This window comes from Wolffia australiana, chromosome 7 (genome assembly GCF_029677425.1).
Source record: "Wolffia australiana isolate 7733 chromosome 7, ASM2967742v1".
NCBI lineage: Eukaryota > Viridiplantae > Streptophyta > Magnoliopsida > Alismatales > Araceae > Wolffia > Wolffia australiana.
Window position 1 is genome coordinate 10,276,351 of NC_135841.1, and position 72,089 is coordinate 10,348,439.

General features: G+C 34.6%; 1 protein-coding gene and 11 non-coding genes across 16 annotated transcripts in view; 6 read left to right on the forward strand and 6 right to left on the reverse strand.

The window, feature by feature from the left end:
* The first annotated feature begins 12,160 nt into the window (after positions 1–12,160).
* On the forward strand, positions 12,161–12,231 carry TRNAC-GCA (transfer RNA cysteine (anticodon GCA)). The gene has a single exon. It is a non-coding gene; the product is annotated as a tRNA-Cys (tRNA).
* Positions 12,232–15,623: 3,392 nt separating this feature from the next.
* TRNAD-GUC (transfer RNA aspartic acid (anticodon GUC)) lies at positions 15,624–15,697 on the reverse strand. Its single transcript has one exon. It is a non-coding gene; the product is annotated as a tRNA-Asp (tRNA).
* A 341-nt stretch (positions 15,698–16,038) lies between these two features.
* On the reverse strand, positions 16,039–16,121 carry TRNAY-GUA (transfer RNA tyrosine (anticodon GUA)). Its single transcript has one exon. It is a non-coding gene; the product is annotated as a tRNA-Tyr (tRNA).
* A 1,470-nt stretch (positions 16,122–17,591) lies between these two features.
* TRNAT-GGU (transfer RNA threonine (anticodon GGU)) lies at positions 17,592–17,663 on the forward strand. Its single transcript has one exon. It is a non-coding gene; the product is annotated as a tRNA-Thr (tRNA).
* A 4,885-nt stretch (positions 17,664–22,548) lies between these two features.
* On the reverse strand, positions 22,549–22,622 carry TRNAM-CAU (transfer RNA methionine (anticodon CAU)). The gene has a single exon. It is a non-coding gene; the product is annotated as a tRNA-Met (tRNA).
* Positions 22,623–33,045: 10,423 nt separating this feature from the next.
* TRNAS-GGA (transfer RNA serine (anticodon GGA)) lies at positions 33,046–33,132 on the forward strand. Its single transcript has one exon. It is a non-coding gene; the product is annotated as a tRNA-Ser (tRNA).
* A 1,371-nt stretch (positions 33,133–34,503) lies between these two features.
* Positions 34,504–34,576, reverse strand: TRNAT-UGU (transfer RNA threonine (anticodon UGU)). The gene has a single exon. It is a non-coding gene; the product is annotated as a tRNA-Thr (tRNA).
* A 2,157-nt stretch (positions 34,577–36,733) lies between these two features.
* TRNAF-GAA (transfer RNA phenylalanine (anticodon GAA)) lies at positions 36,734–36,806 on the forward strand. Its single transcript has one exon. It is a non-coding gene; the product is annotated as a tRNA-Phe (tRNA).
* Positions 36,807–55,329: 18,523 nt separating this feature from the next.
* On the reverse strand, positions 55,330–55,402 carry TRNAF-GAA (transfer RNA phenylalanine (anticodon GAA)). Its single transcript has one exon. It is a non-coding gene; the product is annotated as a tRNA-Phe (tRNA).
* A 2,157-nt stretch (positions 55,403–57,559) lies between these two features.
* Positions 57,560–57,632, forward strand: TRNAT-UGU (transfer RNA threonine (anticodon UGU)). Its single transcript has one exon. It is a non-coding gene; the product is annotated as a tRNA-Thr (tRNA).
* Positions 57,633–59,003: 1,371 nt separating this feature from the next.
* Positions 59,004–59,090, reverse strand: TRNAS-GGA (transfer RNA serine (anticodon GGA)). Its single transcript has one exon. It is a non-coding gene; the product is annotated as a tRNA-Ser (tRNA).
* Positions 59,091–68,322: 9,232 nt separating this feature from the next.
* LOC144706073 (vesicle transport protein GOT1-like) overlaps positions 68,323–72,089 on the forward strand; it is a 4,178-nt gene continuing 411 nt past the window's right edge. Inside the window, exons 1-7 of one of the 5 annotated variants that reach the window (XM_078578953.1) lie at positions 68,323–68,415; positions 68,526–68,562; positions 69,248–69,324; positions 70,116–70,207; positions 70,283–70,363; positions 71,860–71,957; positions 72,076–72,089. The exon at positions 72,076–72,089 is cut by the window's right edge and continues 62 nt beyond it. In XM_078578953.1, coding sequence (XP_078435079.1) covers positions 69,309–69,324; positions 70,116–70,207; positions 70,283–70,363; positions 71,860–71,957; positions 72,076–72,089 — 301 coding nt within the window. In that variant the 5' untranslated portion in view covers positions 68,323–68,415; positions 68,526–68,562; positions 69,248–69,308. Of the gene's footprint in view, positions 68,416–68,509; positions 68,567–69,247; positions 69,325–70,115; positions 70,208–70,282; positions 70,364–71,859; positions 71,958–72,075 lie in introns of all 5 variants that reach the window. The other 4 variants (XM_078578956.1, XM_078578957.1, XM_078578954.1 and 1 more) reach the window with 4 other exon arrangements.

Consider the following 72,089-nt stretch of genomic DNA (forward strand, 5'->3'; position numbering starts at 1 on the left):
ATCAATGACCTAATTATCTAGTGTCCTTATAAATTCATTATATACATATCATATAGATTAATTAATATCATATCAATTTAACCCAATTGATAACTCAGGTTTCTGGCCCTTGGGGTGCCAAGCTACACCACATGCTATAGAAGATACAAAGGGCTGATCACTCACTCATGGAGCCTTTCTATTGTTGGTTGTTGTGTATTTATAGTGCCTTCTGCTTGACGCTCATAGGACGAGTTAGGGTATGGTCAAATCTTCTCCAATATCCTACTACATTTTTAAAGGAATTTATGGCATCATAGTGCTTTAGTTGTCTCCTCCTAAAACAAGGGAATATGATCTCATCTTGACCAATTAATCATTTTTGTGACATTCTTACTCCACTTGACCTAAGATGGTTGGAAAATCCATGAATAGGAATTCATATTTCATAGGCTTTGGTGTCTTAGGTCTAAGAAAAACTTACAAAACAATGACGTGAATCAACGCAACTGAAAATAAGTATAATACCATTCCAAGATTCAGGCAAATCAGTTTAGTGAACTCTTTCTAATAAAGAGCACCCACTATATATTATTTAATGTTTCCCCGCTAGTGGCTACAAGATAAACCATACTCATTATATGAGTTAGGCTAGATATTGCTATGCTGATTGTTTACTTCAATTGCCTCCTTGGTTATACTTTTAATTGTAATATTTAGAATGCATGCTTAATGACTAGTGATCTTTGTATTATGATATCATCATAATTCACAAAGTCGGAATATGTATTCATGGTTTGTATCATAAATATCACACATGCAGTATAATTGTACTAATGAACAATGAATGAGATATGGAATATGTGATTGGTTTCCACATATATTTCCATCAGTGCTAAGGCCAATGATGTGTCCATGATGATGAGATGGCATAAAAGCTTATATCACATGAAAAGATAAGTCAAACAACATTATCACTGATGGGCCAAAGGCGCATAACCCAATGTTGACATCATGGAAAAAAAAGCTCATATCCTCAGGCAATGAGTACCCAAGTTAACACAAACATAGGTCCCTATTTAGGGAAAACCAAAGTTTTACATAGATTCAAAAGGGATCAACACATCTGTTGAGGAATAAATTGTCTCCAATACCATGTTGAGAACATATAATTAATAAAGTATTGGAAAATAGGAGATGTCTCCATCCCTTGGCAACACACAAATTATCGGGTTATTTATATGCTATTTACACATTTGTATGCATTCAAACTATCAATTTATGCATGTTGTAATGTTAAAATGATCGAATATATTTTTAGACTGAAAGCATTATACTTATGGATTTAATGGTATTTTAATGGAGTTTCTAACATCATATTCTTAAAGAAATTATTTTTTTGATGCATGATATATTTTTATGAATTGGTTTGACATTATGTTCATGGGGATATTAATTATATTTTTATGACTTAATATTTATTTTATAAAGATTTATTATTATGTTTTCATCTTAAAATTGCACAATGCCGCATGTAGCCATTCAATTCAATCAAATAACGATCAATCAAGATGTACGACAATGATTAGTTGTGTTAATCATTGCAAAAGGTCCAATTAGGGCATCACAAAAATTGTGATGATATAATGCCCAATCATTATTGACCCCTTTTCTTATTTTTTATTGGCAGGGTCGATATAGAAAAATAAAAAATAAGACCAATTTTAAGTTTCAATAAATGTGCGAGAAAGATCAAGAGAAATTATGATGAAATAAATCATTTTGAAAAGTCAAAAGAGTTGGCGGCACACGTGGCGCGCAGGTGAACCACCCGAATAGTTTAAATACAAAAAGATGTTGACGTGGCATGTAGAAATGCATCACTACATCACACTATCATTAGTAATCTCTTGGTTTTTTCTAATACGTCATTCAATAGAAAAAGTTTCAATGAAAAAAATTGGTGAAGTCGTAGAAGCCCATTACAGAGGTGATCGGGACACCCATTAAATGAAAGGATTTATAACATTCTAACTGTCAATGGAGAATGAGGAGGAAGAAAAAGGGAATCTAAAGTGTGATATGTGATGATTTAGAGGGCCAATTGAGGTGAAATTTTGAGGGTCGCTTTGTCCTTACACTCTCTCTCTATCCGACTAATCTATAAATAAATGTGTGGATCCTTGTCAAATTCATCCTTAAACTTTTTTCCTACATTTGTCTAGTGATTCAAAGCTAGAAAGTTTTTGAGATCCATAAAGCTTGTTCTTGGTGTATTGGGTCTATGAGAAGAGGTAATAGAGAAGAGGTGATCTTACCTACACTTGTAAATCATTGTGATCATGACATACATTAGGGATTTACAATAGGTATCCTGACCTTACACTGGTTCTTCATCAAAGTCAGGTTAAAACTATTTCGCTGTCCTGTTCAACAATCCCATTACGACCTGACATATTTGATCACATCTCTCACGACACATCTTGTCATCATCTCACCAGTCATACCCTTCACATGACCCGTTCTTTTCATCATGTCGCTCTCATGTCGTCACTGCATCCTTGCTCTTGCTCGTTCTTCTAAAATTAAGATTTTCTACTATCTAGTATAATTATCACCTTTTATCATATCTTTTCTTATCTCTTGACCTCATAATTTATACATATTGTTAGTTTAGGTGGCCTAGGAATAACCAAAGAGGGAAGGGAGTGAATTATGTTCTCTATGTATGTTATATTTTTATTTTTAATTAGCCTAAGATTTTTATACCTAAGAATTGAGATAGAGGAAATGGTAGACACAATTACAGCTTAGGCTAATCCTTAATACTGTTTTGGGGTATCCGTCCCGAGGAGATGATGTGCCCTAACCGTGTTTGTGTGAATGCCCCCCAAGCAAATCACTTAGAAATTGGGCTGAACAAGGATACCAAGAAAAAGAAAAAGTCGATGAAGCTTTGTCGTCCTCAACCCTCAAAGGCTTCTACGGAATGACATCACTTGATCTACTTACACTTGCTCCCCAAAGCCTTCTTCTTATGGCCCCCAAACCCTTAACCTGAGTGATCACAAATATCTAGCAATAACAGTTTATTTATGAATAATGTCTTCTCCTCAACATCACTTAGTATGATAACTACTTAAATAGTATTCAAGACAAGGACCAATTTTATGTATTTCAACAATAATACTTTTCTGTCAAAATTTTATTAATTAAGAGATAGAGATTCATAAATATAACTATGACTTCCATTCAGTAATACCTCCTTCTTTGTGGCCATTCTTTCTTCAGTTCTCTTCTCCTCCACATTTTTCTTTGGATGAAATTCTTGATTGACGTTTGACCTTTGGTGCTTAAAACTAAAATATTTTTTCAATACTGAATCAAATGTGATGATTTTACCTGGAACGGTTCTGTAGCACAATTTTGCACCCATGTTATCTCACAAAATTTGTTCAAAACCAAATCAAATGAATCTCCTGAGATCAGTCTTTTCACGTCCTTAGTATACTGCCCGATTCCTTCTTGTCCAACTTTAAACCCCATAACTCTTTCAAAACTCAACCAAATTATGCGATTCCAACTTGTTTGGTTTTGTATGGATTTAAGAAACAATTAATATGTTGAACAGAAGGCTTAAAATAAGTTTAAACTTATCACAAGGTCGAGGATATGCAAAGTTCGGAGGCCAGCTTTCTTTCCTTCAAATCTTGAAACACCCTGCACCAAAAATCACAATGCTAAGCTATACATACTTGGATTGATGTTAGTAACAAATGATCTCTTCAAAGAATGCTTAAAAACTTCTTGAAAATTTCTTTAGGGATTGAGAGATCTCTCTAGCTTTTGGGCTGAAATTTTCAAAGGGCAAGGAGGAGTTTGAAATTAGGGCTCAAAACTGTATAAATGGGCTTAGAAATATGATTTGGTATAATGGTAATTTTTCAAAAGTCCAACAGTCATTTTTATTGATTATGGTTAAGCAATATAAAACAATTATCATTTTAATTTCGAATTTTTATATTTACAATTTTGTCATAAGTTGAAAATACCTTTCAAGAGTTAAGAGCCAAAAACTAGCCGTTATGCCAAGCATATTAGCTTTAAAATAAGGATGTCACCTATAGGTTTCGTCGTAAACCTAATTGGTTACTTCAAATTACGTAAATCAATAGTTCAAACCACACCCAAAGGGAGGGCACTTCCCATTGATATAGGAACTTCTGTACCAGAAATAATGGTATCTCCAATTATAGCCCCTCTAGAATGTAAAATATATCTTTTCTCACCGTCCCCATAGTGTATGAGACAAATGTGTACATTTTGATTAGGGTCGTATTCTTTGGTTATGATTCTACCATATATGTCTTTTTCATTCCGTCCAAAATTCGATTTTACAGTATAGACGCTTATGACCTCCCCCTCTATGTCCTGCGGTAATGATTCCTCTGGCATTAGGACCTTTACCACAATGAAGCCATCCATAACTCAAACTATTTTGTGGATTGGATTTCACTTTTCTGTCTACATATCCGTTGCGTGTGTTCAGGGTAGAAGTTTTGTGTAAATGTATCACCGTGTTATTAGGTATTTTGATTTAAGTTCTTTTCTCCATAAGCGGTGGAATAGAATAAACCGGTTGAAACGTAATGATCATACAGCTGTACTACATTGAATGTCCCATAATAGGTCCCCTTTTCTACCCTTTCTCGGGAGTCGATGACTATTCATAGCTATTACCTTGACACCAAAGAAGAGTTCGACCCAATGCTTTATTTCTGTCCTATTCAATCCTGATTTGACATTAGAAGTATATTGATTGTTCCTCAATAACCGAATACCTTTTTTCTGTAAATACTGCATATTTGATTCCATTCAGAAATCCATTTTCTTCCCTACGAGTTTCCAGTATTGATAAGAGTTCTAGTTCTTACAGTTCATATGTCATGGTATGAATATACCATACCAATTTGTTATGTATGGAGGATGAAATTCCATTGATACAGAGCCAATTCCAATAGACTTATTGAATTGAACATTCCCATTGGCGTGCATCCAACAGGAATTGAACCTACAAATTTTCCAATTATGAGTTGGGCGCTTTAACCATTCAGCCATGGATGCTTAACAGGGATCATCATACATCATGAATAACCAAATTCCAATTGAAATGAAATCTTTAGGAGGAATCAATGAATTTAATTATATAAAACAACCCATAGGTGAAAGGGGTCGATTAATTGATGTGAGATGGATCCAGAAAAAATGGGGTTCCAGTTATAACCCAGAAATGATTCTTGTATATATTTCATAGAGATGTGAAATCAAAATTTTAGGTATGTGAAATAACTTTTAGGTATGTTTAGTACATCATTTTAATCAAGATATAAACATTTGATAGTAATATCTTCAAGTAATAAATTGAGCCTTAAATACTTGAAGGTAGTAATTAGGAATTCAAATAAGTTATTAAACAAATAAAATGAAGAAAAATTCATAAAAATACCTGAACAGTGTTAAAAAATATGTTTATCTTCATGTCATAGAAAATACAAGTCGTAAATACATGATTTGACTTGTTCAGCGTATGGTCAAACTAAGTAGCCTTTTAATATAACCACGGCTCCTATTTGTATCTTCACATACAATCAGTCAACTAGTTGACTGAGGGCATATTGTGCTTTGATCATAACCCTTATTGAGGCATGCATCACTTTGAACATTCATCAAAACACACATTAAAGAATTCTGCTAAAAATGCCCTTAAAGCTTAATCTTCACATATCTCATCTCATATCATCTCACTAATCACTAGTTAAAGAATATTAAGTCCTTAATTACTATTCCTTGTGAAGACGATCCATACTCATCACTAGATAAATTTTCTTAAGTGAGTATAAGTTATATTTTTATTGATTAATTTCAAAAACACCAATGTCATATTAAAACCTAATTTTTGAGCTTATCATGAGGCATGAATCTTGAGGCATAACCTAGCTCTAACACCATGTTCATAACATATAATTAGTAAAGTATAGGAAAACATGACATGTCTCCATCCTCCATGTAGGAAAGAAAGGGTTGATGAAACATATATCAATTTTTTTAAAAAAATACACGAGTCTAGATATGAGTAGATTGTGATCGATACGATTAATGTGAAAGTTATGGATGTTATGTCACAGGTTAAAAAATACATGTGGCAAATATGTATGCTAGCATCCAACTCAATGCTTTAATTTTCAAGGACCAAAATATTCAAAGCTGCAATCATTGGCATACTGATGCGAGAATTCTGATGTCATCGAAGGTAAATGAAATTAATATTTAGGTTAAAACGAATTAACTAACTCTGATTCCACATTTATTGTTTAATAAAAAATGAAAAAATAAAGCGGCCAACTCATTAGGATATATTTTTTTAAATACAAAAGAAAAATAACTTTATTTTCCTTATTATGGGTACTATCAAATAATACAACAATAAATATGCAGATTTAATAAATGAGCATTGAATATAATATTTAACTAGTCAAATGATCTCTAATTAGATACTTTACCAATTAAATAACTCAAATATTTGACAAATAGACCACATAATCAAATGTCAACTCAAAGTACGAATATTTCCATCCAAATCTCAAATCAAAGTAGTTCAAAACCTGTTGACTAATGCAGAAGGATTATTTATCACTTCAAAAATGCATTATAAATTCTTAATCTTTTTTACCAAAATGCCTTTACCAAGATTCCACATTTTTAAAGTCCTATGCACTCACATGTCTTACACCATGATGGTGAAGGCTGCTTGACTTGTTCAACAAGATTAAGGCTGGTGCAGTGCTAAACTAACAATTTGGCCCTTGCGAGTTTTACCATGTAAAAATCATCCTTTGGAGATTTTTATAATTTTATTTGAAGTCTTTTGAAAATAAAATTTATTTCAGATATTCATAAAAATGTGAAGCAATTTGGCGGTGGACCAGAAAAGTTAAAATCCAACAAAATAAATTGACCTTGAAAGAAATTTCATGGTATTTGTTAGGTTCTTTTGTGTATGTGGATAGTTTCTTCACTATTTTTGGTGCATTAGCTGTAAAGATACACGAAAGAGAAGGAGAGAACATTGAGAGGCGCTACGACAAGGTTTTGGACAAGTAACTATTGATTTCACACATCTAAACTGGTCCTGACTTTTCTCCTAAAAAATATTAAATATGAATCAACATAGAAGCCAATATAGAGATTAAAATAAGGGAATATGAGAAATGCACGATATTTATATTGAACCATATTGTGGTACATAATTGAATATCGAAATTATTATCCTTTGGAACATATTCAAAAAGCCATTCTTATTGAATATCGTTGAATAGATCTGGATTAAATGGTCTGAATATCTATGATTATAACTTTCTAATCTCAATTTTTAGAATTTCTATGTATCTTATTTTAAAAATATTTAATATAATTTCCTAATCACCATTTGGTTCATTCTCTTTCTTCTCTGCTCCCATAAAAATAGAGAGACTTGTTCCAAGCGGGCGTTGGTTTTTCCAACCCCTCTGAAGTTAAATTCCCAAATTGCGAGAATAGAGAGAATCATAAAAAGCTTCAATCTGTATAAATTTCATTGTCAATATGAAAGACTTCTATAAATCCAAATGTGGGAGAGATCAAGAAGATGCAGAGTCATTTATCTGCTTGGCTAGTCAAGTATGAGCTTGTTCATAGATCCTTGGGCTTTGATTATCAAGGAATAGAGACTTTACAAATAAAACCCGAAGATTGGGATTCCATTGCTGTCATTTGTTCATATAATCTGACTAAAGAAGGAGCCATTTTCATTGTTAAAATTAGGTCCGCTTGCCTAGGACTTGATCTTGGTACTAATCCATAACGATCAAAGTCATATCGCGAGCCTATTAATGCAGCAAATTCAATAAAACTCCTATAACCATGCTATATTTGCTTACTTAAACTTGAACTGAACAGAAAAAGTTTTTTTGTCACGAGGTAGAACTAGCAATTCTTTTTTATCTGGTAAAGAATCGACCATGGATCAATTCCCCTTTTTTTGGAAGTATTGAATACACCCATAAATCTGAGCTTCATGTTACTCGTCTCAATAGACATGTCAAACTAGGGGCATCCCAATCAGATTCAATGGGATAACAGTTTCTTAGTTCGAATCTGTAAAAGGCTAATTTCGATCAAATCACACATCGCAGTATACTAGGCCCTCTAATTCATTATGTGGTTTATCTAAAATATTCGCGATATAACTAGGAAGGCGTTTTAAATACCACATAATTCTGAAAACACTAGTTTTCTTGAAGCCTCTTGCTCGTATCTCTCATCAAAAGGGGCTATTCTATAATGTCTATTTAAAAGATCTCCCGCTAAGCCGAGCGAACATTCAAATATCTGTCCAACATTCATTCGTGAGGGTACTCCTAAAGGGTTGAAGACCATATCAACCGGAGTTCCATCTTGTAAATAGGGCATGTCTTGTCTAAGAAAATTTTTAGAAATAATACCCTTATTCCCATGTCTTCCTGCTACTTTATCACCCACTTTGATTTCACGTTTCTGTGAAATATATACACGAATCATTTCTGGGTTATAACTGGAACCCCCTTTTTTCTGGATCCATCTCACATCAATTACTCGACCCCTTCCACCTATAGGTAGTTTTAGAGAAGTCTCCTTTGCAGTGGAAACCTGAATACCAAGTATGGCTCGTAATAATCTATCTTCTGGTGCATACGATGATTCATTCACTATCTGAGGCGTTAATTTACCTACTAAAATATCACCTGTTTCCACCGAAGATCCGAGCAGCACGATGCCATTTCTGTCTACATTGTGGAGTAAATGAGCTTCTAAATGAGGTATTTCGTTAGTAATTCTTTCAGGGCCCTGACTTGTCATATGAGTTTGAATTTCATATTTTCGGATGTGAAAAGAAGTATAAATATCGTTATAGACCAAACACTCGCTTATAAGTACCGCATCTTCAAAATTGTAGCCTCCCATGGCATATAAGCTAGTAATACATTTTTTCCCAAAGCAAGTTCTCCCCCAACGGTAGCCGCCCCGTCGGCTAAAATTTGTCCCTTTTTAACATATTTACCCCGTTGAATGTGAGGTTTTTGGTGCATACAAGTATTTTTGTTCGAACGTTCATACATAACTAATGGAATAGTTAGAGTATTTCCATTACCTGAGAAAACAATTTGGTGAGTATCCGTAGAAATAACTTTACCCTCATGTTCGGCTATAACTGAAACTCCCGAATCTAAAGCTGCTTGGCGTTCTAGTCCGGTTCCTACAATGCACTTCTCGGACCGAGAAAGCGGAACTGCTTGACGCTGCATATTAGAACTCATTAACGCCCTATTGGCATCATTATGCTCAATAAAAGGAATGAGAGAGGCTCTGATCGAAAAATATTGAAAGGGAAAAATGCTTCGAAGATGAACCTGTTCCCAGGCAATAGTCAGGAATTCTTGACGGTATCGAGCAGGAACAACCTGTTCTTCCTGAATACCTCAATTTAAGGCCAAAGAATTGCCTGCTGCTATCATATAATATTCATCTCTACTTGGTGATAAATAAACCATCCGTGCTTCTTTTTCTTTTGATCTCTCAGAGATTTCATAAAATCGAGTCTCTATGGATCCCCAATGACCAATCCTTACATGAATAGCTAAGGATCCAATAAGTCCAACATTAATTCCTTCGGAGGTGTCGATTGGGCAAATACGACCATAGTGACTAGGGTGGATATCTCATATCCAAAAACTTGCAGTTCGACCTGTCACCCCTCCAGGACCTAAATAACTCAATTTTTGACCATGAACAATTTGGGTTAATGGATTAGTTCGATCCAAAACTTGAGATAAAGGGTGTAGACCGAAAAATGATTCATAAGTGGTTGTTAATGAAGTTGAAGTTGCCAAATTTTGAGGAGTTGGTATCAATTTATGCCTGATTGCTCCAGATATAGTTCCTCGAACCACATTTTCTAAACGACCAAGAGCCAGTCCGAATTGATCCTGCAACAGATCTGCTACAGAACGAATACGTTTATTTTTCAAGTGATTCATATCGTCAAGTGTACCCATTCCAAATTTTATTCCAATCAAATGATCTGCAGCAGCCAATACGTCTCGTGGTAACAAAAATGTATTGTTCTCAGGTATATCAAGATTTAATCTTTGGATGATATTTCGCCGCCCAATTCTTCCTAATTCACATCTTTGTTGAAAAAATTTCTTTTGTAATTCCTTACATAAGGACTCAGAAAATACTGGATCCCCACCTACACAAGCAAATTGTTGATAAAACTCCAAAATAGCATTTTCTTTTGACCCGATCTTTTTTTTTTCCTTATCATTTAGGAAAGACAAGAAAATTTCAGGATAACAAACATTATCTAGAATTTGTCTTAGATTTAAACCCATAGCTGATAATAGAACGAGAATGGAGATTTGTTGTTTTCTACTTACACGGGCCCAGATCCTTGCTTTTCTATCAATTTCTAATTCTAATCTGCCTCCCCAATCTGATATTATGGTGCTGGTATAGACCGAGATGCCGTTATGGTCCAATTCAGAAACGGTAATAAATACCAGGACTTTGCAATATTTGATTAATTACAATTCTGTAAATTCCATTTACGATAAAGGTTCCGAGGGAATTCATTATAGGAATGTTTCCAATAAATACTGTTTGTTCTTTCATATCTCTATTGGTTTTCCAAATTAATCCCGCAAGGACATATAATTCAGACGAATATGTGAGTGATTCATACACAGCATCTCTTTCTTTTATCAAGGGTTCTGCCAATTGATATGTTTCCACAAATAATTTAAATTCAATTTCTTGATCTGTATCTTCTATTTTTGGAAACTTATTAAATTCTTCCATTAAACCCTGATTAATAAACCTACAGAATCCCTCAAATTTTATCTGACTAAATCCAGGTATTGTGAACATTCCCTCATTTCCATCGCGGAGCATTTTAATCTTAAGTTTCCTGTTTATCGAAAAATCACATTATTAGTTCGCCTCTTCATCGATCCATATGGATCGCTCTAGCAATGATGGAATATATATTCTGTTTACTGAATTATATAAAATTTTAGACAACTCCATAAATGTATTTCCGACATATCAACGGATCTGAGAAAAAGAGGTTGAATAAAAAGAAAATAAAGAGAATTTTCGGCGCAAATTTGACTCGAATTTGCGAAAGATACAAATGGAAATAAATTGATAAATTCCTGGAAAATCTTCTGCCACTTTGTAAACTTAACTTAGGGAGTCTTGTATAGACTGTCCAAATTTATCCAATTTTGACTTATTATTTATGATATTATGATGAGATTGGGTACCAAAAAAGGGAGTTAATTGGCTTTCACGTAATGCGAGGAAGCCATATTATAATAACAGGGAGGAGTAAAGAGTTTTTTGAACATGACATACTCAACAAATGATTAGAAGCTTCTTTTGTAGAATTCGAATTCATACAATACAATTAAAATACATAAGACATTTTTCTTGTATTTATGAATTAAGTACAGTGAGCTAGTCGTAAATTTGATCTGTTATGATAGTTCTACTCAGGGCAACACAGGTTGTGCCATATCATAATTTTTCTAGTTAAGAAAAAATTAAAGCACCATAATTCTAATATTTCTAGAAATATACAAAGAAGATACCCGCTCGCTCTGTATCTATTACTTGTGTTCTGGGGTTTATATTTTTATATATACTTAATATACATAATTAGTGTTATGAGTCAAAATCACAATTGAAAAAGGGATTTATGTATATTCTATAATCTATTACTTATATTATATATATAAATAAAATATTATTTTAGTTTAGTACTTAATACTAATTTATATATGTAATAATATAAAATTAGTAGTAATTTCTTCATTTTTTAAGATTTTATTGAAAATGGTATTGATATTTTTAGAATTATATTATATAATAGAGTTTACTTGAGTTTATCTCCAGTAATATTCTACTGGGATAATATTGATACTTATTGAGACTTTTTTCTCATTAAAAAAAAAAGCTAATCTCTATTTATAATAAATACTAATAAATAGTTTATATTTCTAATATAAATAGCATTTATATCTAGCGTTTATTCTTTTTATTTGGCGACATGGCCAAGTGGTAAGGCGGGGGACTGCAAATCCTTTATCCCCAGTTCAAATCTGGGTGTCGCTTGATCAAGAAAAAATCGCGATTTCTTAGACTATCCTGCTGGTCTAAACCTAATTCTTCGTAAAGAGAAACAGACAGAGCGAAAGGTTTAGGCCTTTTTTTTTTTTAATACTTAAATCTAAATAACCATCGGTTCTCAAAAAAGCAAAGCCTGTAATTCTTCAAACTAGGTAGTTTTCAGTATGTTACGAACAAACCAAACTTGATAAGTAACTAACAAACAGAAAAAAAAATATTAAGAGACAACTATGAGATTCATATCCACCATAGTAAGAGATAGGAAATACTATTTTAGTCATGACTGAAAGAGCAGAGTCGAAAAATAACAAAAAAGAGACTCCTTTTTTATTTTAGTTTTCGGCTTAGGTTTAATAGGAAACACTATCAAATCTTCATACTTTCATTAGTTGACTATACAATCAATATTAAGTTAAGTGAGTAAGTTTATACTGAGTCAATTGGCTAGGCTGAGGGGAAATTGATTTCTCAGTTATGTAAGTAACTAAAAAAAGATACGTTGTCTCTAAACTGGAAAATCCTAGTGATAAATAATCACTAGTCATTCTTGATTGATTGTACCCTCTCCTCTAGAAATAGAATAAAGGTTCATTTTGACATTATAGGAGATTGGAAAACAACAAGACTATAAGAACGCATCATATTTTAAATTGTTTCACAGAATGATAATAGGTTTAGATAAAATAGAATTATGAAATAGCAATTTATATACCTTACCTTGCTGGTGAGGTAGTTATATCTCTGTTTTTATTTTGTTGCTTATAAAAGTGAACAAAAATGTAAGTCTTACTATTCCTCTATCTTTATCTTAGGATAAAATCCTTGGCTTGATATTTAGAAAGTATGTCTATCTTATTTGTGTCTAATCTTTATTGAATTCATATAACAGAAATGTTCTAACTATAGGAACTTGTTACAAATCTATTTATTGGATGATCAATAGGGGTAAGTCATAATTCCATTTTGACTCTGCCCCATTGATTCTACTATGATTAGAAATCAATAATGGAATAATTCTTTCATATGATAAGGATAGGAGATATATCACGTGGATATAGTAAGTCTCGCTTGGGCTGCTTTAATGGTAGTCTTTACATTTTCTCTTTCACTAGTAGTCTGGGGTAGGAGTGGACTTTAGAGGTACTTTTTATTGAGTCATAAAATTGTATCAGCTGTTTAATGTTTTACGACCTGTTTGTTTGAAATCAAGATGTCTATCTTTCAAATTCTGCTACAGTGAAATAGCAATAATAAACTACAATACACTAATAAACACTAACCATTTGAGCAGAAAATGAAATAACTAAATTCTCTAGGTGTATTTGTAAAAAAGGCAACGGAATATATCTATATTAATAAGATTTTTCATGATAGGCTTTTTTTCAACCAAGTTGTTACTATATCTATTTTTTGATTTGTTGAACAGGTTCTTACGGCTATTATAATAACTAAGAACCAAGCCAACGTTCTTTTTTGCTTTATGTGATTTCTTCTTTGTTTACTTTTACTCTTCTGAGATAAATTTGTTCTGTTATTACTATTTTAATACATACTTTCTACTCAAGCTTGTAGTAGTGAACACAGCCACCAGGGATAAAACGTTTTGTGTTGAGCGATCTACGTCTCATAATTTAACATTTAAAATTTCTAGAAATTTTCTTTATTTAGGCTTTATCAACAAATCTCATGTAATGTCATGTTTAAGTATGACTTAACAAATGGGCCAATTGACTCCTCTTTTACAGATATAAAGAAGTGATCATACAAGGTGGCATCGATTATCAGTTTCTAGATTGATGAATGACTTCTTTATAACGCTAAAAAAAGAAGAATGATTCGAGTTCTTTATTTCATTTTTTTTATATGTTTTATAGAAAACTAGCCCCCATTTTTTTTTATATATTGAACAGTTTTCATCTATCTCGGGATACTCATTATAAATTAAAAGAAAGCTAGAAAAATCTCTTGACCTTAAATTATGATTTATTTTTGATTGGTCAAAATTCAAAAGCGACGAAAATACGAAATAACTCAAAATTTGAGTTTAGTTGAATTTATATATTTCTTTCCCTAACTAAAAAGTCTGTGTACAGACTGGAGATTGATCTCCGTTTTCAAGCCCATATCTGTCTACAAATATATATTCTCTAAATATAGAGATGCTACAATAGAACACATGATAGTGTGGTAGAAAGATTTATATTATATCATTTAGTTCTTTCTACCATACTATCTCCACTAGTGTCGATTCCAGTCCAATCGTTCCATTTAAGACTTGGAGTTTAAATCCCTTTCTTTAATGACGGATAAGAAATCAAAGTCTCAGTTAACTTAATCATTTTGGCTCACTGTTTTCACGTAGATGATAAGTAAAAAAGCAGTAGGAACTAGAATGAACAGTGCAGTAGCAATAAATGCGAGAATATTTACTTCCATAATCTTATTGTTTTTTTCTTCGCAATAACTCGGGATCTAATCCCATAGAGGTAATAAATTTGACTGCTATAATCTAATTTGGATTAATTGTATCCTAATGATACTAAATGAAATCCGTGTATGAATAACAATATCTAATCTATCAAAGAGATTCATCATCGAGAATTGAATAGAATAGTATAACATAGGAAGTTCTTTTATCCATACCAAGTAAAAAAAGGGATTCCTGATTCTCTAATGAATTCATTGAGTTTATGTTTTCACTCTTTCTTTTCTAGACTAAACTATAAAAAAAGGTCCCCTTCATTTTTTTTTGTTAGATTTCTCCCATTAATTAGCTCATGAGATATCATATGACCGACCAGTATTCCATTGGCCATCCAAACAAACAGTAGAAGTGCAAGAAAAAAAGTCATTAATATAATACAATTAATATAATACTAATAACTTATTTAATAATAATAAACTACTAATTATAACTTAATATATATCATATAATTTTTTTGTAGATGAAAAATTCTCTGTCAAGCTGATTTTGGTAAGATCATTAGGTATCATGCAATAAATACCATATATAGACTCCTTATATGTGTACTCCTATCCTACTAAAAATATTAATACTCTAATATATTTCATGGATTAAGAGCAATCGAAAACGTCATGTCAGACCTTTCCTTTAGAGTATCCATCAAACTAATAAATAGAGTGATACGACCAATTCAATTGTCCCAATCCACATACATATGTCTCCTTGTTCTGAAATTGTTAATGGCTAGTAAGTATAAATTGTTATATTTGTGTGATACTAAATCGAACATTAAAACAAAAAAAGAGAGAAAGATGCCTACCTAGAATTATATGTTGCTCCCCATTTTCTCCTTGTGCGTCGGGAAGAATACAGACAGAAATTCAAAGATTTATCGGGTCGTCGGATCTTAGTTCGGGACTGACGGGGGTCGAACCCGCAGCTTCCGCCTTGACAGGGCGATGCTCTGACCAATTGAACTACAATCCCAGCAGGCTGGACAGTATGTCTATTCTTAGGGTTTCCTAAGAACACTCTATTTCCTGTGTTATAACATAAACACGAATGCTATAGGGATATCCAGGTAGACTAGATATAGCCTATACTATATCTAGTGATTCATATAGTAATCATAACACTGGTTAAATAGTAACCTGTAAGTATTACTATTGCTCTAATATGTATTAGTTATTTTTAATATAATATTGATAGTCAATCCTTCAATGATAAAAAAGAACACAAATTAGACTTTTATTTATTCTTACATACATATCAGGTATTTCTAGAAAAAGGTGATGTCATACTCAAAAGAAAGCGGAAAGGCAAACTTTTGGGCCGAGCTGGATTTGAACCAGCGTAGACAATTGCCAACGAATTTACAGTCCGTCCCCATTAACCACTCGGGCATCGACCCAGGAAGAATCCATATCATATAGATATATAATAGATAATTGATATGGATATGGGCTTCTCAATTATTACTAATCCACGATGAACTTACTTTCCCAGTACCCTACCCCTAGGGGAATTCGAATCCCCGCTGCCTCCTTGAAAGAGAGATGTCCTGAACCGCTAGATGATAGGGGCATATCCGCCCGACCACCATCATACTATGATCATAATATGATCAGTTTTTTGGAATTGTCAATACAATAAATAGAATCTAAAAAAATCAATATGAATAAAAAAATCTAAAAAAATAGAAAAATATACAAAAAGGACCTAGTAATTGTAAAAATGTAAGTACTGGTCTGATTATAAAGAGCTTTTCAACTTTGATGATTCCCGACTGACCCTCTAGGTAGGGGGTCATAAATGTGTCATCCGCCGAGTTCGATTAGATTATCCGCTATTATATATTTATTATACTCATATAATATAGTCATATATACTATATAATACAATAGTGTAGACTTATTTAATAGTTAAAATTTGAGATTTTATTATCTGAGAATTCTTTCCTTATATAATCTAATTAGGTTCGGTTCAATATTCATTATTTATTTAGTTAGACTAAATATAATAGGAAAAGATAATAGGAAAGTTTCCTACCTATTCTCTTTAATGAACTAGACGATATTAAATTAAGTTTTTATTAAGCTAGCTAATAAGCTAGATAAGTTTAGTAAAAGTCATAATAAAAAAATGAATTATAAATTTCTTTTCTTTTAATTTAATATTAAACTCAATTATAATATTCAACTTTTAATTAATATAAAAGTCCTTACCTGAATATAAAAATTCAGAATAGATAAATATTAAGTAAGATATATGTTTTTTCTATTAAAGAAATATGTCTTAAAATCATATGTATTAATATGTTTCTATAATATATTCTATTATTTATATATTAATATATTTATCTAATATTATATTATAGAATTCTATTAATTTATTAGATAAAAAAATAAAAAATATTAAAAAATATTAGTAGATTAACAAATAAAAAAAAGTAGTACATCAAATTAGTTGAAGTAGTGATTGATGGAAGATCAAAAGTATAGAAATTTTAGTTATTGAATTTAATTTACCCTAATAGATTTCTTTAAATAAAATACGATTTGATCTCATACATCTCTGTAAGGTTTGTATATGTAGGAATTAATTCAATATTGTTCTCATGATCCCTCAAAAGCAAAGACAATAGATCAAATACACTAGCTAAAGTAACATTGAAACAATTCACTTTAGTTTATTGGTAAGGTTTTTGACAAACTTTCTGCTAGACTTGACTTAGGACTTCAACCCTTTAGTTTTAAATCTATATAATTTCTTGTTCCTGCATAGGTTCCTATACATCTATATGTAGATGTAATATATGGACATATATACCCGCGGTAGACTCATAATGGAAAATTGATAATTTAGTTAGTTTTAGTTTTAAGCCCTTTTAACTCAGTGGTAGAGTAACGCCATGGTAAGGCGTAAGTCATCGGTTCAAATCCGATAAGGGGCTTTTTTTTTAACCCAAATTTGAATCTTCATTTTTTAGGGGAGAGTATAATAGATGGATCTTGTTGATATTTGTGAAAAAGATAACCATATTAGAAACATAAAACACCTTTTATCATGAATAGTTCTAGTTATGATTAAAACCTAGTTATAAAGTTGTTCAATATATTTTAGATAATAATAAATCTTTAAACCTTTTAGGGGAGGAGGAGTTGATCCTCTATTGATCTAATAATAGTTACCAGACTTCCTTTGCTTTTTTAGATCTATTTTTCATCCTAACCCTAGGACATTGCTATTCTAGATCTCTGATCTATTAGATATTAATCACCAAACCAAAGTCTTCCTAATCTCAACAGTATCCCAATAAAAGCCATAGTTAAAGTAACAAAAAAAAAAGTGGACCTGACATGTTGAATCATGACTATATTGGCTATTCTGATATTCAAATTCTATAGAGATGAAATTCTAAAAGCGGACTCTTTTTTTTTTGACTTTTTTTTTAACCTTAACCATCCAAGAATTTGTTAATATCTCCCGTTTTCATCTTCTTTTTACTGGATGCTCCATAGGAATAATTTGCTATTCCTTTTCCCCAAAAAGAAAACTTTATTTCACTAATAAATTTTTCAATCTCTTTCTTTGATTACAAAATAAGATTTTTTTTTGGAGCCAAGTCAATAGAGAACAAATACAATAAGGGGTTTTCATTTCTAGTTTACCTTTATTTAATATTGAGTTTAGTATTTCAAATTTAATTTAGATTTAGGAGAAAAAAAATACAATACGATATTTTTTGATCTAACGAGTAAAGGTAAAGTCAAAAGATACATATTCGAAGTTTCTTTTTTTCTTGGTTAGGCCCGCTAAAAAAGTACTCTGCATTCGAGTTAGAGGACAATTCGGGGTTCAGTTCAAAATTGTTGTTTTTAAGAAAAAAAAGTAACTGATGGATTTACCTAGGTCGGTTTGTAGTCTACTAATTTGTAGTCTACTATTAGTAGTCTACTAAAGGAAGAGTTTGTATCTTTGAAACCCATTCGAAGGGGTATTGGGCGATTCTTGGTATCGTCTATATAAAATCGAAATATGATATACCCTGGAAATAAAATGAGATGAGGTGTTCGAAAATGGTTGAAGTAGTTAAATAGGAGGATCACTATGACTATAGCCCTTGGTAGATTTACCAAAGAAGAAAATGATTTATTTGATATTATGGATGACTGGTTACGTAGGGACCGTTTCGTTTTTGTGGGTTGGTCCGGCCTATTGCTATTTCCTTGTGCCTATTTCGCCATAGGCGGTTGGTTCACAGGTACAACTTTTGTCACTTCATGGTATACCCATGGATTGGCGAGTTCCTATTTGGAAGGTTGCAATTTTTTAACTGCTGCAGTTTCTACTCCTGCGAATAGTTTAGCTCACTCTTTATTGCTTCTGTGGGGTCCAGAAGCTCAAGGAGATTTTACTCGTTGGTGTCAATTGGGTGGTCTGTGGACTTTTGTTGCTCTTCATGGGGCTTTTGGGCTAATAGGTTTCATGTTGCGTCAATTTGAACTTGCTCGATCTGTTCAATTGCGACCTTATAACGCAATCGCTTTTTCCGGTCCAATTGCAGTTTTTGTTTCTGTATTCTTGATTTATTCACTGGGTCAGTCTGGTTGGTTATTTGCACCTAGTTTTGGTGTAGCAGCAATCTTTAGATTCATCCTTTTCTTCCAAGGGTTTCATAATTGGACGTTGAATCCATTTCATATGATGGGAGTTGCTGGAGTATTAGGCGCTGCTTTGCTATGCGCTATTCATGGTGCTACTGTAGAAAATACTTTATTCGAAGACGGTGATGGTGCAAATACATTCCGTGCTTTTAACCCAACTCAGGCTGAAGAGACTTATTCAATGGTAACTGCTAACCGCTTCTGGTCCCAAATCTTTGGGGTTGCTTTTTCCAACAAACGTTGGTTACATTTATTTATGTTATTTGTACCAATAACTGGTTTATGGATGAGTGCTCTTGGAGTAGTCGGTCTGGCTCTGAACCTACGTGCCTATGACTTCGTTTCCCAAGAAATCCGTGCAGCAGAAGATCCTGAATTTGAGACTTTCTACACCAAAAATATTCTATTAAATGAAGGTATTCGTGCTTGGATGGCGGCTCAGGATCAGGTTCATGAAAATCTTATATTCCCTGAGGAGGTTCTACCATGTGAAAATGCTCTTTAATGGAACTTTAGCTTTAGCTGGTCGTGACCAAGAAACCACCGGTTTTGCTTGGTGGGCCGGTAATGCCAGACTTATCAATTTGTCCGGTAAACTACTTGAAGCTCATGTAGCCCATGCCGGATTAAATGTATTTTGGGCCGGAGCAATGAACCTATTTGAAGTGGCTCATTTCGTACCAGAAAAGCCGATGTATGAACAAGGATTGATTTTACTTCCCCATCTAGCTACTTTAGGTTAGGGGGTAGGTCCGGGAGGAGAAGTTATAGATACTTTTCCATACTTTGTGTCTGGAGTACTTCACTTAATTTCCTCTGCAGTCTTAGGCTTTGGCGGCATTTATCATGCGCTTCTGGGACCTGAAACTCTTGAAGAATCTTTTCCATTCTTTGGTTATGTATGGAAAGATAGAAATAAAATGACCACAATTTTAGGTATTCACTTAACTTTGTTAGGTCTTGGTGCTTTTCTTTTAGTATTCAAAGCTGTTTATTTTGGTGGTGTATATGATACCTGGGCTCCAGGAGGGGGAGATGTAAGAAAAATTACCAACTTGACCCTTAGCCCAAGTGTTATATTTGGTTATTTACTAAAATCTCCTTTTGGAGGAGAAGGTTGGATTGTTAGTGTGGACGATTTAGAAGATATAATTGGCGGACATGTATGGTTAGGTTTCACTTGTATACTTGGTGGAATTTGGCATATCTTAACCAAGCCTTTTGCGTGGGCTCGCCGCGCATTTGTCTGGTCTGGAGAGGCTTACTTGTCTTATAGTTTAGCTGCTTTATCTGGTTCAATAATACTGCTTACCCTAGTGAAGCTTCTCAAGCTCAAGCTTTTACTTTTCTAGTTAGAGACCAACGCCTTGGGGCTAATGTGGGCTCCGCTCAAGGACCTACTTGTTTAGGTAAATATCTAATGCGTTCCCCAACTGGAGAGATCATTTTTGGAGGGGAAACCATGCATTTTTGGGATCTACGAGCTCCATGGTTAGAACCTCTAAGAGGTCCAAATGGGTTGGACTTGAGCAGGCTGAAAAAAGACATACAACCTTGGCAAGAATGCCGTTCAGCGGAATATATGACTCACGCTCCTCTAGGTTCTTTAAATTCCGTGGGTGGCGTAGCTACCAAAATCAATGCAGTCAATTATGTATCTCCTAGAAGTTGGTTAGCTACTTCTCATTTTGTTCTACGCTTCTTCTGTTTTGTGGGTCATTTGTGGCATGCGGGAAGAGCCCGTGCAGCTGCAGCAGGATTTGAAAAGGGAATCGATCATGAATTGGAACCTGTTCTATTCATGACCCCTCTTAATTAATTGAATTGATATTTTTTGATTTATATCTCTTTTTTTGTTCTGGCTCGGCTATCCTACGTCTAGCCGAGCCAGAACAATTTATAACAGTATATTAGGCCAATAAAAAAAGATTCAACAAGAAAAAAGAGAGAGAGGGATTTGAACCCTCTATAGTTCTTTAGAACTATACCGGTTTTCAAGACCGGAGCTATCAACCACTCGGCCATCTCTCCAAAAGACAATTTCTATTTTATTTCTCCAAATAGAACATGGCCATATGAATTGATACACTACCCTGTTAAAGTGACATTCTAGATAGGATCTATATATGTATTCATTTGTATGTATCTATGTGTATATTGATAGGTATATACAGGATCTAGTATATCTATTTGTTAGTTAAATATATAGTAAACTAAATCAAATACTAAATAAAGTGGTAATAACTTTTAATGAATGAATTGATTCATGGTTAAATCCCGCCATGATGCATTTTCTCAAAATTTTAACTAAATAAGGGATCAAATGGTATAGTTTATTTGTTGGTAGCTTGGAGGATTACAAGCATGACTATTGCTTTCCAATTGGCTGTTTTTGCATTAATTGCGACTTCATCAGTCTTACTGATCAGTGTACCTGTTATAATTGCTTCTTCTGATGGTTGGTCAAGTAACAAAAATATTGTATTTTCTGCTACTTCATTATGGATTGGATTAGTTTTTTTGGTAGCTATCCTCAATTCTCTCATCTCTTGAACTTTTTCTCCGGCATTTCTTCCATCCAAAACACAGCTACTTCTAATAAAATTCTTCTTTTGAGATAGATTTGAATTAAAGTTTGAAAACAAAAAGAAAGATATTTCTTTTGTTTTATTTTCAATCATATCGTTGATATCATTTTTTGATTACTTATTTTATCGTATCTATCGGTTTTTTGGAATCGGAATCTTCCTGAAAGAAGAAGAAGAAATAGTATCAGGTCCTGCACAAATATGATCCAAACACATATATGATATATCATATATGTCATATATGTGTGGACATATGTGTGCGTATCAAAAAAGCGGATATGGTCAAATGGTAAAATTTCTCCTTGCCAAGGAGAAGTCGCGGGTTTGATTCCCGCTCTCCGCCCATGGGGAAGTAATTTACTATGGTTACTAATTTAGCATAGTTTACTACTAGAGTGTCATCATTAGATGATTCTGTTTCTTTATCTACCCGCCAATCGAAAAACAAAACCTACCATCCAAAAACAAAAAGCTTATTAAGAACTAGATACTAGAATAATACCACACCTAAAATAAGAAAATAGTGAGATTATCTAGATATGTATATTTCTTTTATCTATTTTGATTTGATCAAAAAACAATGTTGCGGAGACAGGATTTGAACCCGTGACCTCAAGGTTATGAGCCTTGCGAGCTACCAAACTGCTCTACTCCGCGTTGAAGAACTAAGTGGACAAAAAGAATATACGCCCCTTTACCATATCTATATAATTAGAATAGTCCATTTATACAGAATGGTAAAGAGGGGCCACTCCATGATCATGGATCATAGAGATTTATAAAAACAAAATTGAACGGTATTTTTATCCTTACCAACTAGACCTTGTAGCGCCCGGTAACAAACATGTATTAACCATTTCTCGAAGTATGTGTCCGGATAGTCCAAAGTGTCGATAGTTACCCCTAGGTCATCCCGTCAAAAAACAACATCGATGAAGCCGTGTAGGTGCACTATTACGAGGTAGGGATTGCAATTTTCCATGAATTTCCCATTTTTCACTCAACGACGGAATTTGGCTTATTTCTTTTTTCAAGGATTGACGAATCAAATGATATTTCTGGTCCAATGCCTGTCTCTTGCTCTCCCTCTGAATCAAACTTTTTCTTGCCATAATTTTCAGTTCCTATTATTTTATTATCAAAAATATAGTTCGGATCTTAGATGTAGAAATATAATAAGGGGGCTTCCCCTTATTCATCAAAATAAAAGGAATGAAATTCTTGACGATACAATACAGGACATAAAGCGAATAACTAAATTAACCAAATTTTCCTGATGTAGAGGCAATCAAGAAAGCCGCATAAGTGAATATATAACCTACAGAAAAATGGGCCAATCCGACCAATCTTGCTTGGACAATAGAAAGGGCCACTGGTTTATCGCTCCATCGAATCAAATTTGCTAAAGGTGTGCGCTCATGAGCCCATGCTAAAGTTTCAATTAATTCCTGCCAATAACCGCGCCAGGAAATTAAAAACATAAAGCCAGTAGCCCAGACAAGATGTCCAAATAAGAACATCCAGGCCCAAACCGATAAACTATTCATACCAAAAGGGTTATATCCGTTGATAAGTTGTGAAGAGTTTAACCATAGATAATCTCTTAACCATCCCATCAAATAAGTGGAGGATTCATTAAATTGTGAAACATTACCTTGCCATAGTGTAATGTGTTTCCAATGCCAATAAAAAGTAAGCCATCCAATCGTATTTAACATCCAGAAAACTGCCAAATAAAAAGCGTCCCAAGCCGAAATATCACAAGTACCACCTCGTCCCGGGCCGTCGCAAGGAAAACTATAACCGAAATCCTTTGTATCAGGTATTAATTTAGAACCACGTGCATCTAAAGCACCTTTTACTAAAATCAAGGTAGTTGTATGCAAACCTAGAGCAATAGCATGATGAACCAAGAAATCTCCAGGACCTATAGTTAAGAAGAGTGAATTACTACTCGCATTAACAGCATTCAACCAGCCAGGTAACCATATGCTTTTACCGGCATTAAATGCGGGGCCAGTCGTTGAAGATAAGAGTACATCAAAACCATATGAAGTCTTACCATGAGCGGATTGTATCCATTGGGCAAATATAGGTTCAATTAAGATTTGTTTTTCCGGAGTACCAAAGGCAAGCATCACGTCGTTATGAACATAAAGGCCTAAAGTATGGAATCCTAAAAACAAGCTGGCCCAACTTAAATGAGATATGATCGCTTCTTTATGGGCTAACATTCTTGCCAATACATTATCTTCATTCTGTTCCGGATTATAATCTCTAATGAAGAATATAGCTCCATGAGCAAATGCTCCTGTCATGATGAACCCTGCGATGTATTGGTGATGAGTATATAACGCAGCTTGAGTAGTAAAGTCTTGGGCTGTAAATGCATAAGCAGATAAGGCGTACATGTGTTGAGCTACTAAAGAAGTAATAACACCTAAAGAAGCTAGAGCAAGACCTAATTTAAAATGAAGGGAATTATTGATTGTGTCATAAAGACCTTTATGACCACGTCCTAATCGACCTCCTGGTGGGTTATGCGCTTCTAAAAGATCTTTTATACTATGCCCAATCCCAAAGTTAGTTCTATACATATGCCCAGCAATCAGAAAAATAAATGCAATAGCTAAATGATGATGAGCCATATCAGTTAGCCATAAACTTTTGGTTTGTGGATGGAATCCACCAAGAAGAGTTAAAATAGCCGTTCCCGCTCCTTCGGAGGTACCAAATAAATGACTACTAGAATCCGGGTTTTGGGCATAAAGATTCCATTAACCTGTAAAAAGTGGGCCCAACCCTTGCGGATATGGTAATACATCTAAGAAATTATTCCATCTGACATACTGCCCCCTCGATGCAGGAATTGCTACATGAACTAAATGTCCTCCCAAGCCAAGGAACTTACTCCGAAAAGTCCTGACAAATGATGATTAAGACGAGATTCAGCATTTTTGAACCACGAAACACTTGGTTTCCATTTAGGTTGTAGGTGTAACCAGCCTGCTATTAAAGAGATAGCAGAAAGAAATAATAGAAAAAGAGCTCCAGTATAAAGATCCTCGTTGGTGCGTAATCCGATTGTATACCACCACTGATAAACACCAGAATAAGCAATGTTAACTGGGCCGAGAGCACCTCCTCTAGTAAAGGCTTCTATAGCCGGTTGACCAAAATGAGGATCCCAAATTGTATGAGCAATGGGTCTTACATGTAAAGGGTCCTTTCCCCATAACTCAAAGTTTCCTTGCCAAGCTACGTGAAACAAATTTCCGGACGTCCACAGAAAGATTATTGCTAACTGACCAAAGTGAGAAGAAAAAATGTTCTGATAAAGACGTTCCTCAGTAATATCATCATGACTCTCGAAGTCATGCGCGGTAGCAATACCAAACCAAATACGACGAGTAGTGGGGTCCTGAGCTAAACCTTGGCTAAACCTTGGAAATCTTACTGCCATAATGCCTTTCAAATCCTCCTACCCATTATCCTACTGAAATAATTCTTGCTAAGAAGAATGCCCATGTTGTGGCAATTCCACCCAGAAGGTAATGGGTTACTCCTACAGCATGTCCTTGTATAATACTCAAGGCTCTAGGCTGAGTAGCAGGAGAAACTTTTAATTTGTTATGTGCCCAAAAAATAGATTCAATAAGTTCTTGCCAATAACCACGACCACTGAATAGAAACATTAAGCTGAAAGCCCATACAAAATGAGCACCTAAGAAGAAAAGACCATATGCAGATAATGAAGAACCATAAGACTGAATTACTTGAACTGCCTGTGCCCATAAAAAGTCTCAAAGCCAGCCATTAATAGTAGTGGAACTCTGTGCAAAGTTTCCGCCTGTGATATGAGTTACGACCCCTTGATCACTTACAGTGCCTCAAACATCCGATTGCATTTTCCAACTGAAATGGAAAATGACTATCGAAATCGAATTGTACATCCAGAATAGACCTAAGAAAACATGATCCCATGCGGATACTTGACATGTACCCCCTCTTCCAGGACCATCACAAGGGAAACGAAAACCAATATTTGCTTTATCAGGTACTAAACGGGAGCTACGAGCAAATAGAACACCTTTTAGTAGTATCAATACAGTCACATGGATCGTAAATGCATGAATGTGATGAACCAAAAAGTCTGCGGTACCTAACGTAGTAGGTAATAAAGCTACTTTTCCACCTACTGCTACTAAGTCACCTCCGCCCCAAGTTAAGCTCGTACTTGCTGTTACACCAGGAGCGGTTGTACCAGGTGCTAAAGCATGGGTATTTTATATCCATTGTGCAAAGATGGGTTGTCATTGTATAGCGGTATCTGAAAACATATCTTGAGGACGCCCTAAAGCACTCATGGTATCATTATGAATATACAAGCCGAAACTGTGAAAACCTAGAAATATACAGACCTAGTTCAGATGTGATATGATTGCATCATGGTGTCTAAGGACACGATCTAATAGATCATTGTATTGAGTAGTTGGATCGTAGTCTCTTACCATAAAAATGGCTGCATTTGCAGCAGCTCCAACTATGAGAAATCCACCAATCCACATATGATGTGTGAACAATGAAAGTTGTGTACCATAGTCAGTAGCTAGGTATGGATAAGGGGGCATGGCGTACATGTGGTGAGCTACAATAATGGTTAAAGAGCCTAACATAGCCAGGTTAATAGCTAATTGAGCATGCCATGACATTGTTAGGATTTCATAAAGATCTTTATGGCCCTGACCGGTAAATGGACCTTTATGAGCCTCTAAAATGCCTTTCAAGCCATGACCAATATCCCAGTCGGTCCTATACATATGACCAGCTATCAGGAAAAGAATAGCAGTGGCTAAATGATGGTGTGCAATATCGCTCAGCCATAGAATTCCTGTTACTGGATCTAATCCTCCACGAAAACTCAGAAAATCTGAGTATTTTGACCAATTCAAGGTAAAAAATGGAGTTGCTCCCTCAGCAAAACTAGGATAAAGCTGAGCCAAAAGATCCCGATTCAAGATAAATTCATGAGGAAGTGGTATCTCCTTAGGATCTACTCCAGCATTAAGAAATTGGTTAATCGGCAAAGATACATGAATTTGGTGTCCCGCCCAAGAGAGAGAACCAAGTTCTAATAACCCCGCTAAGTGGTGATTCAACATAGATTCTACATCTTGGAACCAAGCCAGTTTTGGGGCAGCTTTGTGATAATGGAACCAACCCGCAAAAAGCATTAATGCTGAAAAGACCAATGCACCAATTGCAGTAAAATATAGTTGTAATTCACTAGTTATTCCAGATGCGCGTCTGATAACACCCTAATTTCGGTCTTTATTTCATGTTATTAGCATGATTTATGCATTTAAAAGGCTTAAATTTGGGTTGTTATCATATATTTACACAAAAATAATGCTTCCAAGTAATTTCTGATTTTTCCCTAATTTTCTGTTAATTATATGAATTTTTAAGGATTTATTGAAGCTCGAAATAATTATTTTTGGATGAAAATGGCACATTAAAAAGTTTATTTCGACATTTATCAACATGGGAATTAATCAGGGAATTTTCTAGAATTTTCTAGAATTTTTTACGAATTTTTAGGAATTTTCTGGGATTTATTTCAAGAAGAAATGCATTTATTCTATGAAAAAGGGCATATTTATAAGAGAAAAAAATGTATTTATGCAATTTCTAGACTTTTGGGGCCTTTTTGCAGCGTTTAGTTGCAAAGACCCTGAACAACTCTCGATCGCCACGGCAGGCGTAAAGATCCTATTTAAAATCATTCAGGGTTTTATTGCAATTTTTAATATATATTTTTAATGTTTTAGGAGAAATCGGAGGAGAGAGAGTGCGCCAGGCATATACGCAATTACTTTTTGGGCGGCGTCAAAAGCAATTCCAGGCTTTTTAAGGATTTTTCTGTAAAAAGGAGGATTCAAAATGCGCCAGCCAATGAGAGAGCGACACGTCATTGCGTGTTTAAAAACGAAACTAATAAATAAATAAATTTTAAATCCAATGGATTAAATTGGTTTAAAATTGATTTATTAATAACTTTTGATCCTGAAGTCCGATTGAGATGATTTTTTTATGGATTTGTTCGTCTTGATCCCCTCTTTCTATCTGTACGGTTAGATCATTCAGATCTAGCCTACATTGATAGATAAATATTAAGTACTAAACGGGGTAAAATGGTGATTTTTACCATATAACCTAAGTATAAAAGCTGAATTTCGAGAGGGGGAGCTCATTCTTGATGGTGCTCTATCACAGCTGCAAGACAGGGAGGAGCTCTAGCTTGGATCAACCTATCTGGTACCATTTTGCTTGTTGTATTTGAACTTTTAGTGTATTTGGATGTTGTTTTAGTGACATTTCTTCTTCATTTTTCTTGATCTTGGTATGAACTTCTAAACCGCTAGGCTTGAGCGAAACATACAAGCCCTTACTGAGATTGAGAGGAGAGATTGAGAGATTCACCTAGCTATTCTGAGTGCACATTAATAAAAAACTCTAAAAAAATTAGTTTTAATTCTTAGGAGATTAAAGTTTCCCCATTTCATTTCTGAATCAGCAATCTAAAAAACCAACCAATCTGACATCAAAACCCTCTTTCAACCTCTCTAAATGACTTCTTGGATCCTTTAATTAGGATCAAAGAAGGAAATTTAGAGCCCTTAATTCTTCTAGTCTTCTCATCTCTTCTATCCCCCTCTCTAAATTCTCACCTAATTAGGGTGACTTGATCCTCATTGAAGATCAAATTCACTCTAATTAGGATCTAAAACACCAAAAATTAAATCAAATTGAAATTCCTACTTGCCTCCCTTGGACGACACTCATACTTATCACTATACATATTAAGTAGAGTTTTATAAATTTTATTGCATAAGCCAAAAATTCACAACGACAAGGGCTAAAAAATTTGCGTAATTTTCACCCCTATTTTCGGCTTATCAGCGTCAAAGCTGAAAAAACCCAGAGGTTATTTGTATTCCTCGGAAACCGCCGCCTACATCACCATTTAATATTTCTTGACCCACTATTGGCCAAACCACCTGGGCACTAGGTGCAATGTGAGTTGGATCACTTAGCCATGTTTCATAATTAGAAAAACGAGTGCCATGGAAGTACATGCCACTCAGCCAAAGAAAGATAATGGAGAGTTGACCGAAATGAGCACTAAATACTTTTTGAGAGATCTCCTCCAAATCATTGGTATGACTATCAAAATTGTGAGCATCAGCATGTAGGTTCCAGATCCAAGTGGTAGTTTCAGGGCCCTTGGCTATTGTTCTTGAGAAATGGCCGGGTTTGGCCCATTGCTCAAAAGACGTTTTTACGGGATTCCTATCCACCAAAATTTTAACTTCTGGTTCCGGCGAACTAATAATCATCGAGTCCTCCTCTTTCCGGACAACACATACAAAGAGACCTGCCAACAGTCAAGTTTTTAGTGAACATCTGAGAGATAGATATTTATGATTAGTTCCCTTTTTCTTACTTACCATCTATCTATTTATTTTTTTAGTTATTCACTAGAGCAATTATGATATTGAAGTCAATTCGGGGCAAGTGTTCGGATCTATTATGACATAGCGATCAGGTGCTCAACGGACCTTTTTAAATCTTTAACCACTTTCCAGGTCTCACGAAAAAATGCTTTTTTTATAATCTCGCGCATTCCTATATAAATAGGTAAGTGTCATATGCATCCAAGTGGATGCATATAAGAAATGAAATAGTTTAATTACTCTACTCTAATTAGAACTACTTTAATTAGAAATCAAAACATAACCTCATTGATAATTAATACCATCAGGATCATTCCAATATCTTGTCTTTATCTCTATTTATAGATTTAGTTAACTTTAAAAATGACTAAAAGTCTCTACTCTCTTTTTAGCTATAGTCTCTACTCTACTCGATTCCTACATCCTTCTTGCTACCCTATATATATGACACGATAAAAAACTCAATATAATTTTTTTGTTACAAAAGGAAGGGATATAATGAAATTTCTTGATTGGATCTTATCAGGGCGAGAATACTGTTATTTGATTTTATTTATTTAATAACCATTTTCTGGACGCAACAAAACTATTGTGATGAATTAAAAAGGGAGAGTGGTATTATTCGAATCGTCTCGTTATCTTCAACCAATTTTGTGCTTCAATATAATTACCTGGAGTAAGCGCTATAGCTTGTTTCCAATACTCAGCAGCTTGATCGGACCAAGCCTCTGCAATTTCAGAATCACCCTGTCGAATGGCCTGTTCTCCACAGTCGGAATAGGTAAATCAATTCCTTTCCTTAGAACTGTACTTGAGAGTTTCCTACCTCATACGGCTCAGCAATCAGTTATTTAGACGGACGTTGCATCTTACTCTACCCTATCTAACTTAACTGAATGAAATTTCTGATAAATTTATCCCTTTTTTTGGGGGGGGGGGTAAACAGAAGAAATTACTGACATAAGTTTCAAACTCTAATTTAAATCATTAAATTAGTTTGATCTTTTCTCCCACCTTCAGAAGAATGAAATATAGGTTAGGTATGGTATTTCCCATATCGTTATATTTTTCTGAAAGGTAACTATCTCGGTTTCATAGATGAAATTCATATAGAATTTTGGAAAAAGACTTTCTTCTATTTCTTCTAGAGTATATATAAGAAAAAAGACTGACTATCTTTGGGATCTGATGCTACACCGCTGCTCAATACCTTAGTGGATCAACTCTATTACATAAGTTGATTCCTAATTTTTTATCTCATCATGTAAGTAATTTTTTATCTCATCATGTAAGATAAATAAGCAGTTTTTATTTTATTAACTGAGAACCTTGTTAATGGATCTTTACGGTGCTTCGTTTATCAATTGGATCCTTTATCCATAGAAAGAGTATATAGGCTTCATATTATGTTGGTATTTATTTTGTTCCCCTGAAATCTCTTTCTTTGCTACAGCTTATAAAAATTGTTGCTTTCAATGATGCCTATGTAGAAAGCCTATTTCTTTTTCTAGTATTTCTCTTTGATTTACTAGCCGATTTGATCCTTTTTTCTTTCTTTCTATAGTGGAGATAGTCGCACGTAATGACAGATCACGGCCATATTATTAAATTCTTGTGGTAAGAATGGATTGCGTTCTAGTGCCCGAAAATAATATTCCAAAGCTTTTGTATGCTCCCCATTACTTGTGTGTATAAGGCCTATATTATAGAGTATATAACTTCGATCATAAGGATCAATTTCTGGTCGCATAGCTTCAAAATAATTTCGTAAAGCTTCCGCATAATTTCCTTCAGATTGAGCCAACATCCGTTACGGTTGTCATTCTATTCAAAGAATCCCAGTTCCAGAACCGTACGTGAGATTTTCACCTCATACGGCTCCTCCTTTCTGTGAATATTCTTTAAAGGAATAATCCGTGGGATCTATAAATCAAAATATCCTTTTTTATGAACTGATAGGGACTGGTATTTTTACAAGAAATCTCTAGCCATCCTTCCTGCAAGAGGTTTTTATATTAACAACAATCATATAAGTGTTAGTTAGATAGAAAAGGTAACTCCAACAATTTCTTTGTCCCTAACGCCCCATTTTCAGGAATTAGTCACTTCAACGATCTTCGATGGTTATATGGGTATCCAAAATACAAACGAGATGGATGTCTGTTGTCCCAACCCTTTTTTTGATTAGTCGCGATACCGATAAGTAAGTAAAAGGGGTCATTTATAACAAAGTTTTCGCGTTGTTGATTTCTAAGTGTAGTGCTTCTTCCCCTATGCCACCCATTCATACTACTAATGTAATGTAAACTAGAATTGACCTGCCTGCCATTGCAATATCTATAGGTATAACCTTTCGCTCAATACTCAAATCAATGATTCAAGCATCTGAGGCCGCATCAATCGAGGATACACGACAGAAGGCATTGTTTTCTCTCCAAGATTAACTTCACCTTCATGAAGGGTAGGTTTATTTACATAAAGTATTTTCTTTCTATCTTGAACCCCAGAAATGTCTCTTTCTAGTAAGACTGATAGCTAAAAAAAAATCAAATCGCACCATCTCTGTAATATGTAAATGCTTCTTTTTCTCCTGAAGTTGTCGGAATTACTCGTAATAAGATATTGGCTACAATTGAAAAGGTCTTATCAATAAAATTTCCATTTATCCGAGATCTACGCATAATTAGCAACCCATTCTACAATTCTTCTCATTTACCTTAAGGAAAATTATCTAACAAACAAGTGAATTGTACAGTACGAAATAACATAAAAACAGACTAATTCTAAAAAGATAGACTAGACTTTACACTCAAATTGTGCCCTTTGTCGGGCGAGATAAGATTTACTATAATTGTAATTTCATCTAAATTTGACAATATATCAATGAATAGAACTATGTATGACCCGTTTAATTTAACTAAGTTTTTAATTTAAAGAATCAAGAGCTTTATATTCCTCCACTCCAGATTCTGAGAACTTAAGTTAAGAAGTTTTATTTCATCATGATTCAAAGAAAGAGAAAGAAATAAATATTCTCTATTCACCTGTTTGTTTTTATAATGTCTAATACACTATAAAGTCAAAATAGAAAAACTTACGGAAGAATTCATCCATTTGTAATAGATCCATGGGGTAGATAATTAGAGGAGTTGCCATTGAGACATCAGGGGTTGACTCGACAAGCATTTTTTACAATAGAACCATAGTCTAAATCTAACCATAGTCTAAAATAGCGATACTTCAGTCAGTTGATTTAGTTGAGGTTAAGTCATTGGTATTATTCAGTCTAATATATATATATATATATATATATATATATATATATATATATATATATATATATATATATAATAAAAAAATATTTTCGTCTTACCAAATTGTAATGTCTATCCCTTTTTCCTTAATTCTAAAAAACTATTGACTGTTTTTTTTTTGAGTATTTTATTTGTGGAAAAGTTTTTCTATTTCCATCATTAGAATGGATTGGCTATACCTATACTGCAAAAATAGGAATTACTCGCTATTCAGTCGGTTTGTGGTCAATAATAAGATTATGTTATGTAGGAGAGATGGCCGAGTGGTTGAAGGCGTAGCATTGGAACTGCTATGTAGGCTTTTGTTTACCGAGGGTTCAAATCCCTCTCTTTCCTTTTCTCTACCTTCACTTAATTCACCAAGGCTACTTAACACAATTTATTAAATAACGATTTATACCTTTATTTCTCCTCTATAATATTTCTACCTTTATTTTTAGATGAAAGATGATATTTTCTATTCCTAATTACTGTAGTAGAAAAATACCAAAAAACGCAAAAAAGGAATGAAAATTTTACTCCTGATTCTTGTAATACAGAATTAGGAAAAATGTAGATCAAAAATACCTTAGCTTAAACTTGGATTTCCCTTAGCTATTTTTCTCTCTCCGAAAAGGGGACAAAATTATCCAAGCCTTTCCTTGTGATTTTTGTTTGTTTAAGTCTGACGAGAATAATATTCTACGACTAAGAGCTCATTTATTTTCAAACCGATCCACTTACTATCTATTATTTGGTTTACTAATCCTTTATTCTCGATTGAGTCAAGAGTCAAATGTTTTGGTACTTCCTCATGGGGGAATGAAGAAATATTATTTTGAATCAGAGCTTTTGATCTTTGATTATCCTTTGTTGAAATAATATCCTGGGGTTTGCAACGATAACATGGTATATCTACTATACGACCCTTAACTAAAACATGTCTATGGTTAACTAATTGTCTGGCTGCAGGAATAGTCGAAGCCATGCCCAATCGAAAAAGGATGCTATCCAAACGCATCTCAAGTAGTTGTAGTAAAACCTGTCCTGTTGATCCTTTGGCTTTTCCAGCGATATGCACAAACCATAATGAAAGCGCAATTTTTGTTTTTCTTCTAAACGAATACGATATTGTGATCTTTTACCGGAACACAATTGGTTTTTAAGATCACTTCCGGATTTGGGCCTTTTACTAGTTAGTCCTGGTAAAGCCCCCAGACGGCGTATTTTTTTGAAACGAGGTCCTCGGTAACGAGACATAAAAACTCCTTTATGTTATTATTTTATTGAAATTTCATAGAAAAAAATATAATTAAGGCTGAACTAAAGCATAAACAAAGCAAAGAAAAATCTACGTAAGTATTATAAACAAGAACGAAATGGAATTGTATCTATATATACGCATTTTTTTACATGTTTTATTAGAATTAGATATTTTCTATTATAGTTTATTTAGATTTTATAGTTATAGATAGATATCCATATATATTGAGATACATGTATAGAGATATAGATACGAGATTAAGACTACGTTTTATGGTGGGTGTTCTTTCTAGAGTTGTTGGATAGAAATCTAATTACTCCAATTTTCGATTCATAGGTGGAAGTTAATGTCGCATAATATAATAAATGAGCAACTCAACATTTCACGAAAGGAAAAAAAGAGCAGTCTTTTGACTTTTTTTGATGTCAATCATCAATCATCAAAAAATCAGATAATAGGGAAAAAGCCAGCTATCGGAGTCGAACCGATGACCATCTCATTACAAATGCAAAGCTCTAACCTCTGAGCTAAGCGGGCTCACATAACCAAACTAACTTATAGCACGCAAATTATGAGTATCTTGAATATTTACAATTCAGTTTATTTTCTTCTTATCTTCTCTTCATTTCAGAATTATTGTATAGTCTTTTCTTTGTATGTTATATTTTTTGTATATTATTATCTTATATATAGCCTATATTATATATATCTCTCTAGTCTAGTATTAGAGTCCTTTTTGTCTAATGTAATAGTAAATAGTTGTGTATTTATTCTTATCTTAAACATTGATTAGCATAAAAAAATATATTACTTAACTATATTATAGTTAATTACAAAAAAAAACAAATAACTAGAGTAGTTAACTTAACTATTATAACTATACTATTTATTAGCTAATCTACTTAATTCTATAAGAACTCTATTAGACCTTATATATTATAAGAATATAAGTTTTATATAACAATACCAAAACTAACTAAAATCCAATTTGACTATATTAAAAGTACTAATAAATTTTTGAATAAATTAGTTAAATTAGTAATGGAAGGAACTAATATATATATAATTTTAATATATAATCAAAATTCATAAGAATGAAATACTTAAATTGATAATTAAATATAACTATAATAAATTATAAAAATGTATTCAATATGAATTGATGAATTCAATAAAAAAAATATTTAATCTAAAAAAATAAAAAAATGAAATCAAATTAGAACAATTATAGTTATACTAGGGTCTTATTATATATAGTCTTTTCTTGGTATTAGTCCCATCTCTTTTATTCGGCGTATAGCAGATCTAGTCTAAGATAAGGATAAAGATACAATCCAGATCATCGTCTTCTGGTTTCATTTGTAAAGTAAGTAAATAGGACAAAACACAGAAGATTAAATATCGACCGTTCCAGTATTCCATGTACCGATGTAAAAATAAAGTTGGTAGAGACATAGATCTAGGGATATATCTTATCACTATTGAATTGCAGATATATCAATGATAGAATCAATTTCGATTGGGATATGGATCATTTGATAAGGTTAAAACGAGAGAATAGATCAAAAAAGAGCAGTAAATACTTTTTCGCTATACTATAGAAATCAGTAGCTAATTTAATTAACTCCACATTTGGATTTCTAAAATATAAATAAAAGAAGTGGAAGGGATGACAATGGAATTCCGGTCTGAAATAAAAAGAAAGGGGATATGGCGAAATAGGTAGACGCTACGGACTTAATTGCATTGAGCCTTGGTATGGAAACCTACTAAGTGGTAACTTCCAAACTCAGAGAAACCCTGGAATTAAAAATGGGCAATCCTGAGCCAAATCCTTGTTTTGAGAAAAAGGATAGGTGCAGAGACTCAATGGAAGATGTTCTAACAAATGGAGTTGATTGCATTACGTTGGTATCTGGAATTGTTCTTTCTATCTAAGAAAGGCTAGCCCTCTATACCAAACACACACGTATATATACTGATATTTCAACTGATTAATCAGGACCCGAATCCAGAATATTAATTTAAATATTTAATATATCTATAAATAGATAAATTAAAATAAAAAAATTTCTAATTTCAGATTTAAAAGTTACTCTGAATTCATTCCAATTTAAAGTAATTGTGGAATATTCAGTAATCAAATCATTCACTCCAGAGTCTGATTTATTCTTATTTTGACAATAAAATAAATTGGACGAGAATAAAGAGAGAGTCCCATTCTACATGTCACTACTGACAACAATGAAATTTATAGTAAGAGGAAAATCCGTCGACTTTAGAAATCGTGAGGGTTCAAGTCCCTCTATCCCCAAAAAAACGATTTGACTTCCTAAGTTTTTTTCCTCTTTTTCATCGGTGACTCAAAATTGACTGTATTTTACATTTACTCTACTCCTTCACTAAAAGATCCGAGCACTTTATGTTTAGACCAAGGGTTTTTGTATACGTACAAATGAAGATATATGGACAAATAGTCGAGAATAGTGAAGTGACTTATTCACTAGTAACAATTTCTAGTGTTAGGTTATCCTTTCACTTATAATATAAATCTTGAAATTCCTGTTTACGTTAAGACCAAAAAAGTCAAAAAAGTTTTAAACGCCTATTATTTTTTTTTGTCCTGTTATTTTAATGAACACAAACAGAAGTACTAGATGGAGTAAGATAAGGTGATGCATGTCAAATAGTATAGTCGGGATAGCTCAGTTGGTAGAGCAGAGGACTGAAAATCCTCGTGTCACCAGTTCAAACCTGGTTCCTGACAACTAATTAATTCTCGGAAGAATAGAATACAAATTCAGCAAGAAAGAAAGGTCTGAGTACATTAATAGAACTTGATACGTACTTATTCATCCTTATAGCTTATAGTTAGATAAAGAGGAGGATTTGATGACTTTAAGATAAGTGCTGTGGGTGTGGGGTTAAAAATTCCATTATACTCACTTTTTTGTCTTTAAATTATGACTGATCTCATTGATTCAAAAAGTTTCGTTTTTCATTTTTTACCATTATATTTCTTATATTTTATAATTCTATTACTATTATGTACTTAGATTAATATTATTAGATCTAATTATATTACCAATAAAATAAATTTATTAATGAATAAAAATAACAAAAATGCATAATAATTCCAAGGAAAAAGTTCACTAACTTTATCTATACTTTAAGTAATATATAAATAAAAAAATTCAAAATAGCACCCCTAACTTTTAGGGTTTGAAAGATAAAAAAAGATCAAATTAATTATCCTTTTTATATACAGTACAAATTAAATCTGATTCTTTTTTGATTATTGAATTTCTTCTTTTCGATGTATTTTTAATTTATTCTTACTTGTTTTACTTTACTTTATTTTATGGGATTTATCTATGTGATATGCGCGGTACAAAGTTCATAGTACAGAACCCTTTTCATTCATTCTATTGTGTCTCCTTATCAAAAAACGAAGAGCATTTTAAATGGGGTTAGGAATAATATAAATCAACCCTTTTTAACTGATTCAGAATACGAATTAGAATCAAGTAACTCTGTTTTATAGGAACAGACCTTAAAGTAAAAGTATTCTTTGACTTGAAATATGAAGTTGTATCATCTAAGTGACATAAGTTTCTTATCGTTTAATGAGCATCTTGTATTTCATAGAAATTGGGAGTAATATAGTCCTTACGTAAAGGCCAACCTATCCAACTTTCAGGCATCAAAATACGTTTAAGGCGTGGATGATTATCATAAGAAATTCCTAACATATCATAGGATTCACGTTCTTGAAAATCTGCACTCCTCCAAACCCAGAATACAGATGGGACTATAGGATTTTCCTTGGGACAAAAAATTTTATACATACTTCCTCCCGTTGATCAACTCCATACTGTATTCTCGTAAGATGATATACACTAGCTAAAAATCCACCTGGTGCGACATCATAAGCACACTGAGAACGTAATTAATTGTAACCATACACATATAAAATGACAGCAATGGAATCCCAATCTTCGGGTTTTATTTGTAAAGTCTCTATTCCTTGATAATCAAAGCCCAAGGATCTATGAACAAGCTCATACTTGACTAGCCAAGCAGATAAATGACTCTGCATCTTCTTGATCTCTCCCACATTTGGATTTATAGAAGTCTTTCATATTGACAATGAAATTTATACAGATTGAAGCTTTTTATGATTCTCCTTAACAAAAATAACCTGCTCAATTGACTATTTTTTGTGAAGATATTGAACTTTTGGATCTAAATAATTCTTGAGAAGTTATTTCTGAAGTAGATGATGATTGATAAAGCAATTCTTGATTGTAATTTCCAGTATGAATACTGCGTTGAACATTAAATTTATGACTGGTAGTAAAACATCGATTTTCTTGTTGATAACCAATTCTATCTTCATAGATTTCTTGAGATATCTTCTTACGAAGTTTCGTTATTGCATCTATAACTGCCTCTGGTTTAGGCGGGCAACCCGGCAAATAGACATCAACTGGAATTAACTTATCGACTCCCCGAACGGTACTATAAGCATCGGTACTAAACATCCCTCCCGTAATAGTACAGGCCCCCATGGCAATGACATATTTAGGTTCAGGCATTTGTTCATATAATCTGACTAAAGAAGGAGCCATTTTCATTGTTACTGTGCCGGCTGTTAAAATTAGGTCCGCTTGCCTAGGACTTGATCTTGGTACTAATCCATAATGATCAAAGTCAAATCGCGAGCCTATTAATGCAGCAAATTCAATAAAACAGCAAATGCTTGCCTTTCTGCTATCTCTTTAATAGCAGGCTGGTTACACCTACAACCTAAATGGAAACCAAGTGTTTCGTGGTTCAAAAATGCCGAATCTCGTCTTAATCATCATTTGTCAGGACTTTTCGGAGTATGTTCCTTGGCTTGGGAGGACATTTAGTTCATGTAGCAATTCCTGCATCGAGGGGGCAATATGTCAGATGGAATAATTTCTTAGATGTATTACCATATCCGCAAGGGTTGGGCCCACTTTTTACAGGTCAATGGAATCTTTATGCCCAAAACCCGGATTCTAGTAGTCATTTATTTGGTATCTCCGAAGGAGCGGGAACGGCTATTTTAACTCTTCTTGGTGGATTCCATCCACAAACCAAAAGTTTATGGCTAACTGATATGGCTCATCATCATTTAGCTATTGCATTTATTTTTCTGATTGCTGGGCATATGTATAGAACTAACTTTGGGATTGGGCATAGTATAAAAGATCTTTTAGAAGCGCATAACCCACCGGGGGGTCGATTAGGACGTGGTCATAAAGGTCTTTATGACACAATCAATAATTCCCTTCATTTTCAATTAGGTCTTGCTCTAGCTTCTTTAGGTGTTATTACTTCTTTAGTAGCTCAACACATGTACGCCTTACCTGCTTATGCATTTACAGCCCAAGACTTTACTACTCAAGCTGCGTTATATACTCATCACCAATACATCGCAGGGCTCATCATGACAGGAGCATTTACTCATGGAGCTATATTCTTCATTAGAGATTATAATCCGGAACAGAATGAAGATAATGTATTGGCAAGAATGTTAGCCCATAAAGAAGCGATCATATCTCATTTAAGTTGGGCCAGCTTGTTTTTAGGATTCCATACTTTAGGCCTTTATGTTCATAACGACGTGATGCTTGCCTTTGGTACTCCAGAGCCTATTTTGCTTATTACACCTGCGGATGTAGCATTATAGACAGTATTGTTACTCTTGCTGCCATCAGGATAAATCTGACCCCATCCCCTGTTTCCCCCTACGTATATAGGATATTTTAAGAAATAAGCGTCCTTATTAGTTGCGGGGTCTGGAGAAAGAATAGGGAAGACTATTTTCCTATTTTTCTGACCAGGCACTGGACCCACGACAATAATTTTTTTTTTGGTCGGATTATAACTCTGAAAAGAAATATTGCCGATTTTTTCTTTCAGCTCAGGAGAAATACGATCGGCAGGGGCTAATTCAAATCCCTCAGGTAAAATAAGAACAGCCCCCACATTCAAACCACCTTTTTTGCCATTAGCAAGAACTTGTTTCACTTGTGTATCATAAGGAATTCTAACTACTGCTTCAAATACATTATCAGGAAGCACAGATTGCGGAACCTCAATATCCACGGGTTTACTAGCTAAATGACAATTGGCACAAACAATTCGTCCCGTTGCTTCTCGTGGATTTTCAAAACCTTGCTGCACAAAAATGGGACATGCACTTGCAATAGATGTCTGAGTTATTACATATATCCCGATCGATACAGAAATAAATCGAGTCATCTGCTGCTTTACCCAAAAAAAAGTATTTCTATTTTGCATGGTTCAATTATTCTTATTGATCCCCAAATTTCTACAATAAATTAGGTAGGTAGCTAGTCTAGTTCCCTATCCACGAGTCTGTCGTTGTACTGGAATAGAAATACTTTAACTAAACAGGTAGAAGTATAAAGAAAGAGTGAGTCAAATTAAAATTTTGTTATGCACGAAGCAAGATTCAGAATGGATAAATATGAGGAGATCCAATAAATTCTTCAGTCTCATTCATTCATCGAATGATAAATAACTACCAGGGACGGAGGTACACGATTTAAATAATGGAAAATACAATATTTTACAATTGTATCTAGAATAACTGGAAAAGTGGAAACAAGACCGGATATAATTTGATCATTATGTGCCAATCCAAAATCGTTGTATACCAAACCAATCATTAATTCCCAACCATGTGGAGAATGGAATCCGATCCATAAATCCGTGACTAAAAGAATCGAAAAGGCTTTTATTGTGTCACTTAAGTTATATAAGAATTCCTGAATCCAAGAATTAAGAATGATAGTTTTTTATTACTCAGAATAAAATAACCACTTAGAATAGCGAAACAGATTATATTTGTCGAGAAATGCAAAATACTATTTAAATTATATTCATTATGCGTTTTGACCAATTGTACTGTTTCTTTGTGGATCCCTATACGAACCTTTTGTAAATTTATCTCGGGGTACTCCTTTATCATTTCATCCAACAGAAAAAGTTCTTCTAATTCTATGAATTTTTCTAGAATGTTCTTCTCTTGAATATCATTCAAGAAAGTTTCCGATTGCCTGTTATTTAACCAATCAGTAATCCAAGGTTCCAGACATTTAGTAAATGAGAGAGAGACCCAACAGGGTAAAAATACTATAGCTTCAATATATGGAAGGAAAATAAAAGCTTTATTTTTTTCACTTTGTTCGTTCTCATTTTTTTGAATTGTTACTAAACCTGCTTCATTTGTTGATTTCTCTTATATGATCTTTTCTTGAAGCATGAGTTATATAACAAGCAAGGTATGGAACCTATGGATCTATTTCCATTTTTTATATAGAGATAATTATTTAGTTCATTTCTTTAGTCTTTAGATCTAAGATAGAGAACTAGAAAAATAGGCTTTTGTTTCGTATAAAAAATAAGCGAATAAAGTTCTGCGCTATTTGAATTGAACAAGAAACAAATGTCTTGCATCCTTTTTTGTTCTCTTTTCAATTACTGCTCGAAACAAAACTCAAATAAAGACTAGTCTTTGTTTGAGTTTTATTTCAAGACAAAAAAACTCCATCTGTGGATCAACTCATTTTTTGAAAAAGTTATACACCGAGGAAAGAAGATATTTCAGATTTATGAAAAATAGTGATGATCAAATCGGAAACAGGTGGTAAAACTAAAGTAAAGATTAATTTTATGATGATCAGAGATCCAAGTATTTCTTTCGTCAAAACCAAGAAGATAAAAGATCAGTTGACAAAAAAAAAAAAATTGACTGAAATTTTCTTTTTATGTACTTAATCTATCAATTATAAAATGGCATATTTTGCTCAACTAAAAACAAAACATGAATTCTCTATTTAAAAATCTCCGGTTGGGGTATATGTGATCAATCTAGTCTTATTAGACTTGTTAATAGTCTGAAAAACTTGAGTTGAATTACATACACATAAAAAAGGGCAGACGAAAAAGGAATTCTTATTATATTTTAGTCGTTTTATTGCAAATGCGCCCCCTCCCTTTTTCTTTGAGTTTTTCTATAGGTCACCACATCAACCCAACAAATATATACAATATAACATGTTCTACTCGAACAAGCGTTGTGAAGATAAACTTGAGTTGTATTAAAAAAAGACGAAGAGTATTCCTGAATTCCTTCCCTTATACTTAGCTTAGAAAGTAGTCATTGCACCCCCATTTTAGTTCAAAAACCTTCAATTGGTAAGCGCAAGAAATAGGCTAATTCCGCAGCTTTTTGTTCAATTTCTCGTGGAGTTAAATTTTCATCAGTCCGAGTTAAGGGAATAGTTCCTTGGCCCCTGACTTCCATATAAAGCACACGTCGAGTATAAAGGCCTTCTTTAACCTCCAGTCTGATTGATTGAACATCACTCATAAGGAATCGAAGGAATATATGACGATTTTTTCCCAGAAATCCCCAACGAAAAATAGACACTATTCCTTCTTTTGTATCGAATCAATCATAACCACTACCTACATTCCAGAAAATAGTGGACCACAAATAGGAACTAATAAATAGACCCGCAATTCCATAGAAAGACATTACAATCCCTTGTGGAAAAAAAGAGATTTCCTGAGATGGAAATAAAGATATCAGATTCCTACCAAGATAACTAGAGGTTCCAACAACTAAGAATCCTAGTGAACCTAAAAAAAGGATACAGGCCCAGAAAAAATTACTTGTTTTTCGAGACCCTGTTATAAATTCTATCCATATATGGTCTGATCGCCAGTTCATACTATACTAGATCCAATTGCATTCGCTTGGAATTCGGAGAATAAACCAAATAAATTTGACTTTTATTTTCCTGCTCCCGAGGTAACTCTCATCAACTAGCACTTCATGTGAACCATTAAGAGTAATTGGTTAGATACATTGATTTTCCACTTTATATGAAACCAAAAATATCAGATGATGATTTTTTAACCAGCTAGACCTGCATATACATTCATTTATACGGATATAATGTATACACGTGGAAAAGGTTTTTTTATGAATTTGTCGTTACAAGCAATCCCATATCATATCGACATTCTACTCAAAAATAGATACTAAAAAAATGATTCAGTGTTGATTAAAATAACTTTGTGAGATTTGGTCCCATAGATGAGTTATACAATCTTATTTTTTTGAACATAAAGAAATAAAGAAGCCATTGCAAATGCCGGAAATACTAGGCCTACTAAAGGCACAAAAATAGAGGGTAAGTTGAAATCTGTCATAGAATGGGTGCCTCGATTTAATATTTTAACCTCTGATAAAGATATCTTATGATAAATATATATCTATTATAAGTAATATTTAGTAGTTAATAAATGGAAAGTAATATAAAAAGTCATATAAAGTAGTTAATAAATGCAACAAATGTAAAACTACGTTAAGTGGACCCTTTTTTTGACACGAATATGTATGATAATTCCATTTAATAAACTTATTCGTTTTTTTTTCTCATCTTCTTTCTAAAAGAAAACTAAAATACTACTAACTTTTTATAAGTTCGCGACTCTAACTAATTCCAGGGGGATTGATAGTCAAAAAAGTTTCGGACGTTAGAGAGGTTACATCAATTACTACCTACTTTTATATTTTATAAAATAGGTATATCATAGGTATATTTAATTTTTTTTATTTCATATTTATTTTCTTATATTATCTAGAAAATAAAAATAATTGTTATTTCATTATGATATTTAATTATTATTTAGTACTTTATAAATTCTATTCTATTTATAATTTTATATAAATTATGAAATTAAATCTATTTTTTTATAAATTATATATAATAAAATTTTGACATTCTATTTTTTTAGGCTATTGAAATTCAATTCTTATTTATAGTTTAAATTTATCTATATTTTATCTTTTATTTATATTAGTATAATTTATATTAATATCTAAAAATGTACAATATTTTTATATAATTTTCATTACTAGATATTTATTCATTTATATCTTAAATTTGGTTATATATTCACTTTTATTTTGATATATTACATTAACACTAGTACATTTAAATTAAATTTATATTTTTTTGACCTAAAAAAAAATCAAACAGATAAAATATAAATAAGATTAATCTAATTAGATTAAGTAAATAAAAAAAAATAACAAACAAAAAAAAAAGAATAACTAACAAAAAATTTAAGTCGAAGGAAAGAAACCGTGGAGCTGAAATAACTCAGCCAGAACACCCTTTAAAAGATTCCGTGGTACGATTAGATCAAATAATCCCTTCTGAAATAAATACTCAGCTGCTTGTGAACCGTCGGGTACTGTCTTAAGATATTTTAGCCATTTGCATCAAACTCAAACTTCCTTCTTGCATGCGTGCTCCGCCAGAAGCACATACAATAATAACAGGTAGAGACTTATTAGTCGCATATTCGATCAAACGGGTGATTTTCTCACCGACTACAGATCCCATACTACCTCCCATGAACTGAAAATCCATGACTCCAATAGCTATAGGAATACCGTTTAGTTGACCTATGCCTGTTTGAACAGCGTCAGTTAAACCTGTCTTTTTTTGATAAGAATCAATACGATCTCTATACGGTTCTTCCTATGAATGAAATTCAATGGGGTCTGTTGAGACCATATTCTCATCCATAGGATCCCAGGTGCCCATATCAATCAAAAGTTCGATTCTCTCTGAACTACTCACTTTCAAATGATATCCACAGTGTTCACAAATATTCAGTCTTGACCTAAGAAATATAATTTAATCCATAACAATTTTCGCACTGAACACATAAATGTCGGTATTTTTTATTTATATCTAAATCATTAGATCTTCCTCTTATATTAAAATCACTGGAATTAATACTAGTTCTGATAGTAGAATTACTACTTTCACTAACACTTATACTTTCATTAGAAATAAAATTATAAACATAATTATCACTGTAGTTATGGGTCTCGCCTGAAATGTAACTCTCAATACTGATTTCATAACGCAGATAACTATCAATGCAACTATTTATATGATTATTCCAACTAGATTGAGTATCATACATGTAACGATAAGACTATCGACTAGTATTTTTAGATCCACTATTCATATAACTCAAATTCGGGGAACTAGAAAAAGAACGTTCTAGTTCAGTGATAAAAGTACTCTCATTGTCAATCTCAAAAATCTGATTTTCAATATCAAAATATATAGAAAAACTGTCCCCGTTACTATCCCTAACTAAAAAAGTGTCGTCAGAAATGAAACTCCAAATGTCTATGATATCCAAAAACTGGTCAACATTACTGAAATTACAACTCCCACTCTCATTCCAACTGAAAACGTTCTTATCCATAGTACTTTAAACCGGGTCTTCACTTGCATTGGTATATCTAATAGGACCAAGACTATCCATCGATCTACTTAACCTAAACTTGTTTCTAATTTATCAGTAGAGAAGAGAAGATCGAGTTGAACCAAGGGTTTTCCATATAGTATTACCACCGCTTATTTAAAAATCTAATAGATGAATAGTCATTCGATAAACAATTTTTTGTTGGAGTTAGAATTAATAGAGATTCAGCTCTTTTGTTTGGATCGCTACGTTAAGTAATAGGAATAAGTTAAGTATTTATTTAATATAAAGAACTAATAAGAGTGTTCTGGAATATGGGGTCTAATATCAATCTAGATTATGATTTATCATATTTAGGTTTAGGATTTAAATCATCGAATCTTTTGCTCAATTATAATACAAAAGAAGGATTTATTCTCATATTGTGTACAAATTATCATCTTATTCAAAGTATAAATTCTTGTCTACGCGACACGGAACGAAAAATACAATATACAGGATCAGTGGAAGGCACATTTCCCTAGCTTGAGCTATGGTCTGCAACTCTGGTATGTTAACTAATCCACCAATCCCAAGGATCCATAGGATTTATTATGTATAGAACATAAGAAAAAAAGAAGTCTTTTTTTTAACCTTAACTTAGTCTTGGATTTATATCTTGGATATATTGATTCTAAGTAAGGTCCTTGTCCTTGTACATTCTGTATATATTGATACATAAAAGAAAAGATTTATGCAAAAAAGATATATGTAAATACAAAAGATCCTCATTTTTTTGGCCCAATCTTTTACTAATAAAGGATTGAGCCGAGTTTAATTGCAATTAGGAGAACAAACAGGAACTACTGAATTAGGTAAGCTTAGTTTTTATTTAACATCTAGCTTATCTACTGGTTCGAATTCAAATTTGATCGCTTTCCAAACTTCACAAGCAGCGGCTAATTCAGGACTCCATTTGCAAGCTTCACTGATAATTTCATTACCTTCACGAGCAAGGTCACGTCCCTCATTACGAGCTTGTACACAAGCTTCTAAAGCTACACAGTTAGCTACTGCACCTGGTGCATTACCCCAAGGGTGTCCTAAAGTTCCGCCACCAAACTGTAGTACGGAATCATCTCCAAAGATCTCGGTCAGTGCAGGCATATGCCAAACGTGAATACCACCTGAAGCTACAAGGATAACACCAGGCATAGATACCCAATCTTGAGTGAAGAAAATACCACGACTTCTGTCTTTTTCAATAAAATCATCACGTAATAAATCAACAAAACCTAAAGTCATCTCACGCTCACCTTCTAGCTTACCTACTACGGTACCAGAGTGAATATGGTCACCACCAGACATACGTAATGCTTTAGCTAGTACATGGAAATGCATACCATGGTTTTTCTGTCTATCAATAACCGCATGCATTGCACGGTGAATGTGAAGAAGTAGAGCATTGTCTCGGCAATAATGTGCCAAACTAGTATTTGCAGTGAATCCACCAGTTAAGTAGTCATGCATAACAATTGGGACACCAAATTCTCTAGCAAACACAGTTCTCTTGATCATTTCTTCACAAGTACCTGCGGTAGCATTTAGGTAATGCCCTTTATCTTCACCAGTTTCAGCTTGTGCTTTATAAATTGCTTCAGCACAGAATAAGAAACAGTCTCTCCAACGCATAAATGGTTGTGAGTTTACGTTTTCATCATCCTTGGTAAAATCAAGTCTACCACGTAGACATTCATAAACCGCTCTACCATAGTTTTTCGCAGATAATCCCAATTTTTGTTTGATGGTACATCCTAATAGAGGATGACCATACTTGTTCAATTTATCTCTTTCAACTTGGATCCCATGAGGTGGGCCTTGGAAAGTTTTGGAATAAGTAGGAGGAATTCTCAAATCTTCCAGACGTAGAGCTCGTAAAGCTTTAAACCCAAATACGTTACCTACAATGGAAGTAAACATGTTAGTAACAGAACCTTCTTCAAAAAGGTCTAATTGGTAAGCTACATAAGCTATATATTGATTTTCTTCTCCAGCAACAGGTTCGATATGGTAGCATCGTCCTTTGTAACGATCAAGACTGGTAAGACCATCAGTCCACACAGTTGTCCATGTACCAGTAGAAGATTCCGCAGCTACTGCCGCCCCTACTTCTTCAGGTGGAACTCCAGGTTGAGGAGTTACTCGGAATGCTGCCAAGATATCAGTATCTTTTGTCTCATACTCAGGAGTATAATAAGTCAATTTGTAATCTTTAACCCCAGCTTTGAATCCAGCACTTGCTTTAGTCTCTGTTTGTGGTGACATAAGTCCCTCCCTACAACTCATGAATTAAGAATTCTCACAACGACAAGGTCTACTCGACATGGATTGGGCGTGAATGAAACATTTGAAAAGAAAATCAATTCTTTTACAAATTTTTTTAATTCAATTATCAATTAATATTCTCAATTAATTAATAATACCATGTATTTGATTCGTCAAATACATCATTATTGTATACTCTTTGATATGTATGGCGCAACCCAACCTTTGATTTGCAAGTTTGTAGTTTATCGCTTTCTTGGTTTTATTTAAATGTCTTTCTTATCTAAATAGTTATCTAACTGTCTTATTTCAATATTAAATATTCTCTAAATACTCAAAAAAATCCCTCTTCACAGTGATATATCTTGTATATGTAAATCCTAGATGTAAAAATTAACCTAACTCATCCATCAAAAAGGTATAGTCTAACCCACAAATGGGCAAAAATCCTTCTGAAAAAATAAAAAAAAATGAACAATGAGATAGAAAAAATGAATAATAGATAGAGTTCAGGTTCGAATTACATAATTACATAAATCATAAAATAAGATATGATATGTATGGAATTATCTATAATGGTAGATAAAAGAAACACACTTGTTCATGCTTCTTAGTCATCTTCATCTACTTTAGTTGAAAAAAAAATTGTGGTTAAACTTGAAAATTCATTCATTGAATGAGTAAATGATTGAATTAGATTCAGTTGGATAGTACCAACTAAATAAAGTGCTAACTTTCATTTATTATTGAATTAACCGATCAACTTGCTATCGGACATTTTTTTATTCGGAAATATAATATTCCAAAAAATTTTGACATATTTTACTTTATCATCATTATGCAAATAAATCCTACTACTTCTGGGACTGCGGTTTCACAATTGGAAGAAAAAAACCTAGGGCGTATTGCTCAAATTATTGGCCCCGTATTGGATATCGTTTTTTCCTCGGGTAAAATGCCCAATATTTATAATGCCTTGGTAGTTCAAGGTCAAGATGCGGATGGTCAGGAAATTAAAGTTACTTGTGAGGTACAGCAATTATTAGGAAATAATCGAGTTCGAGCTGTAGCTATGAGTGCTACAGATGGTCTAACGAGAGGAATGGACGTGATTGATACGGGAGCTTCTCTAAGCGTTCCAGTCGGTGGAGCCACTCTGGGATGAATTTTCAATGTTCTTGGTGAGCCTGTTGATAATTTAGGTCCTGTAGATACTCGCACAACATCTCCTATTCATAGATCCGCACCCGCCTTTATCCAGTTAGATACGAAATTAGCAATCTTTGAAACTGGGATTAAAGTAGTGGATCTTTTAGCCCCTTATCGCCATGGAGGAAAAATTGGACTATTTGGGGGAGCTGGAGTGGGTAAAACAGTCCTGATTATGGAATTGATCAACAACATTGCTAAAGCTCATGGAGGTGTATCCGTATTTGGTGGAGTAGGCGAACGTACTCGTGAAGGAAATGACCTTTACATGGAAATGAAAGAATCCGGAGTCGTTAATGAAAAAAATATTGCAGAATCAAAAGTAGCTCTCGTCTATGGTCAGATGAATGAACCACCTGGAGCTCGTATGAGAGTTGGTTTGACCGCTCTAACTATGGTGGAATATTTCCGAGATGTTAATGAACAAGACGTACTGCTATTCATTGACAATATTTTTAGATTCGTCCAAGCAGGATCCGAAGTATCGGCTTTATTAGGTAGAATGCCGTCTGCGGTGGGTTATCAACCTACCCTTAGTACAGAAATGGGTTCTTTGCAAGAAAGAATTACGTCTACAAAGGAGGGATCTATAACTTCTATTCAAGCAGTTTATGTACCTGCAGACGATTTGACTGACCCTGCGCCTGCAATGACATTTGCGAATTTAGATGCGACTATAGTACTATCAAGAGGATTAGCTGCTAAAGGTATTTATCCAGCAGTGGATCCTTTAGATTCAACGTCAACCTTGCTACAACCTGTAATCGTTGGTGAGGAACATTATGAAACTGCGCAAAGAGTTAAGGAAACTTTACAACGTTAGAAAGAACTGCAGGACATTATCGCTATCCTTGGATTAGACAAATTATCCGAAGAGGATCGTTTAACTGTAGCACGAGCACGAAAAATTAAGTGTTTCTTATGACAACCCTTCTTTGTAGCGGAAGTATTTACTGGTTCTCCAAGGAAATATGTTGGCCTTGAAGAAACCATTAGGGGCTTTAAACTTATTCTCTCAGGCGAATTAGACAGTCTTCCTGAACAGACCTTTTATTTGGTGGGTAACATCAATGAAGCTACTGCGAAAGCTATAAACTTAGAAGTGGAGAGCAATTTGAAGAAATGACCTTAAATCTTAGTGTACTGACGCCTACTCGAATTGTTTGGGATTCAGAAGTTAAAGAAATCATCTTATCGACTAATAGTGGCCAAATTGGTATATTACCAAACCAAGCTCCTATTGCCACAGCGGTAGATATAGGTCTATTGAGAATACGCCTAACAGACCAATGGGTAACGGTGGCTTTGATGGGCGGATTTGCTAGAGTAGGTAATAATGAGATCACCATTCTAGGAAATGATGCAGAGATAAGTACTGATATTGATCCGCAAGAAGCTCAAGAAGCTCTTGAAAAAGAGGAAAAAAATTTGCGTAAAGCAGAAGGTAAAAGACAAGCAATTGAGGCTAATCTAGCTCTAAGATGAGCTAAGACACGAGTAGAGGCTATCAATGTTATTTCCGCTAGTTGATGCATCGGAACAATAAAAAGAAGTTCTTTATTAGACAAGACTGTCTATTTTGAGCCCAAAAATGGAAAACAATGAGATTAAGTCTAATCTAAGAAATACAACAAAAAAATGAAATGAGTATAAAAACTTATTAGATACCGGAATAACTGGTATCTAATAAGTTGTACCTACTATTGGATTTGAACCAATGACTCCCGCCGTATGAAAGCAATACTCTAACCACTGAGTTAAGTAGGTCTTTTATCACCACAAAGAAAAATTCAACTTATCACTTTTGGGATTATATATAGAATAGGATTTGTAAGCAATACCAATCCTTAAATTAATTAAAAAGCAATGGGCAAAGAATTATTATGGAGATCATCAAATACCCATCTTGACAAGAAATTATCTATATGTTAAGATGTTTATCACAAGGGCTATAGCTCATTTGGTAGAGCAACTCATTTACACGTGCGCCAATGTTTTTTCAAAGGAGTCAATCAAGTAATCAAATAATTGATCTTATTGATAAATTAATGTCTTACTCCATGGATTCAAGAGAACAAGAGAACAATAGCCTGACATAACAACTATTTGGTCAGTCCGATTCGAGTGTGAATTCTGATGCCAAATAAAGCCCATCATTGATTTGAGAATTGATAAGGTGAATACCCAGTCTATTCAATGTTAGGCATAACGAGTATAAGGGCCTTAAAAACCTCTTTTCGTCCTATGAACTTTAAGGTGTAAGAAGTCTCATATTTGACTCTTAGAGCGGAAATATAGAGACTCCATTAAACTTTCACTTAGTTGGATCTAGGCCATAACCATAAACAGACCTACGTCAAAGTAATCCTTCTTTGAAACACTTTGGTATTGCTCTTAGATCATGATTCGACTAATGATAATGAATCAGAGCAAGTGGAGCCATCTGATTATCTTCCTGTTTTTGTTGAAGAAAAAACATGGTGGACTAACTGATCCTTTTATCAGTTAATGAAAGAGCCCAATGCAATAAAAAAATGCATGTTGGGTCTTTGAAACAGTTCGAATCATTTTGATAATAAAAAGTTTGAGCTGTTTTACCGAGAAGGTCTACGGTTCAAGTCCGTATAGCCCTATACCTTATATTGAATATTTACATATTCTTTTTTCCTAATCTTATTACTACTAGTTTTTTACTAGTTAGTTGGTGAGTCCCTAGACCTAGAAGTATTACCTTCTCATAACATCGAGTCATATGTACAAGAAAATGCAAACCCAAATTTTATTTATTTGACTTCAATTGATACAATTAATAGTTCTATTTATTTTATAAAATCTCTGATCCGCTAAAAAATTCATTCTTTTTTTTGTTAATCGTCGAATGAAATGAGATAAAACCATTTTATATTATAATACCTTCATCAAAGAGTTTGGTTTGTGATAGTCTTTTTTTGACTTTGGTATGTATCCCTAATCCCTTTGTTTTTAAGTTAACTCAAAATCGTCACATGATCTCGGTTAAAAACGACAAACCTACTCAAACAAATCTAAGCCTCTTCGATTTCTATGAATTCAGTTGGTTTCGATATTTCATTTCTCAAATCTTTCGATTTTGCTAATATGTTATTATTTTCTATTACTATTAGAAAGTATCTTATGTCAAATTTCTGAGTCCACTTATTAGTCCACTCTACTAGACTTATATGGGTTTGCCTCAAAACAAACTTAATTTATTTATCTTGTAGTAAAAATTAAGATTCGCCTTACTAATATGAATAGGGGTTAATCTGACTAAGTGATATTCCTGTAAAAAAAAGAAGTCGGTTCATTACAAATGACCCTTTTTTTTACTTTAGTATTACTATTCAAAATATTTTTGCATTATAACTCTACAAAACACCTTTCTTTTTATTTTTTGTTATAAAGTCGGTAGGGACAGTCGAGATCCAACTAATGTTTTTTATATGGAAAAAAATTCTAGTTTGGTTCCTAGCCCTTAAAGAGATTTAATTCACAAAATTAAGAATTATCTCCATTTTACAAAAATTATCTCCATTTTACAGATAAGAATTCTAGTATTTTATAAAAGAATAGAAATTTAGGATAGGTCACAAAGAGATAATATAATTATTACATGTATTCCTTTTTGTATATAGTTGTATTGACTCAATAGCCACATTCTATACCTGACTTTTTTTATTCAAAAAAAGAATTAAATAGATTAGAAATTCCTCTTTTGTTAATGCCTATATGTTATATCACTAAGGCTAAGAATAATAGAATCCTTATTTGACTTAAGTTAAACTGTTCTGGACGAATTGACAATTAATTCTAATTCGAATCGACTAATTCAGTATATTCCACATTAATTAATAGGAGTGCATCTATGTTTCTGCTTTACGAATATGATATTTTCTGGGCATTTCTGATAATATCAAGTGTTATTCCTATCTTGGCATTTCTTGTTTCTGGAGTTTTAGCTCCCCTTAGTGAAGGACCGGAAAAGCTATCTAGTTATGAATCGGGTATAGAACCTATAGGGGATGCTTGGGTACAATTCCGAATTCGCTATTATATGTTTGCTTTATTTTTTGTTGTTTTTGATGTTGAAACCGTCTTTCTTTATCTGTGGGCAATGAGTTTTGATGTATTAGGTGTATCCGTATTTATAGAAGCTTTAATTTTTGTGCTTATCCTAATTGTTGGTTTAGTTTATGCATGGCGAAAAGGAGCATTGGAATGGTCTTAGCTCATGAATATTCAAATAATAAAAAAGAGTCTATTGAGACAGTTATGAATTTGATTGAGTTGCTGTCACTTGACCAAACAATACCCAATTCAGTTATTTCAACTACCTTGAATGATCTTTCAAATTGGTTAAGACTCTCGAGTTTATGGCCACATTTATATGGTACCAGTTGTTGTTTTATTGAATTTGCTGCATTAATAGGCTCGCGATTTGACATTGATCGTTATGGATTAGTACCAAGATCAAGTCCTAGGCAAGCGGACCTAATTTTAACAGCCGGCACAGTAACAATGAAAATGGCTCCTTCTTTAGTCAGATTATATGAACAAATGCCTGAACCTAAATATGTCATTGCCATGGGGGCCTGTACTATTACGGGAGGGATGTTTAGTACCGATGCTTATCGTACCGTTCGGGGAGTCGATAAGTTAATTCCAGTTGATGTCTATTTGCCGGGTTGCCCGCCTAAACCAGAGGCAGTTATAGATGCAATAACGAAAATTCGTAAGAAGATATCTCAAGAAATCTATGAAGATAGAATTGGTTATCAAAAAGAAAATCGATGTTTTACTACCAATCATAAATTTAATGTTCAACGCAGTATTCATACTGGAAATTACAATCAAGAATTGCTTTATCAATCATCATCTACTTCAGAAATAACTTCTCAAGAATTATTTAGATCCAAAAGTTCAATATCTTCACAAAAAATAGTCAATTGAGCAGGTTATTTTTGTTAAGGAGAATCATAAAAAGCTTCAATCTGTATAAATTTCATTGTCAATATGAAAGACTTCTATAAATCCAAATGTGGGAGAGATCAAGAAGATGCAGAGTCATTTATCTGCTTGGCTAGTCAAGTATGAGCTTGTTCATAGATCCTTGGGCTTTGATTATCAAGGAATAGAGACTTTACAAATAAAACCCGAAGATTGGGATTCCATTGCTGTCATTTTATATGTGTATGGTTACAATTAATTACGTTCTCAGTGTGCTTATGATGTCGCACCAGGTGGATTTTTAGCTAGTGTATATCATCTTACGAGAATACAGTATGGAGTTGATCAACGGGAGGAAGTATGTATAAAATTTTTTGTCCCAAGGGAAAATCCTATAGTCCCATCTGTATTCTGGGTTTGGAGGAGTGCAGATTTTCAAGAACGTGAATCCTATGATATGTTAGGAATTTCTTATGATAATCATCCACGCCTTAAACGTATTTTGATGCCTGAAAGTTGGATAGGTTGGCCTTTACGTAAGGACTATATTACTCCCAATTTCTATGAAATACAAGATGCTCATTAAACGATAAGAAACTTATGTCACTTAGATGATACAACTTCATATTTCAAGTCAAAGAATACTTTTACTTTAAGGTCTGTTCCCTATAAAACAGAGTTACTTGATTCTAATTCGTATTCTGAATCAGTTAAAAAGGGTTGATTTATATTATTCCTAACCCCATTTAAAATGCTCTTCGTTTTTTGATAAGGAGACACAATAGAATGAATGAAAAGGGTTCTGTACTATGAACTTTGTACCGCGCATATCACATAGATAAATCCCATAAAATAAAGTAAAGTAAAACAAGTAAGAATAAATTAAAAATACATCGAAAAAGAAGAAATTCAATAATCAAAAAAGAATCAGATTTAATTTGTACTGTATATAAAAAGGATAATTAATTTGATCTTTTTTTATCTTTCAACCCCTATAAGTTAGGGGTGCTATTTTGACTTTTTTTATTTATATATTACTTAAAGTATAGATAAAGTTAGTGAACTTTTTTCTTGGAATTATTATGCATTTTTGTTATTTTTATTCATTAATAAATTTATTTTATTGGTAATATAATTAGATCTAATAATATTAATCTAAGTACATAATAGTAATAGAATTATAAAATATAAGAAATATAATGGTAAAAAATGAAAAAAGAAACTTTTTGAATCAATGAGATCAGTCATAATTTAAAGACAAAAAAAGTGAGTATAATGGAATTTTTAACCCCACACCCACAGCACTTATCTTAAAGTCATCAAATCCTCCTCTTTATCTAACTATAAGCTATAAGGATGAATAAGTACATATCAAGTTCTATTAATGTACTCAGACCTTTCTTTCTTGCTGAATTTGTATTCTATTCTTCCGAGAATTAATTATTTGTCAGGAACCAGGTTTGAACTGGTGACACGAGGATTTTCAGTCCTCTGCTCTACCAACTGAGCTATCCCGACTATACTATTTGACATGGATCACCTTATCTTACTCCATCTAGTACTTCTGTTTGTGTTCATTAAAATAACAGGACAAAAAAAAATAATAGGCGTTTAAAACTTTTTTGACTTTTTTGGTCTTAACGTAAACAGGAATTTCAAGATTTATATTATAAGTGAAAGGATAACCTAACACTAGAAATTGTTACTAGTGAATAAGTCACTTCACTATTCTCGACTATTTGTCCATATATCTTCATTTGTACGTATACAAAAACCCTTGGTCTAAACATAAAGTGCTCGGATCTTTTAGTGAAGGAGTAGAGTAAATGTAAAATACAGTGAATTTTGAGTCACCGATGAAAAAGAGGAAAAAAACTTAGGAAGTCAAATCGTTTTTTTGGGGATAGAGGGACTTGAACCCTCACGATTTCTAAAGTCGACGGATTTTCCTCTTACTATAAATTTCATTGTTGTCAGTAGTGACATGTAGAATGGGACTCTCTCTTTATTCTCGTCCAATTTATTTTATTGTCAAAATAAGAATAAATCAGACTCTGGAGTGAATGATTTGATTACTGAATATTCCACAATTACTTTAAATTGGAATGAATTCAGAGTAACTTTTAAATCTGAAATTAGAAATTTTTTTATTTTAATTTATCTATTTATAGATATATTAAATATTTAAATTAATATTCTGGATTCGGGTCCTGATTAATCAGTTGAAATATCAGTATATATACGTGTGTGTTTGGTATAGAGGGCTAGCCTTTCTTAGATAGAAAGAACAATTCCAGATACCAACGTAATGCAATCAACTCCATTTGTTAGAACATCTTCCATTGAGTCTCTGCACCTATCCTTTTTCTCAAAACAAGGATTTGGCTCAGGATTGCCCATTTTTAATTCCAGGGTTTCTCTGAGTTTGGAAGTTACCACTTAGTAGGTTTCCATACCAAGGCTCAATGCAATTAAGTCCGTAGCGTCTACCTATTTCGCCATATCCCTTTCTTTTTATTTCAGACCGAATTCCATTGTCATCCCTTCCACTTCTTTTATTTATATTTTAGAAATCCAAATGTGGAGTTAATTAAATTAGCTACTGATTTCTATAGTATAGCGAAAAAGTATTTACTGCTCTTTTTTGATCTATTCTCTCGTTTTAACCTTATCAAATGATCCATATCCCAATCGAAATTGATTCTATCATTGATATATCTGCAATTCAATAGTGATAAGATATATCCCTAGATCTATGTCTCTACCAACTTTATTTTTACATCGGTACATGGAATACTGGAACGGTCGATATTTAATCTTCTGTGTTTTGTCCTATTTACTTACTTTACAAATGAAACCAGAAGACGATGATCTGGATTGTATCTTTATCCTTATCTTAGACTAGATCTGCTATACGCCGAATAAAAGAGATGGGACTAATACCAAGAAAAGACTATATATAATAAGACCCTAGTATAACTATAATTGTTCTAATTTGATTTCATTTTTTTATTTTTTTAGATTAAATATTTTTTTTATTGAATTCATCAATTCATATTGAATACATTTTTATAATTTATTATAGTTATATTTAATTATCAATTTAAGTATTTCATTCTTATGAATTTTGATTATATATTAAAATTATATATATATTAGTTCCTTCCATTACTAATTTAACTAATTTATTCAAAAAATTTATTAGTACTTTTTAATATAGTCAAATTGGATTTTAGTTAGTTTTGGTATTGTTATAAAAAACTTATATTCTTATAATATATAAGGTCTAATAGAGTTCTTATAGAATTAAGTAGATTAGCTAATAAATAGTATAGTTATAATAGTTAAGTTAACTACTCTAGTTATTTGTTTTTTTTTGTAATTAACTATAATATAGTTAAGTAATATATTTTTTTATGCTAATCAATGTTTAAGATAAGAATAAATACACAACTATTTACTATTACATTAGACAAAAAGGACTCTAATACTAGACTAGAGAGATATATATAATATAGGCTATATATAAGATAATAATATACAAAAAATATAACATACAAAGAAAAGACTATACAATAATTCTGAAATGAAGAGAAGATAAGAAGAAAATAAACTGAATTGTAAATATTCAAGATACTCATAATTTGCGTGCTATAAGTTAGTTTGGTTATGTGAGCCCGCTTAGCTCAGAGGTTAGAGCTTTGCATTTGTAATGAGATGGTCATCGGTTCGACTCCGATAGCTGGCTTTTTCCCTATTATCTGATTTTTTGATGATTGATGATTGACATCAAAAAAAGTCAAAAGACTGCTCTTTTTTTCCTTTCGTGAAATGTTGAGTTGCTCATTTATTATATTATGCGACATTAACTTCCACCTATGAATCAAAAATTGGAGTAATTAGATTTCTATCCAACAACTCTAGAAAGAACACCCATCATAAAACGTAGTCTTAATCTCGTATCTATATCTCTATACATGTATCTCAATATATATGGATATCTATCTATAACTATAAAATCTAAATAAACTATAATAGAAAATATCTAATTCTAATAAAACATGTAAAAAAATGCGTATATATAGATACAATTCCATTTCGTTCTTGTTTCTAATACTTACGTAGATTTTTCTTTGCTTTGTTTATGCTTTAGTTCAGCCTTAATTTAGATTTTTTTCTATGAAATTTCAATAAAATAATAACATAAAGGAGTTTTTATGTCTCGTTACCGAGGACCTCGTTTCAAAAAAATACGCCGTCTGGGGGCTTTACCAGGACTAACTAGTAAAAGGCCTAAATCCGGAAGTGATCTTAAAAACCAATTGCGTTCCGGTAAAAGATCACAATATCGTATTCGTTTAGAAGAAAAACAAAAATTGCGCTTTCATTATGGTTTGTGCATATCGCTGGAAAAGCCAAAGGATCAACAGGACAGGTTTTACTACAACTACTTGAGATGCGTTTGGATAGCATCCTTTTTCGATTGGGCATGGCTTCGACTATTCCTGCAGCCAGACAATTAGTTAACCATAGACATGTTTTAGTTAATGGTCGTATAGTAGATATACCAAGTTATCGTTGCAAACCCCAGGATATTATTTCAACAAAGGATAATCAAAGATCAAAAGCTCTGATTCAAAATAATATTTCTTCATCCCCCCATGAGGAAGTACCAAAACATTTGACTCTTGATTCAATCGAGAATAAAGGATTAGTAAACCAAATAATAGATAGTAAGTGGATCGGTTTGAAAATAAATGAGCTCTTAGTCGTAGAATATTATTCTCGTCAGACTTAAACAAACAAAAATCACAAGGAAAGGCTTGGATAATTTTGTCCCCTTTTCGGAGAGAGAAAAATAGCTAAGGGAAATCCAAGTTTAAGCTAAGGTCTTTTTGATCTAGATTTTTCCTAATTCTGTATTACAAGAATCAGGAGTAAATTTTTTATTCCTTTTTCGCGTTTTTTGGTATTTTTGTACTACAGTAATTAGGAATAGAAAATATCATTTTTCATCTCAAATAAAGGTAGAAATCTTATAGAGGAGAAATAAAGGTATAAATCGTTATTTAATAAATTGTGTTAAGTAGCCTTGGTGAATTAAGTGAAGGTAGAGAAAAGGAAAGAGAGGGATTTGAACCCTCGGTAAACAAAAGCCTACATAGCAGTTCCAATGCTACGCCTTCAACCACTCGGCCATCTCTCCTACATAACATAATCTTATTATTGACCACAAACCGACTGAATAGCGAGTAATTCCTATTTTTGCAGTATAGGTATAGCCAATCCATTCTAATGATGGAAATAGAAAAACTTTTCCACAAAAAAAATACTAAAAAAAAACAGTCAATAGATTTTTAGAATTAAGAACGCTCGTCTTCATCTTCACGCTCGTCGCGCCTCCGCTTGCTAAGGCTTTTCCGCGCTGGGCGGCTTTGCTCATGCACGAAGGGCGGGAGAGGTTCAGAACGGAGCTCCAACCGGAGCGGACCCCTCCTCTCAACTATCTAGTTAAATTCCCAAATCACCATATACTCTGGAGAGGACCCCTCCTCTCAACTATCTAGTTATATTTTAAAGAATAAAGGACAATTAAATTTTTATTGAATAAAGTTAATGATTTGTGACAATGTGAACACCGTAAAATTGATTTCATCATTGAGAGGAACATGATGATCTAACCCGTTACATATAGAGAAGAAATAATGAAATACTAAAGCCTCTTAATCAACATATGCATTAAGATTATTTGACCTCATTGGATTGAATTGGCTATTAATAATTTTTTTATTATGAATTTTTAAAAGTCAATACCAAAGTCTATTTTGATTTCATATTTTAAGAATGAATAAAAATTAAATCTTACCGTTAATTATGATTATGAGTTTCATATTGAGAACATATGTATGACCCATTTTGTTTTTGATGAAGTTCTAGTACATTTATACATAAAGTTTGAGGTGATATCATTCCAAGAAAACTGGTTGGTGCAGGATAGTGTAGTCTCTAAATGTAGAGCTACACATGGAAGAGAACAATTGACAGGATTGTATTATGTAACGAGATCACTTAAACTGGTTGTTGTCTGATTTTATCTTCATGGCAAGTGAGGCAGCATGCATGGCCAACAACACAAGAGGTATGAAACTATAGAGATATTTGGGTTGATTTACGATTCTAGAAAATAATTAGGGAAGGATAAATCACTCTATAAGAAGAGTTGAGAATATTGCAAAGTTGTACGTAAATTGCCTGTCTTTGGTCTCATACCCTCCCTTCTAGTAGGATGATTAGTGGTGTGATATATCAGACGTTAGATAATTAGACACTCATTTTCGTGACAAGCACACACTTATATATTTGAAAACACTATATATAATCAATGGGACCAACCTAATTCATCCCCTTTTGGTCGATTCACCACTAAAAAATATAAAATATAAGAAATAAAGTAATGACCAAGAATTAAATAACTTATGAAACTAAGAAACGTATTTCATAATATTATGGTAATCATCCACTATGATGATTTTATTGTGACCTGGTGTTGAGTGGTCGGGTTTTTTACTAATGAGTAACAAAAAAGATTACAAAAAATAGGATGATCCATAAACTTTCCCCAGAAAATAAAACGTGATTTCAATCATACACCTGCAAAGAGAAAGATTAAAAATGGCACACTTTTATCTTGATTAATGTTTGTTCGTTATTATTTTATTGGTTTATTAGTTGATTAATTTAATATTACATGTTATCATAAAGTGAACAAAAAAGTGCTTAGAAATTTGATTAATGTACAACGCCACCCAAGCGTTGAATTAAAATAAAATACATAATATTGCTTGCACTCATGCAACCCATAAACAGTACATGGACAGTCTAACCCCTACAGGGAAGATATCATAATGACCATCAAAACATACAAATTATCTCACTGTCTGTAGAGAGTTTGGAGCACAAGAATCTTAGTTTGACGTCATGATTTGAGGGTACGAAATGGAAATCATTTGAAGTGTGGAGCTTATTTCATAAGACTGAGGACCTGCTGTTGAAAATAGAGAGATAGATAATTAGAATGTTATCTAAAAAAAAATTAAAAAAATATGTTAAGAAGGGGAAAAACTTACCCAACAGAAACCATAAGGCACCAACTTTGTATAATATCAACAATCTATCACAAAATATGGTGATGCAGTGGTAATTAGGAGGAAATGGAGGGGATTATGGTGACCTGGAAACATAGGTATATACTAGGGTTAGGGAGTATGGTGAGATGTAGTAACATGGGATATTGCTTTCTATGGGGAACTGAAGTGCTATGTGGGTGTAGGAATAGGTGGTGAAAGTGATGGTATCTTGGTGCCAGTGACGGGAGGGGATTTAACATAATACTTGGGAGGGGAATGGTATGTGATGTAGCATGTAGGCTCATATGGTGTACAATAGTGGTAGGCAGATGGTTGATATGGGGGACTTTGTTGTAAAACGTGTGATAGGGCGAGTTGGGAATCTTACTGGTACGTTGAAGCAAGTGGTGAACTAGAACACACACAATGTTTAGTTTATTGGAGTAGGAGCCAAAGTTAGTAGGAGAGGCAGGTTGGAGCAGAAGAAGGCAGTGAACTGGAAAGGTAGGTAGGGATATGTGGTGAATATTGACGCTAAATATTTGGGAGTGGGGGAGGTGGATAATTGTAAGGATATGTTGGAGGGGTAGTGGGTGGGACATTCGGATGATATGTAGGTATTGGTGGTCGGGATCTATGAGTTGGGGGTGGAGGAGAAGGCTTATTATAATAGTATTTGGGAGTGACATGATTAGGTTTCTCACATTCCTTGTGAGACTTCTTTGAGGCAAATGCAAAAGGTTTGGACTTAAGGATTACGAGATTTTGAGAAGCAAAATGTACATGGAGCTTGCCACCTTTATTTCCTTCATTAAGATTTGTTGGAATGTTGCAAAGGGAGCCCTTGGGTGCAGCATATAACTCTGCTTTGCAGTTTTCAGCTCCATGTTTCAAATGTTTGTATCCTTCCAAATTAACAGTGTACTTTCCATTTCTCTTCGTCTTCGCATAAACTATAATATTCTTGAACCCATGCAGACAGCTCACCTTCACTATCGCTCCTGATTTCATGATTTAAGAGGAAACATATTTAAAATAATAATCACAACAATAGCATGAAGAATAGATTTATTACCTTCAAGGTGTCTCCTCCCATGTGGTTTGGTTTTATTGCTCCAATCATAACACTTATAGCAATATACCTTACCGACAACTTTTACCTGCAAGGTGGAGTATGGATAAGGAGATGGCAGTGGTGGTGACTTGTAAGTGTATGGTGGAGGTAGAGAAGGACATGGTGGGGGATGTGATTTATGGAGGTAAGCTGGAGGCGTAGAAGGAAAGGGTGGTGGGGCCGTCTTGTAGGTGTATGGTGGTGGTAGAGAAATATATGGTGGTGGGGGTGAATTGTAGAGATAAGGTGTATGCGGAGAAGGAGAGGGTGGTGGGGGCGACTTGTAGGTGTATGGTGGTGGTAGAGAAATATATGGTAGTGGGGGTGATTTGTAGAGGTAAGGTGGAGGTGGAGAAGGCGAGGGCAGTGGTGGTGACTTGTAGAGATAAGGTGGAGGTGGAGAAGGAGAAGGCGGTCGGGGCGACTTGTAGGTGTATGGTCGAGGTAGAGAATGATAGGTTGGTGGTGGCAGCGAATTGTAGTAGTAAGGTGGAGGTGGAGGAGGCGAGGGTGGTGGAGGTGACTTGTAGAAGTAAGGTGGAGGTGGAGAACGAGATTTCGGTGGGGGCGACTTGTAGGTGTATGGTGGAGGTAGAGAATGATACGTTGGTGGTGGCGGCAAATTGTAGTAGTAAGGTGGAGGTGGAGAAGGCAAGGGTGGTGGGGGTGACTTGTAGAGGTAAGGTGGAGATGGAGAAGGAGAAGGCGGTGGGGGCAACTTGTAGGTGTATGGTGGAGGTAGAGAATGATAGGTTGGTGGTGGCGGCAAATTGTAGTAGTAAGGTGGAGGTGGAGAAGGCGAGGGTGGTGGCGGTGACTTGTAGAGATAAGGTGGAGGTGGAGAAGGAGAAGGCGATGGGGGCGGCTTGTAGGTATATGTTGGAGGTAGAGGATGATAGGTTGGTGGTGGTGGTGGTGAATTGTAGTAGTAAGGAGGTGGAGGAGACGAGGGTGGTGGGGGTGACTTGTAGAGGTAAGGGGGAGAAGGTGAGGGTGGTGGCAATGACTTGTAGAGATATGGTGGAGATGGAGAAGGAGAAGGCGGTGGGGGTGAGTTGTAGGTGTATGGTGGAGGTAGAGAATGATAGGTTGGTGGTGGTGGCGAATTGTAGTGGTAAAGTGGAGGTGGAGGAAGATAGAGTGGTGGGGACGACTTGTCGAGGTAAGGTGGAGGTGGAGAAGGCGAGGGTGGGGGAAGTGACCTGTAGAGGTAAGGTGGTGGTGGCGACTCATAGGTGTATGGTGGAGGCAAAGATTGAGATTGCGGTGGCAGCGACTTGTAGGAGTAAGGAGGTGATGAATGAGGTGGTGACCTGTAGAGATAAGGTGGAGGTGGAAAAGGAGATGGGGGTGGTGGAGACTTGTCTTGGTAAGGTAGAGCAGGAGAAGTATATGGTAGTGGTGGAGAGTTATAGGGGTATGCTGGAGGTGAAGGAGACATAGGTGGGAGCAACTTGTAGGAAAATGGTGGAGGAGTTTGCATGGGGGCCGGAGAATCATAGACATAAGGCTCAGCATAAGCAGCTGCCAAGTTGGTCATGGAGAAGATGAGAACCAGGGCCACATTCATGATTGGCTGCAGCCCAAACCTTAGCATCATCTCCTGGAGCATGAACAAAAGAATCGAACAATACTTTAGATGGTGGACAGTATCAACTCTAAGGGGAATTTATAGGGGTGATGGGACCATAGAACTCAACCCTTCATTATCTTGTAAATCTTCACACGGTCTGGAACAATACAGCCATTACTCGGTCGTTCAATTAGTTGGTACTAACATTACTACAGAGCTAGTCCTAAATAGCGTTTAAACCAAGGTCACCAAGGTCCTTCATACGTCACAGTCGAAGCAGTTGCCACACTGTCACTGACGTCCCAACTCATAGTTTCCCAGCTTCTCTCTGGAGGCAGATATGGCATCCACATATAGTCCTGGACTTCTAATTATCATTCTTGAGTAGTTGCACTGCAATTCCTCAAGTAAATTCTCTGAATAGCGTTTGCTTTCTTTAGATGTCGGTACTATGTACTGATGGTCAGACCACGTCCCTTGTTTCTTTGGGCTCATGAGATTGCTAGCATTGATTATTTTAGTAATGATCTCCGAGGAAGAGATCGTTTCTAAAAGAACGACATGCTCTTTAAGGGCAAGCGTGTGAAATTGTTTACTTCTTGTCGTTCTTTCTACTCAGTAAGTTGGGCGATCCCTCTGTGAGCTGGACCCATCAATTAACAAAGAGGCACTGCAGAGAGAGAAAGAAGGAGAGAGAGAGAGAGAGGGAGAGAAATAGAGAGAGAGAAGAGCGTGAGAGACGGACAAAAGAGAGAGAGAAGAGCGACAGAATAGAGCCTGAGAAAGACAGAGAGTGGGAAGTGAGGGAGACAGAAAAGAGAGAGAGACAGAGAGAGAGAGAGAGAAGAGCGCGAGAGACGGACAAAAGAGAGAGAGAAGAGCGACAGAATAGAGCCTGAGAAAGACAGAGAGTGGGAAGTGAGGGAGACAGAAAAGAGAGAGAGAGAGAGAGAGAGAGAGAGAGAGAGAGAGAGAAGAGCGTGAGAGACGGACAAAAGAGAGAGAGAAGAGCGACAGAATAGAGCCTGAGAAAGACAGAGAGTGGGAAGTGAGGGAGACAGAAAAGAGAGAGAGAGAGAGAGAGAGAGAGAAGAGCGTGAGAGACGGACAAAAGAGAGAGAGAAGAGCGACAGAATAGAGCCTGAGAAAGAAAGAGAGTGGGAAGTGAGAGAGAGGAGAGAGAGAGACAGACAGACAGACAGACACCGAAGAGAAGGAAGAGAGAAAGGGAGAAGTGTGAGAGACAGAGAAGAGAGAGGGAGAAGCGAGAGACACAGAAAAGAGAGGAAGTGAGAGACACAGAGAAAAGAGAGAGGAAAAGTGAGAGGGACAGAGAAAAGAGAGAGGGAGAAGTGAGAGAGACAGAGAAGACAGAGGAGAGGGAGAGAGCGGAGAAGAGAGAGAGAGAGAAAAGAGAGACACAGAAAAGAGAGAGAAAGAGGATAAAGAGAAGACAAAGAGAATATAGAGAAGATAGAGAGAGTGAAGAGCGAGAAAGAGGATAAAGAGAAGAGAACGAGAAGAGAGAGAGGAGAGAGAGAGAGGGAGAGAGAGAACGAGAAGGGACAAGCGTCGGAAGGTAGCCGCTAATACCTCTCACTATCTCTCTCTCTGTGCTTTCTGTCTCGCCTCTCTCTGTTCTCTCTCTGCTTTCCCTCTCCTTTCTCTCTGCTCTCTCTCTCTGCTTTCCCACTCATTTCTCTCTGCTCTCTCTCTCTCTCTCCTTTATCTCTGCTCTGCTCTCTCGCACTCTCAGCTTTCTCTCTCCTTTCTCTTCTCTCTCTCTCAGCTTTCTCTCTCCTTTCTCTTCTCTCTCTCACTCTCTGCTTTCTCTCTCCTTTCTCTCTCTCTGCTTTTTCGCACTCTCAGATTTCTCTCTCCTTTCTCTATGCTCTGCTCTCTCGCACTCTCAACTTTCTCTCTCCTTTCTCTCTGCTCTGCTCTCTCTCTCTGCTTTCTCTCTCCTTTCTCTTTTCTCTATCTCTCTCTGCTTTCTTTCTTCACTCTCTCTCTGCTTTCTTTCTTCACTCTCTCTCTGCTTTCTTTCTTCTCTCTCTCTCTGCTTTCTTTCTTCTCTCTCTCTGCTTTCTTTCTGCTTTCTTTCTTTCTGCTTTCTCTCTTCTCTCTCTGTGCTTTCTTTCTGCTTTCTCTCTTCTCTCTCTGTGCTTTCTTTCTGCTTTCTCTCTTCTCCCTCTCTGCTTTCTTTCTCCTTTATCTCTTCTCCCTCTCTGCCTTCTTTCTGCTTTCTCTCTTCTCCCGCTCTGCCTTCTTTCTGCTTTCTCTCTTCTCTCTCTCTGCCTTCTTTCTGCTTTCTCTCTTCTCTCTCTCTCTGTGCTTTCTTTCTGTTTTCTCTCTTCTCTCTCTCTGTGCTTTCTTTCTGTTTTCTCTCTTCTCTCTCTCTGTGCTTTCTTTCTGCTTTCTCTCTTCTCCTCTCTGCTTTCTTTCTGCTTTCTCTCTTCTCCTCTCTGCTTTCTTTCTGCTTTCTCTCTTCTCCTCTCTGCTTTCTTTCTCCTTTCTCTCTTCTCTCTCTGCCTTCTATCTTTCCTCGGGAGGAAGTCATTGTGGTTTAGTCAAAACCCGTAAGGAAAGTCGTTGCCGATAAAAGGCAGACACTCTTCTTTGCCTTGTTGCACTAACTAGACGATGACCCCCCGGTCTTGGTCGGTCCCAAAGTATAGAGAGAGGGGGAAAGAGAGAGAGATAGAGATACAGAGAGAGAGAGAGAGGTAGATAGAAAGAGAGAGATAGAGATACAGAGAGAGAGAGAGAGGTAGATAGAGAGAGAGATAGAGATACAGAGAGAGAGAGAGAGGTAGATAGAAAGAGAGAGATAGAGATACAGAGAGAGAGAGAGAGGTAGATAGAAAGAGAGAGATAGAGATACAGAGAGAGAGAGAGAGGTAGATAGAAAGAGAGAGATAGAGATACAGAGAGAGAGAGAGAGGTAGATAGAAAGAGAGGGATAGAGATACAGAGAGAGAGAGGTAGATAGAAAGAGAGAGATAGAGATACAGAGAGAGAGAGAGGTAGATAGAAAGAGAGAGATAGAGATACAGAGAGAGATAGAGATACAGAGAGAGAGATAGAGATACAGAGAGAGAGATATAGAGATACAGAGAGAGAGATAGAGATACAGAGAGAGAGATATAGAGATACAGGGAGAGAGAGGTAGATAGAAAGAGAGATAGAGATACAGAGAGAGAGATGGAGGTACAGAGATAGAGAGGTAGAAAGAGAGATAGAGATATATATAGAGAGAGGTAGAAAGAGAGATAGAGATATATATAGAGAGAGAGGCAGAAAGAGAGATAGAGATATATATAGAGAGAGAGGTAGAAAGAGAGAGATATAGATACAGAGAGAGAGGTAGAAAGAGAGATATAGAGATATATAGAGAGAGAGAGGTAGAAAGAGAGAGAGATAGAGATACAGAGAGAGAGAGATAGGTAGAAAGAGAGTGAGATAGAGATCCAGAGAGAGAGAGAGAGGTAGAAAGAGAGATAGATAGAGAGAGAGGGAGGTAGAAAGAGAGATAGAAAGAGAGAGATAGAGATAGAGAGAGGTAGAAAGAGAGAGATATAGAGAGAGAGAGAGATAGAGATAGAGATACAGAGAGAGAGAGGTAGAAAGAAAGAGATATAGAAATAAAGAGAGATAGAGATCCAGAGAGAGGTTTAAAGTGAGAGATAGAAAAAGAGACATAGAGAGAGATAAATAGATAGGGATAGATAAATAGATAGGGAGAGATAGAAAAAGAGCCATAGAGAGAGATAAATAGATAGGGAGAGATAGAAAAAAAACCATAGAGAGAGATAAATAGATAGGGAGAGATAGAAAAAGAGCCATAGAGAGATATAGAGAAAGAGAGAAATAGAGATACAGAGAGACAGAGATAGAGAGAGATAGAAAAAGAGACATAGAGAGAGATTGAAAAAGAGACAGAGAGAGATAGAAAAAGAGACATAGAGAGAGATTGAAAAAGAGACATAGAGAGAGATTGAAAAAGAGACATAGAGAGAGATTGAAAAAGAGACAGAGAGAGATAGAAAAAAAGACAGAGAGAGATTGAAAAAGAGAGAGAGTGATAGAAAAAGAGACGTAGCGAGAGATAGAGAGATAGAAAGAGAGAGACAGAGATACAGAGAAACATAGATACAGAGAGAGATGAATAGATAGAGAGATATTGGAAAAGACACCTAGAGAGAGAGACTTAAATAGATAGATAGAAAGAGAGGGGCAGCTTGGGCGGTCTTCTAGAGTATGGGCCGCGCTAATATCCCTTTTCGTATTCTAGATCAGCCCATCCAAGATCGGCCCATTTAAGAGCCTTAAGGTCGAAGATTTCATCTCGGACGAGAGGGCCTTTGTCCAGAGATTTTTCGTTCCGTCCCAAACCGTCCCGTTCCGAATTAGTCGTCCGGGACGTGCAGAGACGCAGACGGGACGGATTTTCGTCCCACGACGAAAAAGTCGTCCCGTCCGCGAGGTTGCAAGAAAACCGGGACGGAAATTTGTCCCGAGACGAACGGACGGGACGTTTTGGGACTGATATCGGACGTCGGACGGGACGATCTTGGTCCCGTCCCGTCCGATTCGGAACCTCGTCCCGTTCTGGTCCGCGCAGTCCTCTCGATTTCTCAACTGTTTGAAGTAGCTCGAAGTTTCCGTTCGAGATCTTCTCAGAGGGAACATCACGGCGCTCGCTGTTCTCTGAACGGTAGATCATCCCTAACTTCGATTTTTTTCCGTTTCGAGGTTATATTTCGTAGAAATACATTTCTTGGCCGTTTGGCCATCTAATTTTTACTCAGTTTTGGTTTTATTCAGGTGTGGATTTCACCGTTGTCTTGCTCAGGTTCACCTTGTAGGTTATTATTTTTTTTTCAAGTAATCTTGAGTTTCAAATTTAAGTGAAAGAGAGGAGCATACCTTCAATAATGGTTGACCGATGGATAGTTGTTCTTAGATGAGTGCGATATGCATATCCGAAGATATGCGTCTGAAAATTTATAGATACTTTTCTAGATACTTCAGCTCGGTGTCCCATGCAGAAAAAAAGCCTGTCAAAGGTGTCCGACGGGGCATAAAATTAGCTGACTGAAAATCGGAGTCGGTGTAATATAGATCTGAGGATTAAATTTAGGTTTGAAACTTTGGATTAGACTTGCTTCTTGTGTTCTTCGGTGTCTAGCAATTGAAAATCCATTACTGTTTCTGGGGCAAGGCAAATAAATAAAACATAACTAGATAAAATTTCCATCAACTTTTAGACCTCAATTTTTCATGAACATCTACAGAATACCTTTTTTCAGAATAAAAGAAATGCATGAATTCCGAAGAGAATAAAATAGACATGAAATCTGAGCCTTCTCGTGGAAGCAAATTTCAATTTTCATCATAATTCGAGTTATTTGTTTTGATAATCAAATTCAAATTTGTTAATGCTCCGTACTGCTGGATATGTTTTGGTCTTTTGGAGATAATTCAGTGAATTTTGGCTGCATGGCGTTACTAATCACCATATGTTATTCTCTCCTCTTCCTCTCTAGGTTTTATCTCATCTGAGGGCGCAATTTGTCTGGAACTGCTTCGTTGGATCATTTGTCGCAAATGGAGGAGAAAAAAAGTGCGGCAGCTCTATGGATGTGTTTAAAATATAATTAGTGATGAAGCCATTTTTAGAAAAATGAATGGATGATTCTGTAGAACTTTTTTTCCTGCTGTCGCATTTGGATCATTGTGTTGTGTTGACACTATACTTCTGTTCACATTCCACAGTTTTTGAATGTCTTTTTCCATTCGGTCATATTATTTTGCATTGGACATCCAATTCATAGCCTTTTCTTCATGTTAATTATCACTTTCACGTCAGATACGAGATAGCTGTTTGATCACTTCTTAAGGGCCGTGAAAAGACAGAAGTCTAACAGTAGGTTAATAAAGTTGCCTTCAAGGTGGAAATTATAACAGGTAAACGCTGTCAGTATACTTTAAAAAAGCTTAAAAGATAATGAGTTGCTAATTTTGTTTTGAAGAAAAACAATGGGATGCTAAATAAGATGACACTTGAAGAGCCAGCCTGAAAACCTTGAGTTTCAGATCGTTCTTTGCTTGAAAGATTTGCGTTTGTCTTTTTTGTGGCGAGTGTTTCTTATTCTTAAGGAAACTGCTAATTTTTAATATTTAAGAATGTAATTGACTTTTGATATCTAATGCGTATACATTCAAGTTTGGTGCATATGTTTAGGATTGTGTCATGCTGATATTTCAAGATCATTTGTTGATCCAAAATTTAAATTTCACTTATTATGTTTGTTATTTCTTATCAAATTTCTCTGCGAGTCTTTCACATAGCAGGGTTCCTTTCTTTATGTTATTTACTACGTGATAATAACTCTGTGCTCCATGACGTTGTAGAGGTTGGCATTGGCCTTCTGGGCTGTGGCGCCTTCTTTGCATTTTTAGGCGTTCTTCTCTTCTTTGACAGGGGACTTTTGGCTTTAAGTAATGTAAGATTATATTATCTTTATTTCTCCATTTGCTCTTAAAAATTGTACCTTTTATTGTTTCCAATGTCCTTTCAGATATTTTTCTGTGCTGGAGTGGTTATTCTACTTGGTTGGCAGTCCACAAGGCAGTTGTTTTTTAACAAAGCGAACTACAAGGTACAGTACATCGTGAAAAATTATTTTCGAGTTGATGGTTCAAAATTTTCTAAGATTTATCAACAATATATCAATAGAACTCGCTCTTTTAAATAACCCAGTAAAATTTTCTATTTTTATTTTTTGCGTTTAATGTTCTGCAGAGTTATAAACGTGTCTTGCACCCTTTTGTATCATGACCTAAAAAATTTTGAAAAATATGGGGGGTAGCAGGCTTGGCATGTTGGGCTAGAGAGATTGAGTTCGATGGAAACTTGATTCAAAAGAAAAAGCGAAGTTCAATTCATTCTGATGCTCAGATAGCCTTTAGACACAGGAATAAGCAGATCTTTAAAAAAAAAGCCTTTATTGATCTGGTAATGCACGACCCAAAGTATTCTTATCAGATCTCAGGACACATCCATAATAAACAAACACAAATAAAGATGAGTATAGTACATATAATATTGTTGTGAGCTGCCAATAGTAAGAGGTATTAAGGTCCCATTGGATATCATAAAGGTAGTATTTCTTCTCGTTTCATCTTTTGTCAAAACAGAGGAAAATTGGTGTTGATTTCTTGGTTATCGACTAGCTTTAGAGAATGATCATTCTGACTTAGGGTTGATTTCTTGGTTATCGAATATCTTTAGTGAATGATCATTCTGACATAGTGCAGCAACACTTTTCTCGAAGCGGGCAAGTGATAGTGGAATCTGATATAATCAAGGATTTCTGTCCATAGACATACGAAAGTTTATCTGGTTGGCGACAGTATTCTACCCTTGAAGATACTAAAAATATATATTTATTGATTTACGGATCATTCATCATGATTACATTTATGTCTGACAGAATTTAACATTTATGGAGCGTTTCGATTAACACATTGATACCATGGTGGTATCAGATAGGTCAATCCTGCCTTGTTAGACCGTCTTGGAGGAAGCTTATACCAAACCAATGAAGTTCTTGAACTAGAACGTAGAGTGAGAGAGCCATAAGGATCATAAAATGACAATACAAAGAGAATAAAGATCCATAAGGATCGAGAGATCCTTCCCTCTGGACGCTGGCTCCTCCTGCTCTCCAGCCTCTGCCCGTACTGTCTGAACGGGAACTAACCAGTTCTTGAACATCTCCCTTTCTGGTTTCCTGCTCCTTTTACATTTAGCATTCCTTCACATGTGCAAGGGATCAGTCACGTGTGTTCTGGCTTTACAGGCTTTCTATTTGGTGTTCTGGCGATACGTTCTTGAGAAGAACGTATCACACATTTTTCATGATTAAGCTAATTTATGACATTCCCATTTCGAATTAATTTAAAGGCTAATTTGCATATTGACATCCTTTGGGAGCCATCTCTGTGGTTGAATGAGATAATTATTTGTTGTCCTCTCTGTACATATGGGGTCACTTAGAGGCTGCAGTACTTTTCTTTTCAGTCCTTTTGATTTGCTCAAAACTTCCCAAGGTTTAAGTTAAATTAACGAGTCACCGTTATTTTTATCCTTCAGGGTTCAACGTGTTTACTGCTTGGTTTACTGTTGATAGTCTTCCGGTGGCCCCTCATTGGCTTTGTCCTGGAAATATATGGGGCTTCTGTGCTATTCAGGTTTATTTCTTCCCTTTACTTTCAAATCAAACTTCATCATTCTCTGTCCAAGTTTAATACTTTAATACTTTTGGTTAACTTTTCTTTTTTAGTTATTTACTCTAAAAACTTTCGACAGGCGTTTTCTACCAT